This window comes from Chiloscyllium punctatum, chromosome 11 (genome assembly GCF_047496795.1).
Source record: "Chiloscyllium punctatum isolate Juve2018m chromosome 11, sChiPun1.3, whole genome shotgun sequence".
Classification (NCBI taxonomy): Eukaryota; Metazoa; Chordata; class Chondrichthyes; order Orectolobiformes; family Hemiscylliidae; genus Chiloscyllium; species Chiloscyllium punctatum.
Genome location: NC_092749.1, coordinates 4441074 through 4513162, shown reverse-complemented (window position 1 = coordinate 4513162; position 72089 = coordinate 4441074). Strand labels below are relative to the sequence as shown.

The window sequence follows — 72089 nt, the reverse complement described above, 5'->3', positions numbered from 1 at the left end:
GCATGGATAAGGTAAATAGACAATGTCTTTTCCCTGGGGTTAGGGAACCCAGAACTAGAGGGCATAGGTTTAAGGTGAGAGGGGGAAGATTTTAAAGGGACCTAAGAGGCAACTTCTTCACGCGGAGAGTGGTGCATGTATGGAATGAGCTGCCAGAGGAAGTGATGGAGGCTGGTACAATTATAGCATTTAAAAGGCATCTGAATGGGTAAATGAGGAGGGAGGGTTTAGAGGGATATGGGCCAAGTGCTGGCAAATGGGACTAGACTAATTTAGGATATCTGGTTGGCATGGATTAGTTGGACCGAAGGGTCTGTTTCTGTGCTATACATATCCATGACTCTAAGTCCCTGTATGTTGCAGCTTTAGCAGTTTCTCTGCATTTAAATAATACTGTTCTTTTGTTCTCACTTTCAAAATGAACAACTTCACAATATCCCACATTACGCTCCATTTGCCAACATTTTACCTGCTCTCTTAACCAATGACCCTCTCTCTCTATAAAGTTAAAAATCACACAACACCAGGTTATAGTCCAACAGATTTATTTGGCACCACTAGCTTTCGAAGTGCTGAATTTTAGATTCAGTCTTTCATCTTTTCGAATGAGATGTACATCCCATTCTAAAAGATTAAAGACTGAATCTAAAATTGTTTAATGTATAATTACATCTCCATGACACTGTACTGTGGCTATAAATTCAGTGTCTTATGGTCTTATGGTCTCACAACTACCAGATGAAGGAGCAGTGCTCTGGAAGCTAGTGCCTCCAAATAAATCAGTTGGACTGTAATCTGGTGTTGTGTGATTTTTAACTTTGTCCACCTCAGTCCAAAAACGGCATCTCCAAGTCTCTATAAATTGATCATATCCCTCTTACAAACTGCCTTTCAATCTATTTTATTGTGTCATCTGGAAATATTTCTACAATTCATTGGGTTCCTTTAGAACATAGAACATAGAACAGTACAACACAGAACAGGCCCTTCAGCCCACGATGTTGTGCCGACCACTGATCCTCATGTATGCACCCTCAAATTTCTGTGACCATATGCATGTCCAGGAGTCTCTTAAATGCCCCCAATGACCCTGCCTCCACAACTGCTGCTGGCAATGCATTCCATGCTCTCACAACTCTCTGTGTAAAGAACCCGCCTCTGACATCCCCTCTATACTTTCCTCCAACCAGCTTAAAACTATGCCCCCTCGTGTTAGTCATTTCTGTCCTGGGAAATAGTCTCTGGCTATCGACTCTATCTATGCCTCTCATTATCTTGTCTCCCTCAATTAGGTCCCCTCTTCTCCTCCTTTTCTCCAATGAAAAAATTCCGAGCCCAGTCAACCTCTCCTCATAAGGTAAGCCCTCCAGTCCAGACAGCATCCTTTCTCCCAGTCATTAATATAAATTGTGAACAGTTGTGGTCCCAGCACTGGTCCCTGTGAAACCCCACTGGTCGCAGGTCACCAACCTGAAAAAGAACCCTTTTACCCCCTCTTGCTGTTTCCTGCCCATGAACCTATTCTCTATACTATTCCAAAGTAATGAATATATTCCTTCCAACATCATCAAATGACAACCTCTTGTTAGATCCCTTGTCACATGCCTCCTGGAAGTCCAAACACAACACAGATCAGGTGAATTGGCCATGCTAAATTGCCCGTAGTGTTAGGTAAGGGGTAAATGTAGGGGTATGGGTGGGTTGCGCTCCAGCGGGGTGGTGTGGACTTTTTGGGCCGAAGGGCCTGTTTCCACACTGTAAGTAATCTAATCTAATTCATTTAAACATATTTACTGGTTCCCCTTGATTCACTCTAGTTGAATCTTCCTCAAAAATCTCTAATAAATTAGCCAGTAACTATTCATGAAGCCACACGGACTCTGGTTGATTAGATTACGATTTTCCAAATGTACTCATGAGGGGCAAATAGGCAAAGTCTTTTCCCTGGGGTTGGGGACTCCAGAACTAGAGGGCATCGGTTTAGGGTGAGAGGGGAAAGATATAAAAGAGACCTAAGGGTCAACCTTTTCACACAGAAGATGGCATGAACTGCCAGAGGAAGTGGTGGAGACTGGTACAATTGTAATATTTAAAATGCATCTGGATGGGTAAATGAATAGGAAGGGTTTGGAGGAATATGGGCCGGGTGCTGGCAGGTGGGACTAGATTGGGTTGGGATATCTGGTCGACATGGACGGGTTGGACTGAAGGGTCTAGTTTCCATACTGTACATCTCTATGATTCTATGACTCTGTGACATCCTTAATAATTGATTTCCACATTTTCCAACAATGCGTGAGGCTAGTCAGCCCCTATTTAAATTGTAATTTTAAACCAGGGGCTGTAGCAATGACAGTGGGAGTTTGGATGCGGTTCCGAGCTGTAAGGATACTCCGGGCCGGCTTTTGTGAGTAGTTTGTTCTCCTGGTTGTAAACAGCACAGAACATGCGGTTCGAGCTGTGAATGAACTGGGATTGGGAATAGGAAGAGGGATAGGGAATACAGAGAGATATAGGGATAGAGAATACAGAAAGATATAGACAGAGGGACAGGGACAAGGGACAGGGATAGGGCATACAGAGAGGGATGAGGAACAGGGAGAGGATAGAGACAGGAATTGGGAATAGGGGCAGGGACTGCGAATAGGGAGAGGGATAGGGATGGAGAGGAATGGGAATGGGGAGGGGGATGGGGAAGACGGAGGGGAATAGGGAGAGGGATAGGAAACAGAGGATGGTGTACAATGAGAGAAACTGGAAGAGGGATTTGGGATGTGAGGGGGTGGGGATGAGTTTAAATGAGGAATGGGAAATGGGGCAGGATTCTGAATCCATTACCACCCCCCAGCCCGTGAGTCCTGGACTGGGAGCCGGAGGGAATTCCCTGGGAGGGAAGATCACGGTGGGACCTGGGTCTGGACTGAATCTCGGATTGACCCAAAGACACAATCTGACACTTGATCAGAACCCCCCATTTCCCCACAAGGGGCTGGCGCAGGAACGTCCTGGGGGATATATGTGTGCCTGTGATTCCAGCTGCTGGTAATTCACCTTTGCAAGTGTTCCCCTACCCCCACCCCCCCCTCCAAGACACAAACACACACACATCATACCCCTCCCCCATGGTCCTCAGTGAGGGTGGGCGAGGATAATCCCGGGGATTGAGGGTGTGTGTTCCCCCTGTCCCCAGCAGAAACAGCAGTTCCGTGCGGATCGTGAGTGTTCAGTGTTTCCGTGTACCTCCGGCCGGCTCCTCCCTCATTCCCTGCTCCCTCCCTGCTCCCGTGTACGTGCCAACTCTCACATCGCAGCCCCTCCCAGGGACACGGCGTACAGCACACAGCAGGATCCCGGCTCTAGCCCCCTGGCTAACCCACTCGCACACACAGTTTACAATCGCAAAGCCGCCACTCCGCTCCTTTCGGACAGTTAGTTGCACCCAATTTCTCCAGCATCCTGCAGCGCTACACAGAATCCAGCTCAGCACAGGTTAAGGTAAGGAGAGCCTGGCTCACAGTGGGCTGGTCAGTAATGAGCAGCGATTACAGGGAGTCTGCAGAGAGATAACAGGAGGGGGCGGGGAGGTGATTCCAGGTCAGAGTGCACCACCCAGGGCCCACTCCCTCAGCACTGACCCTCCGACAGTGCAGCACTCCCTCAGCACTGACATTCAGATAGTGCGGTGCTCCATCAGTACTGACCCTTCGACAGTGCCCACTCCCTCAGCACTGACCCTCCGACAGTGCAGCACTCACTCACCTCTGACCCTCCGACACTGCGGCACTCCCTCAGCACTGACCCTCCGACAGTGCAGCACTCCCTCAGCATTGACCCTCCGACAGTGCAGCACTCATTCACCTCTGACCCTCCGACAGTGCGGCACTCCCTCAGCACTGACCCTCCAACAGTGCCCACTCCCTCAGCACTGACCCTCTGACAGTGCAGCACTCCCTCAGCATTGACCCTCCGACAGTGCTGCACTCCCTCAGCACTGACCTTCCGACAGTGCTGTACTCCCTCAGCACTGACCCTCCGACAGTGCAGCACTCCCTCACCTCTGACCCTCTGACAGTGCCCACTCCCTCAGCACTGACCCTCCGACAGTGTAGCACTCCCTCACCTCTGACCCTCCGACAGTGCCCACTCCCTCAGCACTGACCCTCCAACAGTGCGGCACTCCCTCAGCACTGACCCTCCGACAGTATGACACTCCCTCAGCACTGACCCTCCGACAGTGCGGCACTCCCTCAAGACTGACCCTCCAACAGTATGGCACTCCCTCAAGACTGACCCTTCGACAGTGTGGCACTCCCTCAGCACTGATTATCCAACAGTGCGGCGCTCCCTCAGCATTGACCCTCTGACAGTGATGTGCTCCCTCAGCACTGACCCTCTGATAGTGCAGCACTCCCTCAGTACTGACCCTCCGACAATGCGGCACTCCCTCAGCACTGACCGTCCGACAGTGCGGCACTCCCTCAGCACTGACCGTCCGGCCTTGTGGCACTCCCTCAGCACTGACCCTTCGACAGTGTGGCACTCCCTCAGCACTGACCCTCTGACAGTGAGGTGCTCCCTCAGCACTGACCTTCAGACAATGCGGTGCTCCATCAGTACTGACCCTCCAACAGTGCGGTGCTCCCTCAGCACTGATCCTCCGACAGTGCAGCGTTCCCTCAGCACTGAACCTCAAACAATGCGGTGCTCCCTCAGCCTGACCTTTCGACAGTGCGGTGCTCCCTCAGCACTGACCCTCCGACATGCGGTGCTCCCTCAGCACTGACCCTCCAACAAGTGCGGCACTCCCTCAGCACTGACCATCCGACAGTATGACACTCCCTCAGCACTGACCATCCGACAGTATGACACTCCCTCAGCACTGACCCTCCGACAGTGTGGCACTCCCACAGCCCTGACCCTCCGACAGTGCAGCACTCCCTCAAGACTGACCCTCCGACAGTACGGTACTCCCTCAAGACTGACCCTCTGACAGTGCGGCACTCCCTCAGCACTGACCCTCCGACAGTGTGGCACTCCCTCAGCCCTGACCTTCCGACAGTGCGGCACTCCCTCAAGACTGACCTTCCGACAGTACGGCACTCCCTCAAGACTGACCCTCCGACAGTGCGGCACTCCCTCAGCACTGACCCTCCGACAGTGTGGCACTCCCTCAGCTCTGACCCTCCGACAGTGCGGCACTCCCTCAAGACTGACCCTCCGACAGTGCAGCACTCCCTCAAGACTGACCCTCCGACAATGCGGCACTCCCTCAGCACTGATCATCCAACAGTGTGGCACTCCCTCAGCTGGAAGGTTTGTTTTCAGATGTTTTGTCACCATACTAGGTAACCTCATGAGTGAGTTCCTGCTGTAGCGCTGGTGTATGTCCCACTTTCTATTTATGTGTTTCGGTTTCTTTGAGTTGGTGATGTCATTTCCCATTCTTTTCCTCAGAGGCTTGTAGATGGGATTCAAATCGATGTGTTTGTTGATAGAGTTCCAGTTGGAATGTTAAAAGACATGACCCAGTATCACAAGTATCCTTTCATAGAGACGAGGAAGGACCTCACTTTGACTGGGACAACACATCCACCCTAAGACAAGCCAAACAAAGACATCCACGAGAATTCCTAGAAGCATGGCATTCCAACCAGAACTCGATCAACAAACACATGAGAATAAGAATCAGAAATGACACCATCAACCCAAAGTAATCTAAACACACAAATAGAAAGTGGGACCTAACATGCATAAAATCAAGGCAGGACGTGCAGAATTCTCTGATGTGCACATACAGAGTGAATTCCCAGTCTATGGGCTCGATACAGACCATTAATTGTTGCATTTAGGGTCACTCCCACCTCCTTGACTTTATGCTTGACGCTCATTGTGGATGATACAAAATTAGGAGGTATTGTCGATAGTGAGGAAGGTTATCAAAAATTACACAGGGATCTTGATCGGAATGGGTTAGTGGGCTGAGGATTGGCAAATGCAATTCAATACAGATAAGTATGAAATGTTGCACTTTGGAACGTCAAACCGAGTTAGGACTTATATGGTAAATGGCTGAGGAGTGTTTTGGAACAAAGGGACCTCGGAGTATAAGTACATAGTTTGTTGAAAGTGGCATCACAAATCGACAGGGTGGTGAAGAAGACATTTAGCATGCTGACCTTCATCGGTTAAGGTATTGAATATAGGAGTTGAGACATTGTGCGACAGATGTATAAATCATTGGTGAGGCTACATTTAGAGCATTGTGAACAGTTTGGTCACCCTGTTATAGGAAAAGATATCGTTAAACTGGAGAGAGTGCAAAGAAGATTTAGGAGGATGTTACAAGGACCAGTAGGCCTGAGTTTTCGGGAGAGGTTATCCGGGTAGGACTTTATTCCCTGGACCGCAGGAGAATGAGGAGTGACTTTATTGAGGTGTATAAAATCATGAGGAGCATAGATAGGATGGATGCATATAGTCTTTTTCCCAGAGATGGGAGATTGAAAACTAGAGGGCACAGGTTTAAGGGGAGAGGGGAAAGGCTTAGGAAGAACCTTAGGGGCAAATTTTTCACGCAGAGAGTAGTGCGTAAAGAACTGCCAGAGAAAATAGTCAGGGCAGGTAAGAGTCGTCACAACATTTTAAAAAATGTTTGATAGGTACATGGATGTGAAGGGTTCAGAGGGACATAGACCAAATGTGGGCACTTGGCACTAGCTGAGTGGGCACCATGGTCAGCATGAACCAGTCTGGGCTGAAGGCCAGTTTCCATGCTGTGTTACTCTATGACTCCGTAACCCAGAAGTCAGGAGTGTGATGGAATATTCTGCACTTGCCTGAATGAGTGCATTCCTACAACACCCAACGAAGCTTAACATCATCCAGGATAAAGCAGCCCACTTGATTGGCACCACATTCACAAACATCCACTCCCTCTATCACCAATGCTTAGTAACAGCAATTACTATCTACAAGATGCACCACAGAAATTCACCAAATATCTTCAGATAGCACCCTCCAAACCCATGATCACTTACATCTAGAATGACAAGGGCAGCAGATACATGGGAACATGACTTGGCAATATATCACCGTTCCTTTTATGTTGCTGGGTCAAAATCTTGAAATTCCCTCCCCAAGGGCATTGTGGGTCTTTCTAAAGCACATGAACTACAGCAATTCAACAAGAAAGCTCACCCCCATCTTAGAGTCAGGGAGATGTACAGCACAGAAACAGACCCATCGGTCCAACCAATCCATGCCAACCAGATATCCCAACCCAATCTCGTCCCACCTGCCAGCACTTGGCCCATATCCTTCTAAACCCTTCCTATTCATATACCCATCCAAATGCCTTTTAAAATGTTGCAATTGTACTAGCCTCCACCACTTCCTCTGACAATTCATTCCATACACGTACCACCCTCTGCATGAAAAAGTTATCCCTTAGGTCTCTTTTATATCTTTGTTCTGGACTTCCCCACCCCAGGAAAAAGACTTTGTCTATTTATCCTATTCATGCCCCTCATAATTTTGTAAACCTCCATAAGGTCACCCCTCAGCCTCCAACGCTCCAGGGAAAACAGCCCCAGCTTGTTCAGCCTCTCCCTATAGCTCAAGTCCTCAAACCCTGGCAAGATTCTTGTAAATCTTTTCTGAACAATTTCAAGTTTCACAACATCTTTCCGATAGGAAGGAGAGCAGAATTGCATACAATATTCCAAAAGTGGCCTAGCCAATGTCCTGTACAGCTGCAATATGACCTCCCAACTCCTGTACTCAATATTCTAACTGATAAAGGAAAGAATATAAAACACCTTCTTCACTATCCTATCTACCTGCAACTCTATTTTTAAGAAACCATTAACCTGCACTCCAAGGTCTCTTTGTTCAGCAAAACTCCTTAGGACCATTAAGTGTATAAGACCTGCTAAGATTTGTTTTCCCAAAAATGCATCACTTCGCATTTTTCTGAAGTAAACTCCATCTGCCACTTCTCAGCCCATTAGCCCATCTGATCATAATCCTGTTGTATTCTGAGGTAACTTTCTTCACTGTCCACTACACCTCCAATTTTGGTATTATCTGCAAACTTACTAACTATACCTCTTATGCTCTCATTCAAATCACTTATACAAATGATGAAAAGTAGTGGACCCAGATTGATCCTTGTGGCACTCCACTGATCACAGGCCTCCAGTCTGAAAAACAACCCTCCACCACCACCCTCTGTCTTCTACCTTTGAGCCAGTTCTGTATCCAAATGGCTTGTTCTCCCTGTATTCCACGAGATCTAACCTTGCTAACCAGTCTCCCATAGGGAACCTTGTTGAACGCCTTACTGAAGTCCATATAGATCACATCTATCGCTCTGCCCTCATCAATCCTCTTTGTTACTTCTTCAAAAAACTCAATCAACTTTGTGAGACATGATTTCCCATGCACAAAACCATGTTGACTCTCCCTAATCAGTCCTTGCCTTTCCAAATACATGTACATCCTGTCCCTCAGGATTCCTTCCAACAACTTGCCCACCACCGATATCAGGCTCACTGGTCTATAGTTCCCTGGCTTGTCCTTACTAAACATTCTTCTCAAAGGGCAACTAGGGACAGACTGGAGATACCCACATCCTGTGAAAGAATGTTTAAAAATTCCTCAGAATGTATTGTGTGATTGGCCGTAAATGATCAACACCTTACTGTCAGTCAGGTGGATTAAATGTGGACAATTTGCAATGGAGGTTGGATGCCAGGAGCTGAGGGTGAATCAGTGCAATATATTTCATGTCTGAAATAAGGTGCTTCAGGAGAAAACTTGTCAAATCCCCTGGAACAACAGTGTGAGATTGTATCAGGAACAGGTTGACTATTCAATTGACACCCCTCAACGGAGCAGTTGACACAGCAATGGTTGTGTCATAACACATTGAGAAGGGAGGGGACCTGCCGTGACAAATCATTCATTCTGCTGACAGTACGGAAAAAAGTCAAACTCCAGACATTGTTTGAAAGAGGAAGAAATGCTGAGTAATCATTGCAAATTCATGTTACCTGACCCTGATTGTGTGCAGCTCAGTAATGGAGCAAGGATCAGATAGTTATACAAGCAGATGAAATAAGACAGAAGTAAGCCATTCAGCCCCTCCTTCGCCATTCTATAAGATCATGGCTGATCTGCTTGTGTCTGGAATTCCACATTCCTATCTCCTCCGCAGACCCTTGATTCAACAATAATCTACCCCCTCCACTATAAAAATATTCAATATCCCCTCCTCCTCTTCCTCCTTCATGGTGTTCTGAGGCTAAGAGTCCCAAAGTTACACAACCCCCCAGAGAGAAAAACATTCTCCTCCCCTCTATTCTGAAAGAGTGATCAGAACTTTGCAATAGAGCTCTCTGGTTCTGGACTGACCCACAAGGGGAAACACCCTTCCACATCCATCTTGTCAAGCCCATTGAGGATCTGATGCACTTCAATCAAGTCAACCCTCACTCTTTTAAACTCCAATGGGAACAAGCCCAGTCAGTCCAGCCTTTCCTCAAACCCACTCAGTCTAGATATCAATCCAGTAAACCTCGTCTGAACCACCTCCAACACCCTTCCTTGAAAATGACCAAAACTGCACCAAAACAGTATTCAAGACGATCAACTATACCTTGTGTAACTGAAACATTTTTTTGTACTTTTCAGTGATGTGTCCCTTGCTGGCTTGGCCAACATTTATTGCCCATCCCTATTTGCTCTTGAGAAGAAACTGCCCACTTGAAGCACTGCAGTCCATGTGCTGTCAGTAGACCCACAAGGTCTTTAAGAAAGGCTTTCAACCCGGCGACACTGAAAGAACAGCAATGTATTTCTTTCTAGGTGGAAGTGGTCGTGGATTTGGAAGGTGCTGTCTTGTCCCTTCTCAGGAACGGTGACTCAGCGATTAGCCCTGCTGCCTCACAGTGCCAGGGACCTGGGTTTGATTCCAGCTTTGGCTGACTGCCTCTGTATGATTTGCGCATCCACCTCCTGTGTGCTTAGGTTTCCGATCAATGTGTTAAGAGTCTCCCTGTTACAAATTATTTTTCAACTCTTCCTGTAAAAAGTTTATTTTGATAATGAGGAGGGTGAATTAATAGACAATAGACAATAGGTGCAGGAGTAGGCCAATCTGCCCTTCGAGTCTGCACCACCATTCAATATGATCATGGCTTATCATCCTTAATCAGTATCCTGTTCCTGCCTTATCTTCATAACCCTTGATTCCACAATCCTTGAGAGCCCTATCCAACTCTTTCTTAAATGAATCCAGAGACTGGGCCTCCACTGCCCTCTGGGGCAGAGCATTCCACACAGCCACCACTCTCTGGGTGAAGAAGTTTCTCCTCATCTCTGTCCTAAATGGTCTACCCCGTATTTTTAAGCTGTGTCCTCTGGTTCGGCACTCACCCATCAGTGAAACATGTTTCCTGCCTCCAGAGTGTCCAATCCTTTAATAATCTTATATGTCTCAATCATATCCCCTCTCAGTCTTCTAAACTCAAGGGTATACAAGCCCACTCGCTCCAGTCTTTCAGTGTAAGGTAATCCCACCATTCCAGGAATTGACCTCGTGAACCTACGCTGCACTCCCTCAATAGCCAGATTGTCTTTCCTCAAATTTGGAGACCAGAGCTGCACACAGTACTCCAGGTGTGGTCTCACCAGGGCCCTGTACAGCTGCAGAAGAACCTCTTTGCTTCTATACTCAATCCCTCTTGTTATGAAGGCCAGCATGCTATTAGCCTTCTTCACTACCTGCTGTACCTGCATGCTTACCTTCATTGACTGGTGTACAGGAACACCCAGATCTCTCTGTACTGCCCCTTTACCTAAATTGATTCCATTTAGGTAGTAATCTGCCTTCCTGTTCTTGCCACCAAAGTGGATAACCACACATTTATCCACATTAAACTGCATCTGCCATGCATCTGACCACTCATCTAACTTGTCCAGGTCACCCTGTAATCTCCTAACATCCTCATCACATTTCATCCTGCCACCCAGCCTAGTATCATCATTCTCCTGGGTCTGGGTGGGAGAATGTGCCTGTAAATGGATGGTGACTGATTTTGTCATCACAAACAGCCTATCTATATTGTCCCCACTTGTAAAAGGTACAAGAACCAAAGAGCGCAGATTTTAAAGTGATTTGCAAAAGAAGAAAGGATGATAAGGAAAATCTTTCTCATGTAGTGAGTGGTTAGGGTGTGGAATCCACTGCCTGGAAACATAGTGGAGGCAGTTTTAATAGAGGCATTCAAGAGGGTATTAGATGGTCTCTGGGATAGAAATGGTGTGCTAGGATATGGGGTAATGGCTGGAAATTGTTACAAGGTAATGATGCGCCATTTAATGACCCAGTGTCGATATGATGGTGCAAATGGCCCCCTTCTCCTCCATGTTAATTCTGTGATCATTCAAAGCGAGATCATTCAGGTCACACTTGGAGCATTTGAATTCATTTCTAAAAAAAGTCTGGAAATAACAAACTGGTCTCAGTAAAAGGAATCATGAGACAACAGAATGAAGGAAAAGCCCAAAAGGCCCATGAGTGGTTTAAGGAAAGAGAAGCAATAAAAAAAAAGGAACAGGAGGAGGCCGTTTGGCCACTCAAGCTTGCTCCACCGTTCAATAAGATCATGGCTGGTCTGACATTCCTCACGGCCAGTGCCTGTCTTTTGATTCCCCGACTGATCAAGAACCTACCTTAGCCTTAAATATACACAAGGGTTTTCATGAGTTCTTCTGATAGCAGGTGTTTCAGTTGGACATGTGTTTTAGAAAATCAGGTATGGTTGAACCTGCATCTAATACATTATGCACTGCAGATTCTTTTTCTTTATTTAAGGATGGGGGCATCGCTGGCTAGGCCAGCATTTATTACCCAGAGGACAGCTAAGAGTCACCCACATTGCTGTGGGTCGGGAGTCACATGTAGACCAGACCAGGTAAGGATGGCAGTTTCCTTCCCTAAAGGACATTAGTGTTGGGTTTTCCCAACAATGAACATTGGATTTGTGGTCATTCTTAAACTCTTTGTTCCAGGCTTTCATTGAAGTCAGATTCCATCATCTGCCATGGACGGATTGGATCCCAGGTCCCTGGGGCATTACCAGGGTCTCTGTTAACAGTCCAACAGCAATACCACTAGGCCATCACTTTCCCCAGCTTAAAAGGTCCCCCTGCTTAAGAGCTTATTAGCCTTTCTAAGGCAGTGTTGTTGAGCAGCCTTGCTATAGAGGCCACATTAGGGAGATTTAAACAATCCTTAGATAAGCACATAGATGATTTGGGGATAATGTAGGGGGAGGAGCTGAGAATAGTTTACTGGTTGGCGCAACATTGAGGGCTGAAGGGCCTGTTCTGTGCTGTATTGTTTTATATTCTATGTTCTATACATTTACAATTATATTACTGACCCCACACTGAATTCTATGTTTCTCACATTATTATTGTAGCTTGTCATATAAATTAATGTGTCAGCTTTAGCTGGCTAGGTAAGGAAATGTAAGTTTCTTACTGGAGCTTTCAGTGCTGGTTGTAAAGTGTATTTTGTTCCTTGAGTCTCGAGTTTCACATGCAGATGTAAGAAAGGGGGTATATTTGCATCATTGATGATATATTTGTCTGCTGATTGTTCCACCTATGGAGTATCCAGCAATCAAAAATGGCAGGGAAACAGGACATGCACTGTGAATCCCTAAAGACTACAGAGCATGGGAGTTATTGGATACTAGTGGATTTAACACACTTAAAAGTGGATAAATCTGAAGGCCAGGATGAGATTTGAGATGTACCTGAGGTTATTGAGGGAAGCCGTGGAAGTGGATATCAGGAGTCCTGGCAGTAACTGATCCTTTCTGTCGAGGTACCCGAGGACTAGAGCACTGCTAATGTTGTTGCATTATTTAAAAGAGAGGAAGGGACAGAACAGAAACCTACAGTTCAGTTAGTCTAATCTTAGTGGTGGGGAAATTATTAGAAAGAATTCTGAGTGACACAATATATTGCAGAAGCACAGATTAATCATGAAATATCAGGATAGATTGGTTAAGGGAAGGAGAAAGTGAGGACTGCAGATGCTGGAGATCAGAGCTGAAAATGTGTTGCTGGAAAAGCGCAGCAGGTCAGGCAGCATCCAAGGAGCGGGAGAATCGACGTTTCGGGCATGAGCCCTTCTTCAGGAATGAGGAAAGTGTGCCAAGCAGGCTAAGATAAAAGGTAGGGAGGAGGGACTTGGGGGAGGGGTGTTGGAAATGCGATAGGTGGAAGGAGGTCAAGGTGAGGGTGATAGGCTGGAGTGGGGGTGGGGCGGAGAGGTCAGGGAGAAGATTGCAGGTTAGGAAGGTGGTGCTGAGTCTAATCAAACTTTTTGAGGAGGGCTAACAAGGAGTGTCAATGAGAGTAATGCATTTGATGTGGTGCACATGGACTTTAGGAAAGGTTTTGACAAGTTCCCTCATGGCAGTCTGCTCAATAAGGGCAAAGTGGCATATTGGATCCAAAACTGGCTGAGAGACAGGAAGCAGAGGATAGTAGTAGAGGGGTGTTTATGGGATTGGTTGTCTGTTTCCAGAGGGATTCCACAGGGCTTACATTGGGGTCTTTCCTGCATATGGTATACAGTAATAACTTGGATTTAAATGCAAGAGGTATTATCAAGAAGTTCAGATCTGAGATGACAATTGGTAAATGGTAAGCAAGATAGCTGTAAACTGGAGGATATCAATGAGACTGGACAAAGCAATAGCAAATAGAACTCAACCTGGAAAAGTATGAAGTAGGGCATTTGGGGAGGGGGAAGGGTTAACAAGACCAGAGATTACTCTATGAAAATAGGACTCTGGCAAATATTGAAGATCAGAGGTACATGGTGTGCAATATCCACAGATCACTAAAGGTAGCAGTGTAGGTAGGTAAGATGGATCAGAAGGCATATGGGATACTTGTCTTTATTGGCTGAGGCTTAGAAACAAGATCAGGCAAGTTATGTTGGAACCGGGGTGGTTTGTACATAGAATGAACTTCCAGAAAAAATATGGTCAATGCTGGTACAGTTACAACGTATTAAAGACATTTGGACAGGTACATGAATAGGAAAGGTTTAAAGGGAAAAATACAGGCAAGTGGGATTAGTTTGGTTTGGGAAATTTTGTTGGCATGGAGGAGTTGAATGGAAGGGTCTGCTTCCATACTGTCTGACTCTATGACTCTGCACCCACAGCTTTCTGTGGTAAGGAGTTCCAGACACTCACAACCCTCTGAGAGAATAAATTCCTCCTCATCTCAGTCTGAAATTGGTGCCCCTTTATTCTGAGGATATGCCGTCTGGTCCTAGGCTTTCCCATGAGGGCAAACATCACCTCAATATCTACCCTGTCAAGCCCCTTAATAATTCCATATAGTTCAATGAGATAATCTCTCATTCTTCTAAACGCCAGTGAATGGATTTCCAGCTGGTTTCATCTTTGCTCATAAGACAGTCCTTCCTAATAGACTTTCTCTAAACTACCTCCAATAAAATCAAATGAAGCTGCTGCCCTTGCCCAGGCAGGACTGTTATGTGACTCTTACCTGCCTTCTGAATCCACCAATCAAGACATTGTTGAACAACATCACTGTCTTGGTGAAATGATGTAAGTGAAATAAACGTGTTCCTGGGCAGCAATGCCCACATTCTGAGAACAAATTCAATTAAGATTCATCAAAGACATTGAATCAATGGATGGGCACTCTGAGTTTAATAATATTTGAGAAATCTATAATCTCACAGAGAAAACAAGACAAAATTCTGTAATTAAAATAGTGACATCTCACTTCCCATACCCGCACTAAAATGTTATAAGAGTTCCATCCCTCCTGTTCAAATGATATTGTAATTTCACTCCTTCAGTACTTTTCCCACCTAGAGTCCCAGCAACACAAGTGTCTCTGCAGTTCCACGCTGTGTTTGCTGTGCGACATATAGGGAGCAGGAGGCATAAGTCCCCTCCGATCCTAATTGTTGTGAAGAAGAATGACTGGACTCAAAATGTTAACTCTGTTTCTCTCTCTCCACAGATGCTGCCAGACCTGGTGAGTTTCTCCAGCCGTTTCTCTTTTTGATGGTTTCCCTGCACTCCTGTTAGGGTTATTCACACTCATGTAGCTTGTTTAGGTAAATCCCATCCAATCCTGATCATGTCCAGTTAGAAGCAGAGCAGTGTCTTAGAGATACAAGTGCTGCTAGCCCAGAGTTAGACCATTCCTTGCGGCCACAATACCATCTCCATCAGTGACATAGGACTCAGCAGGACACAGCTGCCCTGGGATCTTCTTGAGGCGTTTCCTCCACCAATATCTAAAAAAATGAAGAGTGACAATCTGGGTCAGTGTTAAAACATCACTGAGTCTTCAGTTAGATTCCAGAATCATGCAGCTTCTTAATGCTGTTCTGTATTCAATAGAATCTGTGATTGATTCTAAACACCCACCTTTTCATCACACTCACCAACCCATGTACTTAGCAAAAAACCTACCCATCCAAGACTTCAAATTAAGAACTGATCTTTTGTCAAAGACAGTTTCAAACTATTCAAGGTTGTGGCCAATGCCTCTTGAGTTCTAGAGCTGTACAGGTTCTAGCAGCCCTCGCTGTGCAGATGTGAAATATTCATCTCTTAACCAGAGTCCTCTCCTCTTTCACACTGAAAGTAAAGCTCCGTCTACTCTTTTAAATTGAACGCAAAGCTCTCTCTACTCCTTTAAAATGAAAGTAAATATCCCTCAATACTGTTCCCATTAATGACTCCCTGCACAGGGGTAGTGTGGGATTAGATACAGTGCAATACTCCCTCTATGCTGTCCCATCAAACACTCAAGTGACAGGGACAACACCAGATTAGACACAAAGTAAAGCTTTCTCTACACTGTCCCCATCAAACACTCCCAGGACAGGGACAATGCATTCTTGATTGCAATTACATGGAATGTGACTGTTGACAGGAAGAGCAAGTGTGAGAGTGAAGTAAGGATTTCGAATAAAAGCATGATGTGGGAGTATTGGTGTTGGACTGGGTTGGACAAAGGCAGAAATCACATGACCCCAGGTTATAGTCCAACAGGTTTATTTGAAATCACAAGCATTCAGAGCACTGCCCCTTCATCAGGTGAAGTCTGAAAGCTTGTGATTTCAAATAAACCAGTTGGACTATAATCTGGGGTCAAGTGATTTCTGTCAATAAAGACATGAAAGAGTGAATGGGAATCAGAGAGAGGAAAATCACAGGAAAGGGGGAGGTGCTGAGTTAGTGAAGTAGAGCCACAGACAGACTGGGAAAACAATCTGTTCCAGTCCACATCTAACCTGCTTGGATTCTTCGCCGATCACAAAATCATCATCAAGGTCAAATCGTTTCTCGGGTAGTGGTGGCGGTTCCTCATCACGTTCCACATTCCCATGGGCTGCCGAATGACTGGGAAGACACAGCAATGGTGCGTTCTTTGTCTTTTTGCTGACCCGTGCATACACAGGGGCCACTTTCTCCTCCTTGGCAACATCATCCTCGATGATGAACTCTGTCCTCTGTGCTTCGAGGCTGAACTGGTCACTAGCCGCATACGATGGTTCGATGGGGTCTTCTGAAATCTCCTGGCACTCTGCAGCGGTTAGCTCCCTCGCTGTCTGGTAGACGGGGTCACCTTTCCCATCAGGATTCCCCTTATCGTCCAAAGCAGCGGGAATCTCAGGCAATGCTCTGCTGTGTTGACACGGAGATTCTTTGTTATCTTGCATGCCAGGCATTTCCACATCATTTTGCCAGCTTACTTTACGTGATCCGGGGTGACCTGTGAGAGTTTGAGAGATCTTGTTAAATGTCAACACTTGGTCACAGCCTGCAGGTAGTCGCACTAGGAATCTGAAGAAGGTCACAGGATTCGAAACATTAACACTGTTTCTCTCTCCACAGGCCCCCACTGTGGGACCTGCTCAGTTTCTCCAGAAATTTCTGTTTTTTATTTGTTCATGGGTTGTGGGCATCACTGGCCAAGCCAGCATTTATTGCCCATCCCTCATTACCCAGAGGGTAGTTAAGAGTCACCCACATTGCTGGGGGTTTGGAGATACATGGAGGCCAGACCAGGTAAGGATGGCAATTTCCTTTCCTAAAGGACATTAATGACCTAGATGGGTTTTTATCATAATCAAAGATAGTTTCATGATCATTATTAGATTCTGAATTCCAGATTTATTGTTGAATTTAAATTGCACCATCTGTCATAGCTCGGTGTGGACCCAAGTTCGAGAACATTACGATGGGTCCCTGGATTAATAATCCAGTGATAATACCACTAGGCTATTGCCTACCCTTTAAAGTCATTTTGCAGCACGATTCCAGAAGAATCAATCTGCACACAGCAAGCTCGCACAATCAGCAGTGGGATAAATGATCAGCTGATCTGCTTTTAGTGATATTGGTTCAGGTCACTGGATGCCAACTCCCTTCATTTATTACAGAAATAATTTGAAACCAGTTTCGCTTTTGGCCAGAGGGCATTAAGGGCTGCCAGTTCTTGATATGTCGTTGGCCAAGTTTGTGTTGAGTGCTTCCAAGTTTTGAAATGCAATTGGTCAATGATTCAGTCGGCAATGCAACTTCTGCTAACCACAGTCACATGAAATCTCACTCTTTATGCTGATTAACACGTCAGTTTCAAGACAGTGAAATGCCTTCCTGGCAAACAACTGGCAGAAACGTGCCTCACTGCAGGATTACTGAGTGAGACACACACATCTGATTTCACACATACATCTCTGTGTGCACTCATACACACACAGGCATTCTTACAGACAACCACACACACATAGAGATACATGCACACATGGTCACACATGCACTCAAACACAAAAATATTCACACAGATACAAATACACACATACACACAAACTTTAGACACTTGCATTCATATACAGACACACAGAGGCAGAAACATGGGCACACATGGTCACACAGATACTCAAATAGACATGCACACGTGCATATACAGATACTGTCACAGACACACAGAGACAAAGACACGCACACAGGCAGAGACATGCCCTAGAGTCACAGCAATGATTTCACCAGTCACAGGATTCCCAGTCTGTCTCACAGCCAGCAATCAAGAAATTACCTACAATCCAAATCAAAGAACGAGATCAAGGTGATTCCAGATCACTTACTGTCAAATCAGAACTCACATCAGGTCAACACACAGCACTCAAACTACACACAGAAATTGCATCATTTTGGTCCCTCTCTATCACTCTCTCTCTCTCTCTCTCCCTGTAACACTCTATCACTCTCTCTGTGTCATTGTCTCTCTTTGCATCACACTCTTTGTATCTCTCTCTCTCTGTATCAAACTCTGCATCACTGTCTTTATCACTTTATCTCTCTCTATCACTCTGCATTACTCCCTGTCTCTGCATCACCCTCTGTATCACTACATTACTCTCTCTGTATCACTTTCTCTCCCTGTAGCACTCTCTGCATAATTCTATCACTCTCTGTATCAGTCTCTGCATTACTCTATCACTTTTTCTCTGTATCATTCTGCATTACTCTCTCTGTATCACTTTCTCTTTCTCTGTATCACTCTCCCTCTGTATCACTCTACATTACTCTTTGTATCACTTTCTCTATCTCTCTCTGTAACACTCTGCATTACTCTGTCTGTATCACTTTCTCTCTCTATTTATCACTCTCTCTCTCTCTGTATCACTCTCTGCATTCTCTCTCTGTACCTTCTTGGATTGTTGCTGGGGAGATGCTGTTTGGAAATACGGAATCATCGAACTGGCTCTGGAGAGAGAAGACAGAATTTTGCATTATTTCCACTTGTTATCATTGATGCGATTATTTGCCCCATTGGAACAGCTCCTTCACCACCTCCTCCATTTGTCATGTAAAGACACCACACAGGTGAGTGTTCTGTTTCCTGTCAGTCTTCACTGCGATGGTGCCAGGATTTACTCCATACTCTCTGGGACTAACATACACTGTCACTGAAATCACATTCCCCAATAATTCTTCACCCCTTCCCCACCAATCCCCTCACTGAATTTGAACAGATTCCCTGTTCCTCAAACTTACAATGCTTATGAGATGAGTGTCATCTTTAGCCTCTGTGTCGTTATTCTGTGCCGAAAATTGAGCTGACTTCCTGTGGGAAAAGGAAATAGCTCATTAGAAAAGTTATAATTTCCTTTGATAAACTGCCCCAGCGTCTCAAACAGAGATATTTCAGTGACGTGTGAGACTGTAAAAATCAGTTCATCAGCTCTAGGATTTGCAAGGGTGTCGCCAGTTTTAGGAAAAGACTGGGATATTTACCATGGAATATGGGAGGCTGAGGGGGAGTACAAGATTTGATTGAGATGTACAAGGTTATGAGGGACCTGGATGGAATGGATGGGACAGATGGATTTAACAGACAGATGTGGAGCACTACTTATTAAAGTGATCGGTCAAGGAATCAGAGGGAGAGATGGAGAAACATTTTTCAACTAGAGGGTGGGAGGGGTCAGAAAGTGATCGTTGAAAGAGCATTGCAAGCAAAATTCGCTGACTCATTTCCAAATGTCTGGATATGTTGCTCAAATACACAACCTGCCGGGTCACAAACCACGTGCTGGAAGCTGTGGGTGGGATGGACGGCTTGCTTTCCTGCCCAGGATGTGTCTTGCCACTTCTATGATTCTGTTGTAGGATTCCTTTTGGTGCTGATGTTAGTTAATCTTTAGCAGAGTTAGTAAAAACAGCAGAGGAGGAGAGGGTGTTGCTCTAAGGTCAGCTGTCCCAGTGAACGTTCTGAAAAATAGTTTTCCTGACCCTTTCCTGTTAGGCTTGGCTTAGCATTTGGATACAGTTCAAACTGTGTTGTAGCCTCATTCACTGGCACTGCTGAGATGGGTGTGTAGGCGAATTGTATGGAGGATATAAAGGGTCTACAGAGGGCTAAGAGAGTGGGGAAATGTTTAGCAATGTAGTATAATATGGGAAAATGTAAACTTTTCCATTTTGGTGGAAGGGATGGAAAATCAGAATACTATTAGAATGGAGAGAGTATGTAGAACTCTGATGTACAGAAGGATTTGGGTGTCTTGGAACATGAATCACAAAATGTTAACACACAGGTACACCTTGTGATTAGGAAAACAACAGGATTATTGGCCTGTCTTGCAAGAGGAATGGGATATAGAAGTAGGGAGGTTCTGCTACAACACAGGATTGATGAAATGAAATACTATCCAGAGTTTTGGTCTCTTCCTTAAGGAGAGACAGTCTTGCAGTTCAGGCAAGGTTCACTTGATTGATCCTGAGTAATGAGGGATGTTGGTATGAGGAGGTGTTGCCAGGGTTGGAGGATTTGAGCTATTGGGAGAGGCTGAACAGGCTGGGACTGTTTTCCCTGGAGGGTCAGAGGCTGAAGGGTGACCTTGTAGAGGTTTACAAAATTATGAGGGGCATGGATAGGGTAAATAGACAAAGTCTTTTCCCTGGGGTCGGAAAGTCCAGAACTAGAGGGCATATGTTTAGGGTGAGAGGGGAAAGATATAAAAGAGACCTATGGGGCAACTTTTTCACACAGAGGGTGGTACGTATATGGAATGAGCTGCCAGAGGAAGTGATGGAGGCTGGTACAATTGCAACATTTAAGAGGCATTTGGATGGGTATATGAATAGGAAGGGTTTGAAGGGATATGGGCTGGGTGTTGACAGGTGGGACTAGATTAGGTTGGGATATCTGGTCAGCATGGATGGTTTGGACCGATGGGTCTGTTTCCATGCTGTACATCTCTATGACTTTATGAAAGGTTGAGCAGGCTGGGCCTGTACTCATCAGATTTTAGAAGAATCAAATGATAGAATTGAGCTTATTGAAGCAAACCTGATTGAGAGGGGCTATGATAGGATTAGATCAATCAGAATGATCCTGGGTTAAAAGTGTCAGTGAATGGAGTAGGTGGGAGAATGCATGGACCAGGTTGGTATCTCCCTGCGTTATTGACAATGGGGAGTAGGGGAGGGGTGGGTTTAATGGAGGTGTTTTTGATGGTTAAAGGGTGGGATAGGATTGAAGGTAAGTTGCTCATTTCTCTCAAATCCAGGATAAGGGAGCAGCATCGCACAATTGGAGTGGGGACATTTCAGGCCAATTTTAGGGAAGGAGTTTTCACACAAATACTTGTGAAAACCTGGGGTAGCTACCTTGATAAACCCACTGACCTTCACCTGGACATTTTCAACATGAGTGAGATCACTAAAACTTTGGAGGAGATGTCGATGGTGAGAGGGTTGAAGCGGGGAGATGGAGCTAGAGAGCAGCCACCACCAACTGTCACAGATCGTTACATTCATCCTGTTCCAATCACATCTCAATGCAGGTATTCCATGTCATTCCAGCATCCCCTGGTGGTATCTAAGATTATTGCATTGTAATTTGCAAACCAGTCCTTCCTCAGCTTTCACTGACACGTAGGGTACAGCCGTCACACACTGTCTAACAAACACACACACAGGGTACAGCCCGCAACGCTGACTAACAAACGCACACATGGTAAAGCCCTCACACACTGTCTAACACACACAGGGTACAGCCCTCACACACTGTCTAATAAACACACATACACAGTACAGCCCTCACATACTGTGTAACACACACAGGGTACAGCCCTCACACACTGTCTAACACACACAGGGTATAGCCCTCACACACTGTCTAACACACACAGGGTACAGCCCTCACACACTGTCTAACACAAACACGGTACAGCCCTCACACACTGTCTAATAAACACACACACAGGGTACAGCCCTCACGCACTGTGGAATCCACAAACATGGTACAGCCCTCACACAAGGTAAAAACAATGACTGCAGATGCTGAAAACGAAATACTGGATTAGTGGTGCTGGAAGAGCACAGCAGTTCAGGCAGCATCCAACGAGCAGCGAAATCGACGTTTCGGGCAAAAGCCCTTCACAGCCCTCACACAGTTTATCAGCTGGAACTTAATCCTGACCTCATACCTGCATCATTAAGACTGTAATTTTCCACTTCCATCGTAACCACCACCTCTGACCCTACACTGAATCACTTAATTGTTATGGTGAAGAATTAGGTCATTTGGCCCATCATGTCTTTACTGGCTCTCTGAACATTTCAACTTTGAGCTAATCTCCCTCATTTTCTCCAAAACCCTGTATATAATTTCTAATTTAAAAATATTAATGAACTCCTCAATGTCCAGCACATTTCTACAACCTAAGTAGTTACTGGGTGAAAATGGTTTTCCCATGCCCCCCCAGCTTGTTTTGCCAAACACTGAAAAGGTGCTCTCTGGTTCTCAAACTGGCTGGGAACAGATTCTCAGTATCCACTCTGAACAAACCCTCCTCAATTATGAAAGCATCTAGCAAAACTCTTCTCAGCCTTCTCCTCTTGAGGAGAATTATCCTAAAGTTTCTGAGGCATCATCTGTATTGAGGTGGTTCATCCCTAGAACCATTCTGGTAAACCTGTATTGCACACACACCATTCACATCCCATCCTACAGTGGAGCACCCAAAATTGTCCACCACTTTCTAAGATCTAACAAGTATCTGAGATACAGTCAGCAACACCTCCCTGTTTTGTGCCTCCATTTATGAAGCTAAGAATATTATATACTATATTAACAGCTCTCTTAACCTGTCCTGCCACATTTAATGAATGCTGTACTAATATACCTAGGTCTTCCTATTCCGACTCATCCTTCGGACAAGCAGCCTTTATTTCATATTATCTGTCCATATTCTTTGTATCAGAATGCACCACATCACATTTCTTTGCATTGAATGACAGTTGCCACCTATCTGTCCATTCCACCAACCTGTCAATGTCCTTTTGGAGTTCCACACCGTCCTCCTCCTCCTCGTCATCTGTTTAAAGTTCTATCAAGTGTCATGTTAGTTGCAAGCTTTGATGTTGTCCCCTGCATGCTAAGACTTCGAACATTTAGTTACATCAAAAGCAAGTGTTGCAATACCAATCCCTGTGAACTCTGCTACAAACTTTCTTCCAGCCCAGAAATTATCTATTGACCATTACTCTCTGTGTCCTATGCCTCAGCCAATTTTGTATTCCACACGACTACTGTTCTTCTTATACCTTGACCTATAACATTCTACACAAGCTTGTTTGTGTGGCACTGTATCAAACATGGAAATCCATGTACACCACATCAACAATATCACTCTCATCAACGCTGTTACCTCTTCGTGTTATCTCTTTCAGCAACTCAGTTAGACATGGTTTTCCTTTAAGAATCCATGATGACTCTTTTGAACCAATCCCCACTTTTCCATGTGACAATTAATTCAATTCCCACAAAATTGTTTCTAGAAGCTTCCCTGCCAAAATTAAACTGACTGGGCTGTAATTACTAGGCCAAAGTTTACAACCTTTCATTTTGAACAAAGCTGTGATATTTATGATTGTCCAGTCTTCAGGCACCTCCCCCAAGCCCAGGAAACATGGACACTGTCTCCACTGCCTCCATCAATTCTTCCCTCACTTCCTTCAAAATCCTTGGATGTATCTCATCCAGTCTCAGTGTCTTGTCACCTTTAAATGCTGACTGTATCTAATACCCCCGCCTTATTAATTTTGATCTTTTCTTGTGACTGTTCCCTTGTCTGTCACTATGACCTGGGCAGCATCCTCATCTTTAGTAAGGAGACAGCTGCAAAATACCCATTTGCTACCTTAGTTATGCCCCCTGCCTCCAGGAGTAAATCCCCTTCTTGTTCTTTGAGTGGCCCTACTCCTCCTTTCAGCATGCCTTTATTGTTGATGTCTTAGAGATGACTTTGTGATCTTCCTTTACATTAGCTGCCAGCCTTTAATCACTATCCCTTTTTGGTTTCCTTATTTACCTTTTTAATCTCCCTTCTGGGCTTTCCAAACCTTCTCAACTGTAGTCACTGCCCGACATAGACATTGGATTAAAGAAAAAAAATGCGTTTATCTCATTTGTCATCCTGGAAGTTCTGAGTTTGTTTGTCCTACCCTTCTCTTTTGATGGAATATATCTGGACTGAGGCCAAACCATCTGCTCTAGATAGTTCATTATTCACCTTCTGTTTCTCTGGCCTAGCTAGGGAGCTGATCCCATCACTCAACAAACAATTCAGAAACCCAGGCTAATGATCCAGAGAGGTAGATTTGGATCCCATTATGGCAGACAGTGAAATGTGTATTTAATAAGAATCTAGCATACAAAAAAAAGTTAATTACTGTAAAAAAAAAATCAGATTCACTGATATCTTTCAGGAAAGGAAATCTACTTATTTCAGTAAGGTGTTTGACAAGGTTCCCCCATGGTAGACTATTGCACAAAATACAGAGGCATAGGTTGAGGGTGATTTAGCAGTTTAGATCAGAAATTGACTAGCTGAAAGAAGAAAGAGGGTGGTGGTTGATGGGAAATATTCATCCTGGAGTTCAGTTACTAGTGGTGTACCGCCAGGATCTGTTTTGGGTCCACTGCTGTTTGTCACTTTTATAAATGATGTGGATGAGGGCATAGAAGGATGGGTTAGTAAATTTGTGGATAACACTAAGGTCAGTACAGTTGTGGATAGTGCTCACAGATGTTATAGGTTACAGCGAGACACAGATAAGTTGCAGAGTTGGGCTGAGAGGTGGCAAATGGAGTTTAATGGGGAAAAGTGTGAGATGATTCATTTGAAAGGAGTAACAGGAATGCAGAGTACTTGGTTAATGACAATATTCTTCATAGTGTGGAAGAGCAAAGAGATCTTGATAGCCAGGCATGTAGGTCCTTGAAAGTTGCCACTCAGGTTGATAGGGTGTGTCAGCTTTTATTGGTAGAGGGATTGAGTTTCGAAACCATGAGGTCATGCTGCAGCTGTACAAAACTCTGGTGCAGCCGCACTTGGAGTACTGCATACAGTTCTGGTCACCGCACTTATAGGAAGGATGTGGAAGTTTTGAAAAGGGATCAGAGGAAATTTACTAGGATGTTGATTGGTATGGAGAGAAGGTCTTATGAGGAAAATGCTGAGGGACTTGCGGCTGTTTTCGTAAGAGAGAAGAAGGTTGAGATGTGACTTAATTGAGACATTTAAGATAAGCAGAGGGTTAGATCAGTTGGACAGTGAGAGCCTTTTTCCTTGGATGGCGATGGCTAGCACGAGGGGACATAGCTTTAAATTGAGGGGTGACAGATATAGAACAGATATCAGAGGTAGTTTTTTTTTACTCAGAATAGTATGGGTGTGGAATGCATTGCCTGCAACAGTAGTAGACTTGCCAACTTTAATGGTATTTAAATGGTCATTGGATAGGCATATGGATGAGAATGGAATAGTGTAGGATAGATAGGCTTAAAATTGGGTTCACAGCTTGGCCAACATTGAGGGCCAAAGGGCCTGCACTGTGCTGTTATGTTCTATGTTCTAAACTGTCCTTATCCAGTCTGGCCTACATTGACTCCAGACTCACAGGAATGCGGTTGATTCATAACAACTCTCTGGGAAATTAGGGATAGACATTAAATGCTGGCTTAGCCAGTGACATGCACATCCCAGGTGGAATATAGCTCTGTTCTAGAACATAGAAACAATACAGCGCAGAACAGGCCCTTCGGCCCTCAATATTGCGCCGACCTGTGAACTATTCTCAGCTCGTCCCCCTACACTATCTCAAAATCATCCATGTGCTTATCTAAGGATTGTTTAAATCTCCCTAATGTGGCTGAGATGACTACATTAGCAGCTAAGGCATTCCACACCCTTACCACTCTCTGAGTAAAGAACCTGCCTCTGACATCTGTCTTAAATCTATCACCCCTCAATTTGTAGTTATGCCCCCTCGTACACGCTGACATCATCATCCTAGGAAAAAGTCTTTCACTATCTACTCTATCTAATCCTCTGATCATCTTGTATGTCTCTATTAAATCCCCCCTTAGCCTTCTTCTTGCCAATGAGAAGCCAATGAGAACAGGTTCAAGTCTCTCAGCCTTTCCTCATAAGACCTTCCCTCCAGATCAGGCAACATCCTGGTAAATCTCCTTTGCACCTTTTCCAATGCTTCCACATCCTTCCCGAAATATGGGGACCAGAACTGTACACAATATTCCAAGTGTGGCCACGCCAGCGTTTTGTATATTTGCAGCATGATATTGCGGCTCTGAAGCTCAATCCCTCTACGAATGAAACCTAACAAACCATAAGCCTTCTTAACAGCACTATCCACCTGGGTGGCAACTTTCAGGGATCTATATACATGGACTCCAAGATCCCTCTGCACATCCACACTACCAAGAATCTTTCCATTGACCCAGTACTCTGCCTTCCTGTTATTCTTCCCAACATGCATCACCTCACATTTAGCTGCATTGAACACCATTTGTCATCTCTCAGCCCAATTCTGCAGTTTATCCAAGTCCCCCTGCAACTGTAAAGTTCTTCCAAACTGTCCACTACTCCACCGACATTATTGTCGTCTGCAAATTTACTAATCCATCTACCTATGCCTGCGTCTAAGTCATTTATAAAAATGACAAACAGCAGTGGGCCCAAAACAGGTCCTTGTGGCACACCACTAGTAACTGGACTCCAGGCTGAATATTTTCCATCAACCACCATTTGTTTTTCCTCTTTCTCCAGTTATTTTCAGTCAACAGACTCGAAATGCTAATTCTACTCTCTCTCTCTACAAATGCTGCCAGACCTGCTGAGTTTCTTCAGCAATTTCTGTTTCTTTTTATTTAAGATTAAAATAGATTAGATCCCCTACAGTGTGGAAACAGGCCCTTCAGCCCAACTAGTCCACACCTACCCTCCGAAGAGTAACCCACCCAGACCCATTTCACTCTAAGCAATGCATCTAATATTATAGGCAATTTAGCATGGCCAGTTCACCTGACCTGCACATCTTTGGACTGTGGGAGTAAACTGGAGCATGGGAGGAAACCCATTCAGACACGGGGAGAACATGCAAACTCCACACAGACAGTTACCCGAGGCAGGCATCAAACCTGGGACCCTGGTGCTATGAGGCAGCAGTGCTAACCACTAAGCCACCATGCCACCCAAAGTCCCATTGAAGTGGGTTCTCTGAGAGTTGATTATTCTTACTCAGAATTGTTGCATGTCATTCTCCAGCACTGTCCTGAACCTTACAATACAATGATCGCTGAATCCTAAATATTGTCTCACTGATATCTGTTCTGTTTGGCTGCCCGCATTCCCAACAACCAGGTCTAACAGAGCAACCTTTCTTGTTGGACTGGATACATACTATCCACTCGGGAATTCCTCTGAACACAAGCCAGCATTGCCCCTTACTCAACCAGTATTTCAATCAATAGGCAGGTAATTAAAATCAATGAGGTAAAAACAATGACTGCAGATGCTGGAAAGCAAATACTGGATTAGTGGTGCTGGAAGAGCACAGCAGTTCAGGCAGCATCCAACGAGCAGCGAAGTCGACGTTTCGGGCAAAAGCCGTTCATCAGGAATAAAGGCAGTGAGCCTGAAGCATGGAGAGATAAGCTAGAGGAGGGTGGGGGTGGGGAGAGAGTAGCATAGAGTACAATGGGTGAGTGGGGGAGGAGATGAAGGTGATAGGTCAAGGAGGAGAGGGTTGGAGTGGATAGGTGGAAAAGGAGATAGGCAGGTCGGACAAGTCCGGACAAGTCAAGGAGACAGTGCTGAGCTGGAAGTTTGAAACTAGGATGAGGTGGGGGAAGGGGAAATGAGGAAGCTGTTGAAGTCCACATTGATGCATCAATGTGTAATTAAAATCTCCCATTATAACTCCTTGACGACGTTTACACTGCTCTGTTCTTTCCTTGCTGATGTGTTCCTCTCCATCCTCCCTACTTGCTAATGTATAAATGACAGTGATTAATGTAATGTCTGAGGGACAGGAAACTAGAATGTGTTGGAGATGTTTTTCAAACTGGAAGAAGGTATGTAGTGGAGCTTCCCAAGGATTAGGTTTGGCAGCTACCTTTTTCCCGAATGATCACAGACTTGGAGTACAGGGAACAATTTCTGTTTGCAGATCGTCGACTGTGAGGAGGACAGTGCAGGATGTCAGAAGTTCACTGATAAACTGGTGAAATGGCAAACACATAGCAGAAAGCCCTGTTCCTTCAGTGATGCCACCAGGGGCATGGTGCGAGTGTCCAGCTGACTTACCTCATGCAGCCTCCACAGGAGATCAGCAGCAGGATGAACAACAGCAAGCTCAGGGTGAAGAACAACCATAGATGCATTGAATAGGATCCACCACCCAAGGACCAGGGCTCTGCACCCATACTCAAAGATAGAGCCAAGGATGCTGCTGTTCATCTGAAAGGATAATAAGATGCCTCACAGAAATTGATTTTAGAGATATCTATATTCACATTGTCATGAAGGATCAGTGTTATGAAGAGGGGGGAAAACATTTTTAGTTTAATTTTAGATTTGCTCTGAGAATGACAATGGGGGTTTATGGAGACTTGTTTTACATGCATGCATTTCAATTAGGTCTTTAAACAATTGAGGTGAACAGTTCAGTGCATTAGTAAAGGGTAAAAAAAAAGTGGAATGCCTGTAGGAAACCAGTAACACAGAAAGTCAAAACAATCCAGAAGAAGTCAAACATGAAAAACATCCAGTCAGAGAGAAAAGTTTTTTAACAGCAGATAGTCTTCAAAACGTTCAGGGAAAAAGTCCTGAGCTGATTGGAAGAAACTTCAGAAGCAGAAAGCTATAGAGGTGTCAGAAAGAAAAGATGCTGCCCAGGGCTGTTAATATATTGGTTTGATCACCATGTGTTAAGGAAGTGAGCTGAGGCTCCAAAAGAGACATTAAGTGAAGAAATGGCATCAGATGAATGCAGAAATCTTTCAATATGAAATCATATACAGCCATCCCAACTGAACAAGGAGCTGTAGTGTCAAGACAAGGGTAATCCTTCACTGGTTTTTGAGAGACTGGAATGTTGTTGAGGAGTTAAGGGGATTGAATCTTTCTTTCTGATGTTTGTAATAAAACTGTTTCAAATACTCCTTGTATGGTGTAAGATCATAATTTTTTTATGTGTGTGCAATAAACATTGATGTTCTTTTGCTCACAGGAAATTGGCAAACTCTTGTTAATATTTTCAGTGACTGACCTTTTCATTAAGCAAAGCAGAAAATAAAATTTATGATTTATCAAGCCAGATTTCCCTCCATGATCCAACTTGTGGAGCACTACCACCAGCTGGAAGTAAATCAATATTCAGAAGACTAACGATATAGTTGGTGCAGAAAGTAGTCACATGTGTAACCACTGAAGCACAGGGCAAGAGATAATGCTTCTTTAGTGACCAGTGACACTCAGGGACTTGACTTCCATCAGGAACTCAGCAGAGCACTTAGGGAGGAGATTTCCAGGTCTGGGACAACGCACCCCTGCCTCCTGAGAGTGAGGGACACCACATGTGGCCCAATGTATCTCAGGTCTGAACCCTCAGGGAAGGGATTATCATTATATATTTCAAAAAGACATAATTATCTAGAGGACTGTGGTGTAACTGGGATGGGGAGGAGGCTGGATAACCCTTGATTGGGATTGAGATTTCTGGGAGTCTGAGTTGATGGCGTTCAGAGAGTGCTGCTGTTTTCTTCCATTGACTGTGGGATGTGGGCATCAATGGCAAGGCTTGCATTTATTGCCATGCTCAGAGCTGATGCTGCTGGGCCTGACTCACAAACAATGCTGTGGCAGTTTGATTACACTTTGGGAGCTGCTCAGACACTGAATGTACGATCAGCTCAGGCAAGGAACTCAGGACACTTCCTAGAGAACATTCATGAAATCTCCTTGATCTCCGCAACAATCTGGTATCTGGTGGTCCCTTGTGTGGATTTTCTTTTCATAAGATGGGAATTAAGGGGCCCTTCTTGTGGTACAGATCAGAAGTCCAAGGTACTTTAGGGCTGTGTCATAAAATCTCTCTAAAAGGGTTTATTACAAAAAATGATTAACTTTGAAAATAGCTCTGTGCAAAAGGGCTCTTGTGACACAATGTTAGTATCCCTTCTTGTGAGCTGGAGGCGGGGGTTCAAGTCTCACCTACTCCAGGGCTGTGTAACAGTAAGTCTGAAACAGGTTGATTAAAAATATCTAAAACAGGAAGCAAACTGTCAAGGAGGAAGTGGAGGGTCCCATCATCATCATCACACATCATCTTTCCAACTCAACTCCAGTCTTTCCTGATGTGTCTGAAGTTTTCTCTGGTTGAGTTTGTCGATTTAAGTCTCTGGGACACTGTTTCATTCACTAACGCTGTACTGGTGAGGCTCCGGACCTGTTTACATTAAATTCACCCATTTCACATCGAGACACACGGTCACACCTCACCCCCGCTCTAACTAAAACTTGCTATCCTGCAGTTTGGATAGTGGCACTGACCTGAATTTTATTCAATCCTTGTCTTCATTGTCACTTTCCCCAGCTTCTCAGTACAGTCCCATCCCGACCGTGGTTTCTGTAATCTCCCCTCTGTCAGCAAGTGATCCTGAGTGCGGAAGCCAGTCTATCCTCATAAGCAGTGGCTGCGGTGAGAGTCCAATTCTCGCCGGCAGTGCAGCCCTCAAGGGTAGGAGTCCCTCCATAAGGGTAAGGGAGGTTCTGAGTGGAGGGATTCTCTCCCCATCATTGTGCCCACAGCCAGAACCAGGCGCTGCTGTGAGGGATTCAGGCCACACACTGCCCACTGCACTGTGCTCCTATCTGACCTTCTGTGTTCTCCTCAGAAGCCAACAGCCGAGGCTCCCTCAGGGAGCAGCTCAGAGCAGCTGGAAGCAGGCAGCTAAGGCAGAGTGGGTGTCCCTGACCCTGACACCCAGCGGTTCATCATTCTGGCTGCCTTAACTGTTTCACAACCGGCCTCCTCACACACTCACACTCTTACTCACACACACACACTCTCACTCACTCTCACACACTCACTGTCACTCACTCTCACTCACCCACACACTGACTAACTCTCACATTCACCCACTCTCACACTCACTCGCGCTCACAATCACACACTCTCACATACTCACTACTCACACTCACCAACTCACAAGGACTCACTGACTCACACACACTTTCTCATACTCTCTCACAAAGCCTCGGACATACACACTCACTGTCACTCTTGTCATTCACTCACACATTTTTCCTCACTCACATGTTCTCTCAAAGTTACATTCACTCACTCACTTTCACACTCACTGACACATTCTCTCACTCATACTCACACTTGCTCTCACACTAACTCATCCTCTCTCACTTACACACGCTCTTACACTCACACATTCACTCACTCTCACTCACTGCAATGTTCTTGTCCTGCCCTGCACTGCCTTCCCCACAGGCAGTATCCTATTCCCTCCAGTCTCAGGGAGAGTTGCTGCACTCTGTCCTAGGATTTCCTGCTCCCGGAGCTCCCAGACTGGGATACTCTCCCAGGTAGCAGGGACTGACTGAACCTAGGAGTCCAGACTGAGTAGGATTTCCCATGGGGGTGGGGTACAGGGAGGGTGCTGAGAGACACACAGCTCACCCCCAGGGCAGGCCAATGTGACACAAGGGATAACTACAGCCCCCTCATCTGTGGGCGGCACAGTGGTTAGCACTGCTGCCTCACAGCACCAGAGACCCGGGTTCAATTCCTGCCTCAGGCAACTGACTGTGTGGAGTTTGCACATTCTCCCCGTGTCTGCGTGGGTTTCCTCCGGGTGCTCCGGTTTCCTCCCACAAACCAAGGGCAGCAGAATACATCAGAGCTGAATTGGCCATGCTAAATTGCCTGTAGTGTTAGGCGCAGGGGTAAATGTAGGAGAATGGGTCTGGGTGGGTGCGCTTCGGCAGGTCGGTGTGGACTTGTTGGGCCGAAGGGCCTGTTTCCACACTGTAGGGAATCTAATATCTAATCCCGTAAAGGAACAAAACACAAAGAGCTCTGGGATGTTCAACTACTGAACAGGGGTTTCGGAGGATTCGGGAGACAGGGGGCTTGAGGGGGACAATTTTTAAAATCTTTTTTCTGGGTTTACTATTAAGTACCGATTGTCCATCAGATGAATCCCATAACAGATTCTACCCACCCATATAACCCCTCCCACAGCCTTATGTACACTCTCTCCCCTCTCACTGACCCTACCCCCCATTTACCCCCCCACAGCCTCGTGTACACTCTTCCCACATCACTCACCCTACTCCCCATTTACCCCCTCCCATAGCCTCATGTACACTCTCTCCCCCTCACTGACCCTACCCCCCATTTACCCCCCCACAGCCTCGTGTACACTCTTCTCACATCACTCACCCTACTCCCCATTTACCCCCCTCCCACAGCCCCATGTACACTCTCTCCCCTCTCACAGACCCTACCCACCCATATACCCCCTCTCACAGCCTCATGTACACTCTCCCCCATCACTGACCCTACCTCCCATTTACCCCCCTCCCACAGCCCCATGTACACTCTCCACCCCCCACCCCCCCCCCCCCCCACTACCACCTTTCAATCCCTTTGCTCCTGCACTGTATCAGTTTGTTGTGAGGGGCTAAGGTCCAGCGTAGGTTTGTCTGTCTGGAATCAGAGTGGGCCCTTGTTGCACCGTGGCATGGTCCCTATCTCTGAGCTAGGAGCACCAGGTTAAAGTTTGGAGGTGTGTAATAGCAACTCTGAATGGGTTGATGCGAAAATATCTCTAGCCAGACAGTATCGCACTTTCTGAAGAAGGGCTCATGCCCGAAATGTTGATTCTCCTGCTCCTTGGATGCTGCCTGACCTGCTGCGCTTTTCCAGCAACACCTTTTCAACCCAGTATCGCACTATCCACATCAACCCTGGGCAGTGGATAGACACACATGCAGACTGAAGTACAGAAACTACAGGAAAGTCTGTGCAAGAGGTTTGGATTGTGAAAGGTGGCCATGTCCTCTGTGCAATTTAGGGCCTGTCCTTGAGATACCAGCTGCCTGCTGTAATGTAACAAGCTCATGTAGCACATGGAACAAGCTTACTCAAACAATCCCTATTCACTCAACTGATAAAGTTCCAATAACATTCCTTCTTTCTGGGGATGGGGCTTACAACCATCACATGACAGAGAGAGAGAGAGACAGAGAGAGGGAGAGAGAAAGGCAAAGAAAGGAAGAGGGAGGGGGAGAGAAAGAGGGAGGATCCTGATGGAGAGTGTGCCCTCACTGAAAACAGAATCTTGTGTCAAATGAACATTTGGGACTAAATAAGTCAAAAGGACATGATGTTATGTAACAGTTTTCATGGCCACAGGACATTCCAAAGCAGGAACAGTTAACAAAGTATTTTTAAGGCCAGTAGTAATTGCAAAGCAGGAATCTGTTAGATGGTAGGTGGGTGTCAGTGACTGGGTCAGTGTTTATTATCTGTCCCTAGTTGCCCTGGAGAAGAGGTGGTGAGCTGCCCCTCTAACCACTGTAGTTCATGGCCTGTAGCGACACCCAGTGTATTCCCAGTCAGATGGAATTCCAGGAATTTGACCCGATGATAGTGAAAGAGCAGTGATATAACTGCAAGTCAGCACAGTACCTGAAATAGGAGATAACAAGGCAGAGAATATGATGGATTTTAATTACAGGTGGGCCCGAGGCTCAAATCAGCTTCAGAGCCAGACCATGCAGCACGTGTGAAATCCACACAATTCGAGCACAATTGCAATATTCAGCTGCAGAGTCATCAATCCAGGTGTTATAGAGGTAAGATCACACCAGGGAGCTTGGTCTTAGTCAAGCTCAGGAAATCAATCTTCTTTTTCAAACAATTGTTCTTCATCCAATTGAAACGTTGCAGAAACACTCTTTCTGTCTGAGCAGGGGCTGCCAACAAGAAACAAGACCGCACTGTGGCAGACCCACTGATACCCAAAGAGGCTGCTGTTGGCCACCCTCCCCTCACCATTCTCCTGAAGGGACAGCAGCCTCCCCAGAATGGGGATCAATTTTCAGTGGGTCAGCTGCCTGAATGATTACTGCTGTAATCAAATGCAAGAATGGAACACATTGCACTGAGATAATGTGTTTCAGTCTCTGTTTCTGATATTGATTGAAAGAATGATATCATCTAAGACGGTCTGAAACAGGCCATCTCTAAATGCAGCTAGACTTGGGCGACTTTCCAGCATGGGCTGATAAGTGGTAAGTAACATTTGTGCCCCATAAATGCAAGGCTATGACCATCCCCAATAAGAAACAATCTAACAACCACCCCTTGACATTCAACGCTGTTACTATCACTGAATCTCCCCCACTATCAACATCCTGGGGATTACCATTGACCAGAAACTCAACTGAACTCACCATATAAACATGATGGCTACAAAAGCAGGGCAGAGACTGGGAATACTGTGATGAATAACTCATCTCCTGACTCCCCAATGCCCGCCGATCATCTATAAGGCACAAGTCAGGATTGTGATGGAACACTCCCCACTTGACTGGATGGGTGCAGCTCCAATAACACTCAAGAAGCTTGACACCATCCAGGACAAATCATCCACTTGTTTGGCACTGCATCCACAAGCATCCACTCCCTCCAGCACCAATGATCAAGAGCTGTAGTGTGTACTCTCTACATGGTGCACTGCAGAAATTCACCAAAGATCCTCAGACAACACCTTCCAAACCTACAACCAGTTTCCTCTAGAAGGACAAGGGCAGCAGAATACATCAGAGCACCAGCCCCTGCAAGTTCCCCTCCAAGTCAGTCACCATCCTGACTTGGATATATATCGCCATCTTGTCAGTGTAACTGGTTCCGAATCCTGGAATTCCCTCCCTAAGGGCATTGTGGGTCAACCCACAGCACATGGACTTCAAGAAGGCAGCTCACCCCCACCTTCTCAAGGGGCAACTAGGGACTGGCAATAAATGCTGGACTCAGCCAGTGACACCTATATCCCAGAAAACGAATGAAAGAAATGAATCATTTGCTTTACCTCATTCTTACTGTCAATTGTTTCATGGTTATAAGAATCCACAAGTGTCTGCTGTGCTACTCTCAGGCTTAGCTCCCAATTCCTGAGGAAGGGTCACTGGACCCGAAACATTAATTCTGATTTCTCTCCTCACGTGTTGCTAGACCAGCTGAGCCTTTCCTGCAATTTCAGTTTTTGTTTCTGATTCCCAGCATCTGCAGTTCTTTCAATTTTTATTTCCCAATTTATAAAACTTGATGGATCCCAGAACCCTCACTGTAAATGCTTACTGACAGCACCCACTTTGTAATGGTCTCTGATTTAACCCTCACCTGGGTTTACCCTCCTGCACTTCCCATTATTGTTTCCTGTTATCCATTGTGCTGCTATTGCTCGCTATGCTTGGCTTTGATTAGTGTATCTGTCTGGAAAATTTGATAAATGTTTAATCTATGTGACTACACTTCACTGTTGCCTTAATTCCATTGCTTGTTACTGTTGAATGGATCCATTTTTATGTCCAGGATAGAACAACTTCATCCCGAAGTAGCAAACTTCTGCATAACATGCAAGAAACTGACTGAGGTGGCATGAGTTAATATCATGCATTCCAGTTACTTTAGTCAACACTGGTACCTCTCAGAGAAAGTGAGGACTGCAGATGCTGAAGAGTCAGTCAAGAGTGTCGTGCTAGAAAAGCATAGCAGAGCAGGCAGCATCTGAGGAGCAGGAGAGTTGACGTTTCGGGTGTAAGCTCTTCATCAGGAATGTACCTCAGTGGTACCTCTCAGCCTGAAGACTGTAGCTCCAAATCCCCAATAGAGTACATAATCATGTCTACACTCCAGATTTCTTGAACTGCTGCAGTCCACATGCTGTAGGTAGATCTACAGTGCCCTGAGGAAGGGAATTCCGGGATTCTGACCCAGTGACAGTGAAGGATCAGTGATATATTTCCAAGTCATGATGGTGAGTGGCTTAGAGAGGAACTTACAGGATGTGGTGTTCCCATCTGCTGTCCTTGCCCTTCTGGATGGAAGTGACTGTGAGTTTGGAAAGTGCTGTTGGAAGAGACTTGGCAAGTTATGCAGTACATCTAGTAGACAGTACACACTGCTGCTACTGTCGATCAGCGATGGAGGGAGCAGATGCTTTTCAATGTCGTTCATTCAAGTGGGCTGCTTTGTCCTGGATGGTGTCAAGCTTGAGTGTAATTGAAGCTGCACCCATCCAGGCAAGTAGGGAGTATTCCTGACTTGTGAGCGGTTTGGGGAGTCAGAAGATGCGTTACTCAATGCAGGCTTCCTAACCTCTGATCTACTTTTGTAGTCACTGTTTTTATGTGGTGTGTCCAGTTCGGTTACTGGTCAATGGTAACCCCCAGATGTTGGTAATGGAGGATTTAGTGATAGGAGTAATTGAATGTCAAGAGGTGATGGTCAGATTCTCTCTTGTTGGAGATAGTCATTGCCTACACTCGTGTGGAGAAAATGTTATTTGTTACTTATGAAACCAAGCTTGGATATTGTCCAGATTGTGTTGCATTTGAACACAGACTGCTTCAGTATCTGAGGAGTCGTGAATGGTGCTGAACATTGTACAATCATCTTCTGACCTTATGATGGAAGGAAGGTCATTGTTGAAGCAGTTGAAGATGGTTGGGCCTGTGACACTCCCCTGAGGAACTCCTGCAGAGATGTCCTGAAGCTGAGATGACTGATCTCCAACAACCACAACCATCTTCATATGAGTCAGGTATGACTCCAACCACTGGGAGTCTGCCCCTGACTCCCAGTGATTCCCATTTTGCCTGAGCTCCTTGATGCCACAATTGCTGAGTGTGGTCTTGGTGTCAAGGGCTACCAGTCTCACCTCACCTCTGGAAATCAAATCTTTTCATGTATGCTGTTGTGCAATCTGGACATGTTTCAATGACATTGTCCCTTTGTCCACTTTTCTTGGTCTGTGTTGGTCAGTCTCCCTCAGTGTCTTTCCCTGCACGGAGGTAAGTGTGTTGTTCAGTGTCCCTTCCCCTAAGGTTGGTGTGTGCCGCGCTCTCAATGTCTCTCCCCCGCAGGGATCAGAATGTGTTGGTCAGTCTCCCTCAGTGTCCCCTCCATCCCGCCACCCCACCCTCACTGGGGGGGAGGAGGGGGGTTGGGGAGTGGTCAGAGTGGTTTGGTCGCTATTGCACCATCGATGTAATGTCTGCCAAAGTTCAAACATCAAATAAAGAAGAGACCATATTGCTGAAAAGCTGAAGTTCTTTATCTTGGTGTTGTAGTTAGTGACAGTTTGTTAGTTTTCCATTAATTGAAAGGAGTCCCATCTAACCAGTTAGCTGTCAGCTTCACTGCGATGTCAGTTCTCTTCCCAGCAAACAGCTAACTGTCCGATGTTACAACACATCCTGAAAGAATTGTCAAATCCAATCTGTCACTGCCTCCTCCTCCATCATATCTCAGAGAAACCTAACTAGGAGTTTTTTTAATATAATTTAAAACCACCAGTTCACGTACTCATTCCTCGATCATCCAACTGAATAATTCACTGCAGAAAGAGTTTCAATGTAAACTCAAAAGCAGTTTCTGGGCTGGAATGAGGTTGAATCGGATTCAGGGAGATTCAGACCAATACTTGTCAATGGTGGATTAGCCTAGAGTAGAGGTCATGACCCACCAACATTACAGTACTGACCACTTTCTCCTTGTTTCCATTCTACATGAAATACTTTGCGAAAAGGGAGGCTAACGTTTCTTTATACCTTGCACTGAGGCAGTCACATCAACTTAGACCATAAGACCACAAAAGTGGGAACATGATTAGGCCGTTTGGTTCCTTGACCTTGCTCCCCCGTTTAACAGGATCATAGCTGATCCGATATTCCTCATGTTCACTTTCCTGCCCTTTTCCCATAACCTTTGATTCCCCGACTGGTCAAAGATCTCTCTGTCTCAGCCTTAAATACATGACAGGAACTTTGATTAGATTAGATTACATTACATTACAGTGTGGAAACAGGCCCTTCGGCCCAACAAGTCCACACCGACCCGCCAAAGCGCAACCCACCCATACCCCTACATTTACCCCTTACCTAACACTACGGGCAATCTAGCATGGCCAATTCACCTGACCTGCACATCTTTGGACTGTGGGAGGAAACCGGAGCACCCGGAGGAAACCCACGCAGACACGGGGAGAATGTGCAAACTCCACACAGTCAGTCGCCTGAGGCGGGAATTGAACCCGGGTCTCCGGCGCTGTGAGGCAGCAGTGCGAACCACTGTGCCACTGTGCCGCCCACTTTGCCTCCAAAGGTCTTTGCAGTGAGGAGTTCCAAAGACTCACAACCCTCTGAGAGAAGAATTTCCTCCTCATCTCAATCTTAAATTGGTGCCCCTTAATTCTGAGACTGTACCTCTGGTCTGAGACTCTCCCATGAAGGGAAACATCCTCTCAGCATTTACCCTGTCAAGTCCCTAAAGAATTCTGTATGTTTCAATAAGATCACCTCCTGTTCTGCTAAACTCAAATGAGTTGAGTGCTAACCTGTTTAGCTTTTGCTCATAAGACAATCCCCCCCCCCCCCATACCCGAGATCATCTGAGTGAACCTTCTCTGAATTGCCTCCAATGAAATGATATATTTGCTACAATAATGAGATCAAAACTGCTCACAGTACTCCCGATGTGGTCTCGTCAGCATCTAGTGGGGTTACACAGGAACATTGTGAGGGCTACCACTGGAGCATCAGGAAGGTCTGAATCTTTCAAAGTATAATGAGCACCTGAACATGAAACTACAGACGTCAAGCAAGGGGACAGACCACTTGATAGGCAAGTCGGACATTGAATACAGACAGGAAGATGGCCAATTAATATCAAACCACTGCAGATATTGGCAGAGCACCCAAACAAGCCAATTTTTAAAATAAATCATTGACAGGATGAGAGCGTCGCTGGCCAGACCAGCATTTATCGTCCAACCCTAACTGCCTACAAGAAGTTAAGTGTCCACCACATTGCTGAAGTCACATGTAGGCCAGACCAAGTAAGGAGGGCAGTTTCTTTCCATAAAGGACATTAGAGAGCCAGATGGTTTTTCCGACAATCGACCGTGGTTTTGCAATAAGCATTAGACTCTTAGCTTCTCCTAATTGGGTTGAACTGTCACCATCTGGCCTGGCGGGATTCATACCTGTGTGCCCAGAACATTACCTGGGTTTCTGGAATAATAGAATAATGATGGTGATTCTAAGGTTAAAATTAGATGCAGGAGTAGCCACTCAAACCTGCTCCATCATTCAATGAGATTATGGCTGATATGATTACTGCACTTTCCTGCCTACTCCGATAAACTTTCACAACTCCCCTTCAATTAACAATAACCCATCCCCCTCTGTCTTAAAAATATTCAGACTGTGCATTCATCACCTTTTCTGGGAGTGGCATGAAAATACTCACAGCCCACTGTGGGAAATAAAAATGCTGTCATCTCCATCTTAAATGGGTAACTCCTTGGAGGTAACTTAAAACATCAGGCTTACAATAGTGTCCATCAGTACAACTAAGGGATGACAGTTGTACTGACTCTCACACATCTGTTTGGAAACTGTGTCCTTGCATATTATGTGGCATTTAATGGTCCTTCTTGAACAATATGTTGAGGATCCAACAACAAATAGAGATTAATTTAGGTTGTACACTGTATAATGAGGAAGAGTTACTCAGTAACCTTGGAAAAAGGACACTCTGGGGGAAGATGATCATAACATGATGGAATTTCATCTTAAGTTTTAGAGTTATGTGGTTAAATTTAAATAAAGCCAATTTAGGAGTTAACAGGCTCAATCTGGATGACATAGATTGGAGAATAGATTTAAAGTTATTAGTGAATAAGCAAAGACAAACATTTAAAGAAATAAGTCTTCATGAGTATACATTCCCTTGTAGGACAAAATTTCCTGTAAGAAAGTGGCATATCTATGACAAATTGTGAAAACTGAGGATTGCATGAGATTGAACAAGAAAATTAAAATATTGTCAAAAGAGTAAGTCTGAGAATTTGGACAGTCTTATAAAGAATACCCAAGAGTTAACAGAAAAAAGAGAAAATAGTACATGGCATTAAACTTGCGATAAATATCACAAGAATTGCACAAGCATTTAGAAGCCTACAAAGAGGAAATTACTTGCTTGCAAAAGAAAACAAATCTTCAAAGCAGAGACAGGAGGGATTGGAAAAGAGAAAAAGGAAATGGTAGAGATGTCACAATCTGCTTGGTCTATCTACAAAGCAGAAGATACAAAGTACATGAGGAAGTTCGGGGAACCGTGAGTTTAACCAGAATCAGGAATGTAAAATATGTAAAGTTACCAAAACAAAAAGTACTAGAAAATTATTAGGAATGAGTGGCAACAGATCCCTTGACCCTGGTGGCCTACAGCCAAAGTTGTAAAAGAGGTAGCAGCAGAATTAATGCCTGTTTAGAGTTCAAACTTCCACAGGTTATGAAGTGATCCCTGTGGATGATCAGCAGTAAATGGAACCTTCTATTCAAGAGAAGACAGAGTACAATAACAGGGACAGATGAACCACTGATCCTAATGGCAGTAACAGGTTAATGCCGGAATCTATTATTGACGATGTGATAACAGTACACTTGTAAAGTTATAGACCAGACTGTCAGAGCTTTATGAAAGGGTCTTCATACTTGACAAAAAGTGTGGGACTTTGGAATTTGCTACCACAGAGAGCAGGTGAGGTCAAAACATTGAATGTTTTTGGGAAAGAGTTCAGTCTAATTCTTAGTGCTAAATGAATCAAAGGGTATAGGGAGAAAGCAGGAACAAGGGACTGATTGGATGACCAGCCATGACCATATTGACAGGCAGAGTAAGATCGAAGGGCTGAATGACCTAACCCTGCTCCTGTTCTCTATGCTTCTATAGAATCCCATTTTCTGAAGTCACATTCCTCCAACTACATGATGCCTTGTAACACCAACAATTAGAGGTTTTTGGGGTGGCATATAACTAATGGGTTGGGTAGTGGGAAATAATGAAGGATTTGTATTTAGATTTTCAGAAGTTATCCAATAAGATGCTACATAATTGGCTGTTAAGTAGGGTTAGGGTTCAGGAGATTGGGGGGGAGGAATGTATCAGCAGGGGTTAAGGCTTGGTTAAAAAACTGAGATTGGGCATTGATTAGCAAGGGCACATAAGATGACCGGGGATGTGCAGGACTGTAGGGTTGAGGTTAAAGTCACGTCAGCCATGATCTTATTAAATGCCAGAGCGCACTCAAAGGGGCTGAGTGGCCTGGTCTTGTTCCTTATCAGTATGTTTTTCAGGATGATAGGGTCTCTCTTGTGAAGTGGTGCAAAGCTGAATTCTTGGAACTCAAGTTACTTAATAATATCTAACAATGAGTGAGATGAGGGGACAGAGTATAATATATAATGAAGGTTTGAGATTATACAAATGCAGATGGAAAAGTAAGCTCTGAGGACAGTGTATAAAGACTGTCGAGGGATAGATTAGGTAATTGGACATGATGATAACAGGTGCCATTTAATGTTGGGCAGCATTAATTTATTCATTTTGATAGATAGACTGGAAAAGCAGAATGTTTGTAAAGTTCAGAACCCACTAAATGTTGGCATTCAGAGAGATTTAGATGTTCTTGTACAAAAATTAGAAAGTTAACCGCTAGGGGACAAATAGAAGCTGGCTGAAATACAATTCGAACATTTTCTCACAATGATACGGGAGGTTACACTTGAAGTGCTCAGTGTAGTTTTGATCCTACCTGTTTACCTTAACAAATAGACAAGGCAGGTTCACTAGAATGATTTCTGGGACATGGGGAATTTTTTTTGTGAAGGGAGGTTGAGTGGGCAGCAGACTTGGGAACTGTAGGCCATTCAGCCCAAAGAGTCTGCTTCACAGTAGAGTTGGATGATAGCCTCTGGGGTTTAGAATAATGAGGGGTGATCTCACCAGAACGAATCCAATTCCTAATAATGTCACAAGACTGACTTTGGGGCTTGTGTTTTCACTGCAACAGGCTGCAAAAATGACAGACATGGCTAAATAATCTGGGAGTGGCACTGCCAGATGTTTTTACTGGGCTGTGGTGGATGAGTGGGAGTAGACATGATGTGGATAGGGGTCAGCTCACATTTCGTGCACATGCATTTCACAGAGGCTGCTGGTCAGATAAACCAGTCAGACAGCAGTAATCCAGCTATGGTTGGTGTCAGTTTTACATCAAAGGAGAGTTGAAACAGCTGACAAAGATAGGAATCATCTGCAGCAGCAGCAGGCCATAGCCTAGTGTGACCCAATGTGTGTAATATGCCACGCACGGTTAGACCAAGGAGAAGCAGCTCTGATCATCCCAGATTTGTGTAAATAGCCAGGGTACCATTTCTGTGGGATAACATACCTCTTTACAATGGTCAGATTCCTTTAAAATAGCTACGCTACTCTTTGTGATTGTTAAAAAAAAGGCATCAATGTGTGCAAAAGGTATGTAAATGCACTGGAACTGTGAAGTTCATTACAGCTGTGAAGAAGAACTGTCAAAGGAAACTGTCAAGTTCTCAGGGCAGTTGAGTCAAGTCTTGTCTTTTAACTATTTGAAAAGAAAACTGGAGTTTGAAAAATATTTGCCCTTCAAATTCCTTTTGACATAGGGAACTGGCTTAGAGAGTCTTGACTAATTTCACATCCTCCCATTATTACAGCATGCTGCCTCCCAATTTAACAGTTTGATTGACAGCTCCAAGTGGTTATAGACTCTTTGAAGTGGGCTAGTCAGTGCTGGTTGTTGTAAAGGACTGCAGAGCTGAATCAACTATTGGTGTTACTAGGCATCATGTAGTTGGAGGAATGTAACTCAAAAAATGGGTTTTTGTAGAAATTTTAAAATAGGAACATGTAAAGGCCATTCAGCCCTTCGACCTTGCTTTACCATTCAATATGATCCTGGCTGATCATCCAACCCAGTCCCCTTTTCCTTCTTTCTCCCCCTGCATCTCTTTGCCCTAAGAACTATGTCCAACTCTTTCTTGAAAACATTCAAAGTTTTGGCCTCAATGGCTTTATATGGCAGCAAATTCCATAGACTCACCACTCTCTGGGTAAAGACGTTTCTTCTCATCTCAGTCCTGAATGGCTTACCCTGTGTCCCTAGACTGTGATCCTTGATTCTGGACTCCCCAGTCATCAGCAACATCCTTCCTGCAATTACTCTGTCATCCTGTTAGAATTTTATAGGTCTCTATAAGATCCCTCCTCATCCTTCTGAAACCCTGAGAGTATAGTCCTAGCTGAACTTATTTATCTTCATGGATCAGTCCTGCCCTCCCAGGATTGCCTGGTGACACTTCATTGTACTGTCTCCACAACAAGAACATCCTTCCTCAGATGAGAACAACATTGAACACAACAGTCTCATCAAGACCCTGTAGAGTTGCAGCAAGACATCCCTGCTCTTGTGCTCAAATCCTCTCGCTACAATGGACAACATGCCAGTTACCTTCTTCCCCCTCTGTTGCACCTTCAGTGATTGGTGTATGAGGACACTCAAGTCTCTTTGCACCTCTCCCTTTCTCAATCTATCACCATTCAGAAAATAGAATGCCTTTCTGCTTCTGCTCCCAACTGATATGTTTCTCAATCTGTTCTCCTGCCTTCTTCGCATAACCCTTGAACCCTACTAAGATCTTAACCTATCTAAATTCATATTAAATACATGCAATGATTTGGTATCCACATCCTTCTGGAGCAATGAGTTCCACAGATTCACCGCCCACTTCCTGAAGAAATTCCTCCTCATCTCAGTTGTAAACGGTCATCCCTTTTCCCTGAGACTGTGCCCTTGGCTCCCCCTCCACTGGAATCATCTTTTGCATACCCACTCAGTATTCTGTAAGTTTCAATCAGTTCCTTCCTCATCCTTCTAAACTCCATCAGGTACAGCCCTTGAATCCTCAACTCTCCTTATATAAGTCCTTTATCTCTGGAACCATTCTTGTAAACCTCCTCTGAACAATGCTGGCACATCCTTCCATAGATACGGGACCCAAAACTGCTCACAATATTCCAAATATGGTCTGACCAGAGCCTTATACAGTCTCAGCAGGACAGCCCTGCTCTTGTATTCTAACCCTCCTGAAACAGATGTTGACATTGCATTTACTTTCCTAGCTGCCATCTGAACCTGATGTTAAGAGAACCCTGAACTAAAACTCCCAAGTCCCTTTGTGCCTTAGATTTCCAAAGCTTTTCCCCATTTAGAAAATGGTCTACACATCTATTCTACCTACCAAAGCGCATAACCTCACACTTTGCAATATTGTACTCCATCTGCCACTTCTTTGCCCATTCTCCCAGCCTGTCCAAGTTGTTCTGTAGCCTCCCTGCTGCCTCAACACTACCTGTCCCTCCACGTATCTTTGTGTCATTTGCAAACTTAGCAACAATGCCTTCAGTTCCTTTGTCTTGATTATTAATGTATAATGTGAATAGTTGTGGTCCCAACATTGACCCCTGTGGAATTCCACTAGTCATCGGCAGCCACCCTGAAAAAGACTTCTTTATTCCCACTCTCTGCCTTCTGCCAGTCAGCCAATTCTCTATCCATGCCGGTACCTTGTCCCTAATACCAAGGGCTCTTATCTTATTTAACAGCCTCCTTTGCCACATCTTGTCAAAGGCCTTTTGGAAATCCAAATAGATCATGTCTGCAGCTCTCCTTTGTCTAGCTTGCTCATTACCTCCAAAGAATTTGAACAGATTTGTCAGATTTGTCTCCCCTAGATAACAATGTGCTGACTCAGCCCTATTTTACTTTGCACTTCTAAGGATTCTGATCCCAGCATGATTCAGATGGAGCCTGTCCCATTGGAACAGCTCCCTCCTTCCAATGTCCCATGAATTCAAATCCATTTCTCCCACACCAGTCGTTGAGTAACTTGTTTACCTCTTTATGCATTTGCCCACACATTCAGCCTGTCCAATTCAAATTGAAGCATCTCTGCATCCTCCTCACAGCTTACCCTCCCACCCAGCTTTGTATCACCTGCAAAGTTGTAGATAATACATTTAGTTTTCTCATCCAAAGCATTTTTATTGTGAATAGCTGGGTTCCTAGCACTGATCCCTATGGCACCCCAATAATCACGGCCTGCCACTCAGAAGAAGATCATGTATTTATACTCTTTCTTTCTTCCTTCCAGTCCTCAATCCATGTCAGCAAGGTACCCCTAATTTTTGGCAAAAGTGAAGACTGCAGATGCTGGAAACCAGAATTTAGATCAGAGCGGTGCTGGAAAAGCACAGCAGGTCAGGCAGCATCCGAGGAGCAGGAAAATCGAAGTTTTAGGCAAAAGCCCTCCCCTAATCCCATATGCTTTAAATTTACATGCTAATTTCTCATGTGGGATCTTATTGAATGCCATATTAATGAGTTGTTTGCAACATAAGGAAGTCTATTAATCCTCCTCCCATATTACATGTACATTCTCCCCCTGTCACTGACTCTGCACACCCATTTAACCCCCTCCCACAGTCCTATGTACACTCTCCCCTCTTGTCAACTGTGGTCCATGTAATGGATAGAGCTGTTAAAATTTGCAGCAGATGCAATAATATTAACTTGTACAGTTTCTTCAATGTTATTAATTTACACGGTGGCTAGGGATGCTTGAGTTAAAAAATAAATGAGCATTTTTTTAAGCTGCCTAATTGCTCAGAGACAGTTGAATTAACGCTGATAGATAAAGGGTTATTGTATAATACTCCAGATGTCAGGCTCACACCTGTGATTACAATCTGTGATGTTAATTTTAAAAACCTGGCAATCTATGGGCTAATTCTAAAAGGGTTATTCCTAAAATGACTGTATAATGTTATTCCAAGATTCTTTCTGATCTCATCTATGCCTATCTGTGTCTGAACACAGCTTGTTTGCTTGTAACTGAATTACTAATTCTGGGTCCTGACTGTGTAACTCCTGCAGAAATTCATTGTCATCAAATGCATTGTCGAATTACACAGCTATTTTCCTGTCACTTTACTGAGAGATCAACGGGACATCTCAGAGAAATGGGGGAGACTGGTACCAATCTTTGTTGAATACTCTCCTCATTGTGTCCCCAGTTTCCTGATGGAATTATGGTGATAAATCGGGTGTGATCTGGTGAAAGGTCAGTAGCTAATGAACTGAGTGTAGATTCAGATTACTGCATGCTTGCCAAAAAGAATGAGGCACTAGTCACCAATTTTAACCCATTCTCTGATCTATTCTATCCTGATTGGCTCCTCACAGCTCCCAGCATCATGAACCAATCATCATTATACTCTGTCAACACTCAATGAGGCACCATACCCCCTCATCACCACTAACAGTGAGGCTCAGCAAGGAAATGAAATGATTTCAGAATCTCATTTCCTTTGACAGTGCAACACGCTCTGTGAACTTTCCCTTCCCCTGCTGGTTCAACATTCCGATATATACTTGCACTAGCCAGCATTGTTAATACAGATCATAAATTAAAGACTTACTTAAGATATACTTAAGACTTAAAAGGAGAAATGGGACTCTGACATTAATGTACCCTGCAATTCACTTCACTTGCTGAGTATTTTTAAATTACACAAAGAAATATACAGACAGTCATACATTTCATATAACTCATCAACTCAGATTTCAGCCAGGCATCTCTCCAGGACAGGGACAGAGTGATTGATGCTCCATCTACCCTTTTAAACTGAAAGTAAAGCTTCCTTCACTCTTTTTCAATAAAACACTCCCAGGGCTGGGACAGCACAGGGTTAGATACAGAGTAAAGCTCTTTCTAAAATGTCCCTTCTATCAAATAGTCCCAGGGCAGGTAAAGCAAGGGGTTAGATATAAAGTGAAGCTCTCTCTATCCTGTACAGATCAAACACTCCCAGGACAGGGACAACATGGGGTTCGATACAGAGTAAAGCTCCCTCTGCATTGTCACCATTAAACTCTCTCAGGACAGGATCAGCACGAGGTGAAATACAGAGTAAAGTTTCCTCTACAATATCCTCATCAAACACTCCCAGAACAGGGACAGCACAGGATTTAGATACAGAGTAAAGATCTCTACGTTGTCCCCATTAGACACTCACAGGACAGCAACAGTATGGAGTTAGATACAGAGTAAAACCCACTCTACATTGTCCACATCAAATGCTTCCAAAACAGGTACAGCATGAGGTTAGATATAAAGTAAAGCTCCATATACTCTTTTAAACTAAAAGTAAAGCTACCTCTGAATACTCCCCTTCAAACACTCCCAGGACAAGGATAGCAGAGAGTCAGATACAGAGTTATGCTTTCTCTACACTGTCAGCATTAAACACACTGGGGACCGGTACAGCACAGGATTAGATACAGAGTAAAGCTACTTCTATGCTGTCCCCATCAAACACAGAGGTGGTACGGGGTTAGATACAGAGTGAAGCTGTCTCTACGCTCAACACTGATATAAAGTTAGCCATTTTACCCCCTTTAGGATATCTGAACTTTTCTGGTGACTGTCTGTGCAGAGTTTGCACAATCCTCCCTGTGTCTGCATGGGTTTCCTCCGGGTGCTCCGGTTTCCTCCCACAGTCCAAAGATGTGCAGGATGAGTGGATTGGCCATAATTTCCCGGGATATGTAGGGTAGGTAGATTGGCCATGGGGAATGCAGGATGATGAGGGTAGGGGTGTGAGTCTGGGTGAGATGCTCTTTGGAGGGTCAGTGTGAGCTTGTTGGGCCAGTTGGGATTCTATGATACTGTTGGATGAGAGTCACCTATTCAGTTCTAGCTTTATTGGTGTACTCTATTGCTGCCAGTCTTTCCTGGTACCCTCTCAATCCATTTGTGATGTTCAACTAACACATAGGAGCTTTCCCAAGGGATGGGGCATCTGATGCTGAACTAACTGAGAGACCACCTGGCAGTATCATCACCAGACAGGAGACCCTCACCTTTGCAGGTCAGACAGACTCCCCCCACCCCCATCCCTCACACATGTCCCCTCAGTCGTAGGGACTGCAGTTCCCTCCCGGACAAGACTCCACTAACAAATGAATACAAACAAGACCCAGGGGTTGGCCTGGAGCCTTGAGATCTGCTTATATTCAAATCAAAATCATGAGCTTCTGTTCGAGATCCAGACAAATCCTCCAGGAAACCCAGAGTGGAGACCAGGGCCCACATCCCATCCCTCAGTCCCCTTTCTTGTGCAGCTTGTTTTTGACTATTCTCCTCAGGTAGATGGCTGAGCTGCCACTGCAGGCGATCAGCACGATGAAGTTCATGCACGAGATGTAGACCATGCGCTCATCCCCCCGGGTGGAGAACATCTCCCGCCGGTTGCTGTAGTCCAACAACACAGCCTCCAGCTGAGCTAGCGTGCAGAGGGACAGGAACACATGGAAGATCTGGTGGCCGTGCCCCACAATGTCGAACCTTCCCGGGAAATACTTCTCTGGCACTGGGTAAGAGAAGAAGCCGGAAGCGATGACAAACAGGATGATCTGCCAGGTGTGGTACCAGACAGCATGGTCAGTGCAGCCCCGTACCCAGCAGGTGGCAATCCGGTGGACAATGGGGCTGATGTCCAGGAGGTAGGCCAGAAAGGCGGGCACCATCTGGCACACCTTCCGGGTGATAGGGTAAGGTCGCTGGAAGTGGACTTTGGAGAAACAACAGCCCAAGCAGGAGAGCCAGCCCAGGATGGCAGCAATGGGCAGGAAGAACGGGTGAATCACCTGGTGCCACTCAGGCTCCATGCAATAATAGTAATGTGCCAGGGCACTGCCATATTGGTAAGCACCCACACCCACATAGTCCAGAAAGTAGAAAGAGTAATGGGCAAGCTCCGACTTGGACTGGAAGAGATGGGCTAGCACACTGCAGGACAGGTAGGTCACACAGGCAACCACGAAGAAGCAAAGTGGGAGGCTGTAGACGGTGGGGAATGGCGAGGTTGTCTCCAGGAATGCTCGGAAACGGACCACAAGCACCAGAGCAGCCAGCAGGTGAGTCCAGACATTGAGTGCCTCATTGTGTTGCTGGAAGAGGCTGAGAAGGTAGTATTTCCAATCCTGCTCCACCTGCCGATAGCCACTGTGGATGTAAGGCTCCCGGAAGAGCATGGGCACGTCATTGTCAGTCACGGTGCTGGGCACCCTTGGTAGAATCTCCTCCAGGATGTGCTGGGGGTTGATGGTGATGGCATTCAGTCTCTCTAGGATACCACCAACCACATGGCTGCCAAGGGAATTCTTCAGTTTCATTTCACAAACCATTTGGACCACCTGACAGAGAGAAAGAGATAAACAAACAAATTTAAAATGACCTGATGACACACCCACCTCGATAACCTCCACCTGATGCACTCCCCAGGTCCCCCAACCCATTCCACAAAGATTCATTGAATTCATTACTATTTGGGTTCATCATTACGTTGCTCATTCTGACTGTTTAAGACCATGAGACATAGGAACAGAAATTAGGCCAGTCAGCCCATCAAGTCTGCTCTACCATTCAATCATGGCTGTTAGGTTTCTCAACCCCATTCTCCCACTTTCTCCCCACAACCCTTGATCCCCTTGATACTCAAGAACCTATCTATCTCCATCTTAAATATACTCAATGCCCTGGTCTCCACAGCCTTCTTTGGCAGTTTCTCCTTATCTCCATTCTAAAAGGTCTTCCCTTTACCCTAAGGCTGTGCCCTCAGGTCCTAGCCTCTCCTACCAATGGAAACATCTTCCCAACATCCACTCTGTCCATGCCATTCAGTATTCTGTATGTTTCAATAACATCCCCCCTCATCCTTCTAAACTCGATCGAGTATAAACCCAGAGCCCTCAAACATTCCTTATGTGTTAAGCTTTCCATTCTAGGGACCATTCTTGTGAACATCCTCTGAACATGCTCCAAGGCCAATACATCCTTCCTGAGATGTGGGGCCCAAAACTGCACACAATACTCCAAATGTGTTCTGACCAGAGCCTTATAGAGCCTCAGAAGTACATCCCTGCTTTTATATTCAAGTCCTCTCAAAATAAATGCCATCAATGCATTTGCCTTCCTAACTACTGACTCGACCTGCAAGTTTACATGAGAGAATCCTGGACTAGAATGCCCAAGTCTCTTTGCACCTCAGACTTCTGACGTTTCTCCACATTTAAAAAATAGTCCATGCCTCTATTCTTCCTACCAAAGTGCATGACCTCACATTTTCCCACTCTACCTGCCACTTCTTTGCCCACTCTCCTAACCTGTCCAAATCCTTCTGCAGTCTCCTTGCCTCCTCAATGCTACCTGTCCCTCTACATATCTTTGTATCATCTGCAAACTTAGCCAGAATGCCCTCAGTTTTTTTATCTAGATCGTTAATGTTTAATAAAGAGTTTAACCAGCATTGCCGATGTCAATCCCACTTTCCTGCCAAATTCGACATCTTCTTCCATTTATTTAAATGGCAAACCCGTTCCCTCAACAAAAGCCATTTTGTGCCAGTATGTCAACAGCATCAGATAGAGGCCATTCTTTCCCACAGCCTGCTCCATCAGTGAGGACCTGGTCTTAGCATCACCTCCATCCAGCTTTTGTTCTATGTGCCTTCACAATGAGAACCTACCCTGGTCTTAAGCACTTCCTGCAAGCGTCATCACCAGCACTGTGGGAGAGAAGGTTCCAGATTTCCACACCACTCTGTGTGGGGTGAAGTTCTATCCAATATGGACTACCCAAACAGAGGAAATTGTCTCCCTGTCTATGCTGATTATTTAAAGCACCTTATTCTAAAAACAAAGAACTGCCAATGCTGGAAATCTGAAACAGAAACAGAAATTGTTGAAGAAACTCAGTAAGTCTGGAGAAAGAAGCACAATCAACATTTTGAATCCACTGACCTCTCTTCAGAACAGAAAGCACTGGAGGAAGTGATATTTCTCCTGGTAACAGAGATGGTGAGGGGAAATAAATAGGGGACATGGAGATAGTAGCTGGAGAGATACTGAAACAAAGGGTGAGGCAAACAAACAGATGGCTAATGATAAGCCAAGAAAGAGACCTAAGTGCTGAGTGAGTGCTAATGAGAAGTGTACAGGGTTGAAACTGGGTTTGGTTGTGGTGGGAGTAACCACGTAGGACAGAATCTCATGGTGTGGGAGGTGGGTAAAGAACATAGAGGAGGATGTTCATGCTCTGAAATTGTTCAACTCAGAAGGCTGCAATATACTGTGGTGGAAGATGAGATGCTGTTCTTCCAGCTTACAACGAGGCTGACTGGAGCACTGCAGCAAGCCCGAGGTAGAGATGTTGGGTGTGGTATCACAGTAGCGTGTGACAGGCAACTGGAAGTTCAGGGTCATTTCTGTGGTCAAAACGTGGGTGTTCTGCAAAGCGGTCGCCCAGTCTGTGATTTGACTCCCCATGCAGAGAAAACCATATGGTGAGCAATGAATATAGTGGACAAGATTGAGTGAAGTGGAGGAAAATTGTATGTTACAGCCTTCAGGTCTCAACATTGAGTAGAACAATCTCAGAGCATGAACTCCCCCCTCTATATTCCTCAGCCTCCTCCCACACCCCAAGGTCCTATCCTGTATGGCTTACTCCCAGCACAGACAACCTGGTTTCAAACCTTTCCACTTCTTGTCAACATCCCAGTGAGCAGTTATCTCTCCCCCTCTCTTGGCTGATTATCAGCTAACTCTTCCATTAACTCCAATTCTTTCTGTCCACATATGTTGCCAGACCAGCTGAGTTTCTCCGACCTATTTTTCCAATCAACCTGCTCAGAGATGTTATGACACACCTCTGGAGTAGGTGGGACTTGAACCCAGAACTCCCAGTCTGGGGTAAGGACACTACCACTGAGGGTCTTCTGAGTTTCTCCAACAATTTCAGTTTTTATTTAAAAGTCCTGCATGGGATCACTACTCAAGCCAATACAAGAATAATCTCTGCAGCCCATTGGTACAACAAACCTTCAGCCCACTGTAGCATTTTGGTGAGTCTGTAATTTGTCCTTTCTGTTAGGGTGGTGTCCAGAATTGAACAGTGACTCCAAATGTGAACAAAGCATAAGATAACTGATGAATAACTTGCTCCCCTTGAGATCATGAACCATTTAGATTATGCTCTGTATGAGCATCAACAATCACTTGAAGCTTAGTGATCGTCCGCAGCTCTGAATCTGTTGCTTTGACGAAATGTTTCCAGTTTCTATTTCTCAGATTCTAAGTAGATAACCTCACACTTCCCCATATAATATTCAATTGGTCAAAATGTTTCTCATTTAGAATCATAAAATCCCTACAGTATGGAAACAGGCCATTTGATCCAACAAGTCCACAGCAACCCACCAAAGAGTATTCCATTCAGACCCATTCCCCTACCCTATTACTTTACATTTCCCCTGATGAATGTACCTAACCTACACTTTACTGAACACTATGGACAATTTAGCATGGCCAATCCACCTAACCTGCACATCTTTCAACTGTGGGAGGAAACTGGAGCATGCAAAGGAAACCCACACAGAATGTGCAAACTCCACACAGCCAGTTGCCCAAGGCTGGGATCAAACCTGGGTCCCTGGCACTGTGAGGCAGCAGTGCTAACCATTGAGCCACTGTATTGCCCTGGTTTATTTAAACTGCCTACATTCCTCTGTAACCCCCACCCGACACGGTGGTATCAGTTCACTCACATAGTCATCCTTCCATCCAGTTCAGAAGTAAATTTTGACAAGGTCTGACTCACCAGATCACTGGAGAGTTACACACATCAGCTTACAGTGTGATAATTCACTCGGTGACAGAGGTCTCTCCCTTCCTGCATTACTGAGAGCCATCTCCCAGGAGATTCTGGCAGGTACAGGTCTTATGAAGATGATTCCTTGCCCCTATGGCTCTGTACATAACTCCAAAACAATGGGTCACCTGAGACTATACCTCCTGATGTCGCTGCACATCTTCAGCTCTTATAATTGTGTAAATTAAGCAAGAGTAGGCCATTCAGCCCATTGACCCTGCTTCGCCATTCAATATAATTGTGGCTGAATTCCACTTTCTGTCAGCCCTCTTTTTACCTTGACTCATTCAAAAATCTCTTTACCTCATCCTTAAGTGTACAGTATTCAGCAATGCTGCCTCCACCACTCTCTGGGAAGGGAATTCCACAGACTAATGACTCTCTGAGAGAAGAGATTCCTCCTCATCTCCACCTCTTTATGGTTAAACAGTGTCCCTAGTTCTAGACTATTCACCAATGAGGGGAAACATCCTCCCAACATCCACACTGCAAAGTCATCTAAGAATCTTATGCATTTCAATAAAGTCATGTCTCTTTTTTCTATGATGTGGAGGTGCCGGTTGGATTGAGGTGGACAAAGTTAAAAAGTTAACTAGTTATCTGATGAAGGATCAGTGCTTCAAAAGTTTGTACTTGCAAATAAACCTGTTAGACCATAACCTGCCATTGTGTGATTTTTCTCTTTTTTTCTAAACTCTAATGAACATAGGCCCTGCCTCATAAGACAAAACTGACCTTCTTCTCTGGAATGAGTCTGGCAAATTTTCACTGAATTGGATCCAATACAAGTATATCCCTCTTTAAAAATAATGGCTAAACCTGCTTCAGATACTTGAAGTGCACTCTCGCAGAGTGCGCTCTCATAGGGTGGCACAGTGGCTAGCACTGCTGCCTCACAGCACCAGAGACTCAGATTTGATTCCAGGCTCAGGTGACTGTCTGTGTGGAGTTTGCACATTCTCCCCGTGTCTGCGTGGGTTTTCTCTGGGTGCTCCGGTTTCCTCCCATGGTCCAAAGATGTGCAGGCCAGGTCAATTGGTCATGTTAAATTGCCCATAGTGTTAGGTGCATTAGTCAGAGGGAAATGAGTCTGGGTGGGTTACTCTTTGGAGGGTCAGTGTAGAAGGGCCTGCTTCCACGCTGTAGGGAATCTAAGATGCCTTGTGCAGCTGCAGCTTTGCCTCCTTTCATACACATTTTGCAATAAGCGTTAATATTCTATTTCCCTTCCTAATCATTTGCTGTACCTTTAAAGGTAACCTTTTATGATTGCTGTACAATGACAGGATCCCCTTGTACTGCAGTGGTCTGAATTTTGTCTCCATTTAAATAATAGGTTGCTTTTCAATCTGACCCCTCAAAGTGCACAACCTCATTTAGTCCCAAATTAAACTCCACCTGCCAATATTTTGCTAGCTCACATAACCCCAAGACATCTGGTTTAGGGATATTTCAGGTGGGTTTGAGTGTATGTTGTGGGGTCTCATTGGCAGGACTGATTTCTCTAAGAAGGCTTTGTAAAATTATAACCAAGTAGCCTATGGTGGGGTGGGGGGTGTTTGGTGATCCCACCTGTCGAGAGGGGGGACCCAGAGGACGGCACCTCCTCATTGGGCACAGCCTCGCTTGTTACACTCACCCAAGGCCCAGGATCACCCTGGCACCTAGGCCTGATTGAGGGAGTAAGGGAGCAGGTATTGTAGGGTAGTGGGAGGTCAAAGGGGAAGGGGTTGGGGGAGGGGAGGTGGCTGGGGAGGGGATCAGTAGCCAAGGGGTGTGAATAGCATTCAGTGGGAGTCATTTTGTAAGGTTTTAACAACAGGTTAGATGGAAACCCAGGATGAGCGACCAAGTTCAAATCAGTGACCTCACAGATAAACTGTAAATTTATTGGCTATTAATAGCTACGATAGAGTCATTGAGATGTACAGTATGGAAACAGAACTTTCGGTCCAACTTATCCAAGCCAACCAGAAATCCTAAATTAATTTAGTCCCATTGCCAGCAATTGACCCATATCCTCTAAGCTCTTCTTATTCATATACCCATCAAGATGCCTTTTAAATGTGGCAATTGTACCAGCCTCCACCACTTCCTCTGGCAGCTCATTCCATACATGCACGACCCTCTGTATTAAAACATTATCCCTCACGTCCCTTTCAAATCTTTCTCCTCTCACCTTAAATGTATGCCTTCTGGTTTTGGACTCCCCCATCCCAGGGAATAGACTTTGTTTACTTACTTACCCTATCCATGTCCCTCATGATTTTATAAAAGTCTATAAGGTCACCCCTCAGCCTCCGACGCTCCAGGGAAAATTGCCCCTGCCTATTCAACCTCTCCGTATAGCTCAGGCCCTCCAATGCCGGCAACATCCTTGTAAATTTTGTCTGAACTCTTTCAAGTTTCACAACATCCTATAGCAGGGAGACCAAAATTGCATGAAGTATTCCAAAAGTGGCCTAATCATTGTCCTGTATAGCCACAACATGACCTCTCAACTCCTATACTTAATGCACTGACCAATAAAGGCAAACACACCCAATATCTTCTTCACTATCCTGTCAACCTGGGACTCCACTTTCAACCTGGGACTCAACTATGAACCTGCACTCCAAGGTTTCTTTGTTCAGCAACACTCCCCAGGACTTTATCATTGAGTGTATAGTCCTGCTCTGATTTGCCTTTCCAAAATGCAGCACCTCAGATTTATCGAAATTCTATCTGTCACTCCTCAGCTCATTGGCCATCTGATCCAGATCCTGTTGCATTGTGAGGTAACTTTCTTTACTGTCCACTATGCCTTAAGTTTTTGTGTCATTTACTGACAATACCTCCAATGTCCACATCAATATCATTTACATAAATGACAAAAAGCAGTGGGCCCAGCACCAATCCTTGTGGTACACCACTGGTCACATGTTCCCAGTCTGAAAAGCAACCTTCCAACTCTCCATCTCTGTCTTCTTCCTTCAAGCCAGTTCTATATCCAAATAGCTGGTTCTCCCTGTATTTCATGCGATCTCACCTTGCTAACCAGTCTACCTTTAGGAACCTTGTCAAACGCCTTACTGAAATCTATATAGATCATGTCCACAGCTCTGCCCTCATCAATCCTCTTAATTACTTCTTCAAAAAAAATTCAATCAAGTTAATGAGACATGATTTCCCATGCAAAAAGCCTTGTCTATTTACACTGTCCATGCCCCTCATGATTTTATAAACCTCTATAAGGTCACCCCTTAACATCAATGCTCCAGGGAAAACAGCCCAGCCTATTCAGCCTCTCCCTATAGCTCAAATGCTCCAACCTTGGTACATCCTTGTAAATCTTTTCTGAATCCGTTCACTAGGAAGGAGACCAGAATTGCACACAATACTTAAATTCACAGATTATCCAAAACAAGGGAAATGAGCTTGCAGCACAGATTGAAATTGACAGGTACAATGCTGTGGATATCACAGAGACGTGGCTGCAAGTGGATTAGAGTTGGGAACTGAATATCCAAGGATACACATCACATCGAAAGGAAAGAGGAGGTGGGTTGCTCTGTTCGTAAGGAATTAAATCGTTAACAAGAAGCAATATAGGGTGAGAAGGTGTAGAATCTGTGTGGGTGGAGTTGAGGACACAGAGAGTTATGTACAGTCTGTACTCCCTGATGGGAGCTACGTACAGGCCTCCCAGCAGTAGTCAGGATGTGGGGAAGAAAAGAAATCAGAAGATATAAAGGGTAGGTAAGAAAGGCACTATTACTGTAATCAAAACAGAAGTTGCTGGAAAAGCTCAGTAAGTCTGACAGCTTCTGTGAAGAGGAATCAGAGTTAATGTTTCAAGTCGGGTGACCCATCCTCAGAACTCGGATTGCTCTCCACAGCTATTGCCAGACCTGCTGAGCTATTCCAGCACCTTCTGTTTTAGTTTCTGAGTTACAGCATCAGCAGGTCTTTCAGTTTTTATTTACTATCATAGGAATCACAGGGACTGGGAAAATCAGTTTTTTTAAAATATTCCTTCATGGGCTGAGAGCATTGCTATCTAGGCCAGCATCTATTGCCCATCCCTAATTTCCCAGACTGCAGTTAAAGGGGCACTCACATTGCTGGGGGTCTGGAGTCACGTGTAGGCTAGACCAGATAAGGATGGCAGTTTCCTTCCCTACAGGACATTAGTGACCCAGATTAGTTTTTCCGACAATCAACAATGGATTCATGGCCATCAGTAGACACCTAATTCCAGATTTTTATTGAATTCAACTTCGCCACCTACCATAGCGGGATTTGAACCCAGGTTCGTGGAACATTATCGTGGTCTCTGGATTAACAGTTCAACAATAATACCACTAAGTCATTGCCTCCCCAGGGTTGGTAGCAGATCTCAAGAAAAGAAATTTGTGGAATGTCTACAAGATGGTTTTTGGAGCAGCTTGTGGTAGATCCCACGAGGGAACAGGCAGGTCTGGATTTGGTGATATGTAATGAAGCAGACATGATTAGGGAGCCTAAAGTGAAGGGAACCCCTCGGGGTCAGTAACCATAGTATGATCACATTCCCCCTACAGTTTGAGAGGGAGAAGCTGGAATCAGATGTAAAGGGATTACAGTTGAGTAAAGATAACTACAAAGACATGAGGGTGGAGCTGACCAGAATTGTTTGAAAGAGGGACCCTGGCAGGGAAGATGGCAGGCTAGCAATGGCAGGGGTTTCTGTGGGTAATTTGGGAGGCACAGCAGAGATTCATCCCAAGGAAGAAGAAACAAACTAAGGGGGGTATGAGACAACCATGGCTGATGAGGGAAGCCAGGAAATCAGCATAAAAGCAAAAAAGAAAGCATACAATATGGTGAAGATTAGTGCATAGCCAGAGGATTGGGCAGCCTTTAAAAATCAGCACAGGACAACTAAAGTAGCAATAAGGGGGGAGACAAGATGAAATATGACACTGAGCTACCTCATGAGACATAAGAATGGAAGACGTTTATTTTAGACATCTAAAAGGTATGAGAATGGCAAGGGTGGATATTGAACCACAGGAAAATGAGGCTGGAGGAATAGTAACGGGGAAACTAAGAAATGACAGAGGAACTAAATAGGTACTTTGCATCAGTTTTCACAGTGGAAGATCCCAACAGCATACCAGAACTTAAAGAGAATCAGGTTGCAGAGGCAAGTGTAGTGGCCAGCACTAAGGAGGAGGTACTGGGTGAGCTGAAACGTTTGAAGGAGGATAAATCACCCAGACCACACCCCACCACCCCCCTCCCCCCCACCCACCCCCGAAGAACTATCCTCAGGGTTTGAAGGAGATGGCTGAGGAGATTGTGGAGGTATTGGTAGTGACCTTTCAGGAAACATTAGAGTCAGGGAAGATCCCAGAGGACTGGAAAGTAGCTAATGTAATAACTCTGTTTAAAAAGGAAAGAAGGCAGAAAACAGGAAACTAGAAATTAACGACACGTTAACATGCCTTTAAACCTCAGTCATTGGTAAGATTTTAGAATCTATTACTAATGATGAGATTGGCGTACTTGGAAGTGCCTGCCAAAAAAGGGTGGAGAAAGTGAGGACTGCAGATGCTGGAGATTAGACCCAAGAGTGTGGTGCTGGAAAAGCACAGCGTGTCAGGCAGCATCTGAGGAGCAGGAGAATCGATGTTTCGGGCAAAAGCCCTTCATCAGGAATGAGGCTGGGAGCCTCGGGGGTGGTGAGATAAATGGGAAGGGGTGTGGCTGGGGGAAAGGTAGCTGAGAGTGAAATAGGTGGATGAAGGTGGAGGTAAAGGTGATAGGTCAGAGGGGAGGGCAGTGCAGATAGGTGTGAAGGAAGATGGACAGATAGGACAGGTCATAAGGACGGTGCTGAGCTGAAAGTTGGAACTGGGGTAAGATTGGGGGAGGAGAAATGAGGAAACTGGTGAAGTCCACATTGATGCCCTGGGGTTGAAGGGTCCCGAGGCGAAAGATGAGGCGTTCTTCCTCCAGGCGTTGGGTGGTTAGGGTGTGGTGATGAAGGAGGCCCAGGACCTGCAGGTTGTTGGCAGACTGGGAGGGGGAGTTAAAGTATTCAGCCAAGGTGGGGTGGGGTTGGTTGGTGTGGGTGTCCTGGAGATGTTCTCTGAAGCACTCTGCGAGTAAGTGTCCTGTCTCCCCAATGTAGAGGATACTGCATCGGGAGCAACAGATACAGTAGACAATGTGTGTGGAAGTGCAGGTGAACCTCTGATGGATGTGGAAGGCTCCATTGGGACCTTGGATGCAGGTGAGGGGGGAGGTGCGGGCGCAGTGATTGCAATTCCTGCGGTGGCAGGGGAAGGTACCAGGAGGGGACGGTGGGTTGTTAGGGGGTGTGGACCTGACCAGGTATTCGCAGGAAAGTGGATAGGGGTGGGGAGGATAATATCACCTTTACCCCCACCTCCATCCACCTATTGCACTCTCAGCTACCTTCCCCCCCAGCCCCACCCCTCTCCCATATACCTCTCCACCCCTGAGGCTCCCAGCCTCATTCATGATGAAGGGCTTTTGCCCAAAATGCTGATTTTCCTGCTCCTGACCTGCTGTGCTTTTCCAGCACCACACATTTGGCTATAAAATAGTCAATATGGCTTTGTCAAGGAGAGGCCATGCCTGACAAATCAGTTAGTATTCTTTGCTGAGTTAATGAGCAAGTTAGACAAAGGAGAGTCAGTGGATGTGGTCTATTTAGATTTCCAGAAGACCTTTTTCAAGATGCTGCACAGCAGGTGGTTAAATAAGGTAAGAGTCCCATAGTGTTAGGGGCAAGGTACAGGCATGGATAGATGATTGGTTGACGGGCAGAAAGCGAAGAGTGAGGATAAAGGGGTCTTTTTCAGGATGACACCTGGTGACTCATAGAGTTCCACAGGGGTCAATGTTGGGACCACAACATTAGGGATCTGGACAAAAGAACTGAAAGCATTATTACTAAGTTTGCAGATGGCACAAAGATAAGTGGAACGACAGGTGGTGTTGAGGAAGCGGGGAGGCTGTAGAAGGACTTGGACAGGCTGGGAGAGTGGGCAAAGAAGTGACAGATGGAACACAATGTGAGAAAGTGAAAGATTATGCACTTTGGCAGGAAGAATAGAGGCATAGACTATTTTCTGAATGTAGAAAGACTTCAGAAATCGGAAGCACAAAGAGACTTAGGAGTCCTTAGTTCAGAATTCTCTTCAGGTTAACCTGCAGGTTCAGTTGGCAGTTAGGAAGGCAAATGTAATGTTCACATTCATTTCAAGAGGGCAAGAATCCAAGAGCAGAGATACATTGCTGAGACTATAGAAGGCTCTGGTCAGACATTTGGCCTCCATACCTAAGGAAGGATATGCTGGCCTTAAAGAGTTTACAAAAACAATCCTTGGGATGAAGGAACAGTTGAGGACTCTGGATCTGCACTTGATGGAGTTTAGAAGGGGAGGGATCTGGTTGAAACTTACAGAATGCAGAGAGGTCTGGATAGAGGGGACATGGAGAAGCTATTTCCCTAATGGAGATACTCGGACACAAGGGCACAACCTCAGTGAAGGAATGACCTTTGAGAACTATAACTGAGATGAGGAGGAATTTTCTTCACCCAGAGGGTGTTGAATGTATGGAACTCATTGCAGCAGAAGGCTATGGAGGCCAAGACATTGCCTGTATTTAAAACGAAGGTTCTTGATAGGTAAGAAGATCAAGGATTACAGGGAAAGAAAGGAGAATGGAGGAGAGAAACGTATCAGCCATAATCGAATGGCAGAGGAGACTCAATGGGCTGAATAACTTAATTTGCTCCTGTATCTTATAGTCTTACGGTGTCAAATTTGTCTCTTTGAGTCCTCCTCACACTTAATCTTACAACACATTCTTATATCATCAACTACAATATCTAGAGCCCATCATTGAAGTCATAAGAATCATACAACACGGAAACAGACCTTTTGGTCCAAACAGTCCATGCTGAACATAATCCTAAACTAGTCCCACCTGTCTGCTTCTGATCTATATTCCTCCAAACATTTTCTATTCATGTGCTTATCCAAATGTCTTTTTAATATTGTAACTACCCATATCCACCAATTCCTCAGGAAGTTCATTCCATACATGAACTGGCCCCTGATTTATTTTTTAAACCTTTCCCCTCATCTTAAAAATATTCCCTGTACCCTTGAAATCCCTCATCTGAGAGAAAAGACAAGTACCATTAATTCTATCTACACCCCTCACTATTTTATGAACCTCTAGAAAGTAACCCCCCAACCTCCTACACTGCAGTGAAAAATGTCCTAGCCTTTGCAGCCTTTCTTTATAACTCAAACTTTCCATACCCGGCAACATCCTGGCAAATCTCTTCTGAACCCTCTCCACTTCAATGATATCCTTCCTATAACTGGGAGACTAGGACTGGACACAGCATTCCAGAAAAGGCCTCAGCAATACAACTTCAACATGACATTCCAACACCTACACTAAAAGGACTGAGCAATGAAGGCAAGCATGCTAAACAACTTTTTAACCACCCTGTCTGTATGTGACACAAATTTCAAAGAATTATGTACCTGAATTCCTAGGTCCCTCTGTTCTTCAACACTAGCCAAGGCCCTGCAATTAATTGTATAAGCCCTAGTCATGTTGGATGGAGATTGCAGATTGTGGAGGCCCCCAGCACTGATACATACAGGAAGCTTTCCACTCTTTACAGCTTGAGACTGACCCAGTTAACTCCAATCTCTATTTCCTGGACATTAGTCAAACCTTCCTCACTACTGTCAGAGCAAAACCTACGTTAGCTGGATGAGTGGGTTGTGAAGCATGGTGATACCGACAGAGTGGGTTCAATTCCCATACCTGGACTCTCCTTCACAACCTCTTCCCTTGCCTGAGGCATGGTGACCCTCAGGATAAACCAATAACTGTCATCTCTCCCAGATGAGAAAGGCAACTTGATTTTGACTATCACTGCAATCCCCATTCCCTCATCAATATTAGCATCCCTTATCTAGTGCAGTAATATTTTATGTAGCTCCTTCTGGACTGACTTTTGCAAATTCAAATGTCTACTTATTCCTCTTTGCACATCTGACCTGCCCTCCTTATCACTACTTCCTTCCCTGACACACTCAGTAATTCCCAGACACTTCAACAGAGTCCTCCTCTCTCAGAGTTAATCCAGTGAGCTGAAATTATGAACACCAGCTCCCAGAGTAAATCCAGTGGATTTAAATTTGGAACTCCAGATCACGCAGGAGGTTTCTGAAGCAGAATGTATGAAATCTCTGATGTTCTGGTTTTAACTGACCAACCATTGTACAGAACATCAATCTGTTGCAGTTGTTTTGGTTTGAACATGTTGGATCCATGTTTTCAGGCACAGAGCTGGAATCCCACATTTTCTTTACAGAATCCCTACGGTGTGGAAATAGGTCATTTGGCTGAACAAAGCAAAAGTGAGGACTGCAGATGCTGGAGATTAGAGTCAAGAGTGGAAAAGTACAGCAAGTCAGACCGGATCCAAGAGCAGCAGAATCACCGCTTCAGACAAAAGCCCTTCATCAGGAAACTAAGAAGGGCTTTTGCCCGAAACGTCGACTCCCGTGCTCCTTGGATGCTGCCTGACCTGCTGTGCTTTTCCAACACTACACTCTCAACATTTGGCTCAACAAGTCCACACTGACCTTCTGAAGGGTACCCCACTCAGACCCATTCCCATTCTCCAATTACTCTACATTTCCCCTGACTAATGCACCTAACATATACATCCCTGAACAATTATGGGGAATTTAGCCTGGCCAATTCACCAACATGCACATCTTTGGACTGTGGGAGGAAACCAGAGCACCTGGAGGAAACTCACACAGACACAGGGAGAATGTGCAAACTCCACACAGTCAGTCATCCGAGGACCCACAGAGCTGGAATCTCACATCATCTTCTTCCATCCCGAACTCCAGAAGCTAGGCACAGCACAGAAAGGAGAAAACGTTCACTTTGTGATAATTAAACGGAGTCAGATACGAAAATAGTAACAGACTCCATCCATGACAAATGTCCCAGTGAGCAACATTTGGAAAAAGCAAACAAAACGACCCCTGATATCCATCTCCATAAGAAGCTGTTTGGGAATCACATACACTGACTGGTCCTGTCACACATACACTACAGACCCTACTATACATACACTGACAGACCCTGTCTCACTGACCCAGACACACCCTGTCTCTCACACACTGACAGACCCTGTCTCACTGACCCAGACAGACCCTGTCTCACTGACCCAGACAGACCCTGTCTCTCACACACACTGACAGACCCTGTCTCACTGACCCAGACATATTCTGTCTCACTGACCCAGACAGACCCTGTCTCACACACACTGACAGACCCTGTCACTCTAACCCAGACAGACCCTGTCTCACTCACCCACAGACTGTCTCACTAACCCAGACAGATCCTGTCTCACATACACTGACAGACCCTGTCTCACTAACCCAGACAGACCCTGTCTCACACACACTGACAGACCCTGCCTCACATACACTGACAGACCCTGTCTCACTAACCCAGACAGACCCTGACTCACACACACTGACAGACCCCGTCTCACTGACCCAGACACACCCTGACTTACACACACTGACAGACCCTGTCTCACTGACCCAGACAGACCCTGTCTCACTGACCCAGACAGACCCTGTCTCACACACACTGACAGACCCTGTGTCACTAACCCAGACAGACCCTGTCTCACTGACCCAGACAGACCCTAACTCACACACACTGACAGACCCTGTCTCACTGACCCAGACAGACTCTGACTCACACACACACTGACAGACCCTGTCTCACTGACCCAGACAGACCCTAACTCACACACACTGACAGACCCTGTCTCACTAACCCAGACAGACCCTGTCTCACTGACCCAGACAGACCCTAACTCACACACACTGACAGACCCTGTCTCACTGACCCAGACAGACCCTGACTCACACACACACTGACATACCCTGTCTCACTAACCCAGACAGACCCTGACCCACACACACTGACAGACCCTGTCTCACTGACCCAGACAGACCCTGACTCACACACACACTGACAGACCCTGTCTCACTAACCCAGACAGACCCTGACCCACATACACTGACAGACCCTGTGTCACTAACCCAGACAGACCCTGACTCACACACACTGACAGACCCTGTCTCACTGACCCAGACAGACCCTGACTCACACACACACTGACAGACCCTGTCTCACTAACCCAGACAGACCCTGACCCACACACACTGACAGACCCTGTCTCACTGACCCAGACAGACCCTGACTCACACACACACTGACAGACCCTGTCTCACTAACCCAGACAGACCCTGACCCACATACACTGACAGACCCTGTCTCACTGACCCAGACAGACCCTGACTCACACACACACTGACAGACCCTGTCTCACTAACCCAGACAGACCCTGACCCACATACACTGACAGACCCTGTGTCACTAACCCAGACAGACCCTGACTCACACACACTGACAGACCCTGTCTCACTGACCCAGACAGACCCTGACTCACAGAACCAAACAGAGTGAAAGGGACTGACCCCCACTCCTCCCAGTGTTACTGACCCTATCATTTCCAGGGTGCACTCAGGAAATGTGCACTGCTCTGTCTATATCTCCCTGGATCTTCAATCCAAGTTTCTCTCCCGGAGAAACTGGAATCTCTGTGAAGTAAAAACAACTATACTGGCAACAATGAAAAGATAAACAACAGCAAAAAGAGGTTTTGAACAAGACTCCCAAACCCTGTGCAGACTGGGAGTGATCAGAACAGAAAGCAATCAGGAAACGGGTCAATGCCAAATAACTCAATGTGGAGGAGAGATTGTGAAATGTAATACCAAACTGCTGGAGACCAAGCGGTTTTCTGTGAAGCAGGCATTTTCTGGAGGAAAGGGTTTCCACGCTGGCGATGAAGTGCTGATCTCCCTGGAGTGCTGTAATGTGTGATCACTGCCCTGCTAACTGCACTGCGATTGCGCAGGTGACAGGCCAGCCTCAGTCAAACTCCCAGTGACAACAAACACACTGAATGTCTTTGTGTCAGCACTGGGCACTTCCCACTCACTCTTGCTAACCCCTCCCCATTTCATCTGAGAGTAAACAGCATATTATTTTTCCGTCTCTTCTCTCCCTCTCTCCCCCATTATTCGCACTGTCCCTCTTTTCCCTCTCTCTCTTTCTGCTTCCCAAACTCTCTCTTCTCCCCCTCTCCTCCTGCCTCTCTCACTTCCTCTCTCCCTCCTTCCTTTTCTCCCTACCACCCTCTCCCTCTCTTTCTCCTCAACCCTGCCCCTCCACCTCGCTCTTTCTCCAACCATCCCCCTCCCTCTCTCAACTCCATCCATTTCTCTCTTTCTTCCTGTCCCCATCCCCCACCTACCTGCTGTCTTTCTGTTCCTCCCTTTCTCTGTCCACCCATCTTTCTCTCAGCTGCCCCTCTCTTCCAACCTCCTTCCCTCTCCCTGCTCTCTCTGTCTTTCTCCATCTCCCATCTTTCTCTTCCTCACTCCCCTTCCCTTCCCTCCACACACTGTCTCTCTTCCCCTCCCTGTTACTCTGTCACTCTCATGCTCTCCCCCCCACTCCCCATCTCTCTCTCCCCTTCCCCACCCTTTCTCTCCATGCCTCTGACTCTCTCTCCCTGCCATCTCTTTTTTCCTCTCTCCCTTCCTTTCCCATCTTTCTCACTCTCCCTCACTCTTACCATGTCCCTGTCTCTGTCTCCCTCTCTCCCTCACTCTCCCCTTCCCTCTCTCCCTCCTTCCATTCCTCTGTCTCTCCCTCCTTCCCTCCCTCTCCCTCCTTCACTCATCCCCCTTCCTCCCCCTCTCTCTCTCTCCTTTCCTCTCTCTCCCTCCCTCTCTCTCTCTCCCCGTCCCTCTCTCTCTCTCTCTCTCTCTCCGCGCCCTCTCCCCCTCTCCCATAAGACCATAAGACATAGGAGTGGAAATAAGGCCATTCGGCCCATCAAGTCCACTCTACCATTCAATCATGGCTGATGGACAATTCAACTCCACGTAGCTGCACTCTCCCCATATCCCTTAATTCCTTGTGAGATCAAGAATTTATCAATCTCTGCCTTGAAGACATTTTACATCCTAGCCTCCACTGTGCTCTGAGGCAATGAATTCCACAGGCCCACCGCTGTCTGGCAGAAGAAATATTTCCTAATTTCCGTTCTAAATTGACTCCCTCTAATTCTAAGGCTGTGCCCATGGGTCCGAGTATCCCCACCTAACGGAAACAAATTCCCAGCATCCACCCTTTCTAAGCCATGCATTATCTTGTAAGTTTCTATTAAATTTGAGGGTAGTAGTTGATGGTAAAGGTTCATCTTGGAGTGTAGTTACTAGCGGTGTTCCGCAAGGGATCTGTTTTGGGACCATTGCTGTGTGTCATTTTTATAAATGACCTGGAGGAGGGGCTAGAAGGTTGGGTGAGCAAGTTTACAGATGATACGAAAGTCGGTGGAGTTGTTGACAGTGAGGAAGGATGTGTAAGGTTACAGCGGGATATAGATAAGCTGCAGAGCTGGGCTGAAAGGTGGCAAATCGAGTTCAATGTGGGTAAGTGGGAGGTGATTCACTTTGGTATGAATAACAAAAAGATGGGGTACTGGGCTAGTGGTCGAATACTTGGTAGTGTGGATGAGCAGAGGGATCTTGGTGTCCATGTACAAAGATCTCTGAAAGTTGCCACCCAGTTAAATAGTGCGGTGAAGAAGGCATATGGCGTATTGGCTTTTATTGGTAGAGGAATTGAGTTCCGGAGTCCTAAGGTCATGTTGCAGTTGTATAAGACTCTGGTGCGGCCACATCTGGAGTATTGTGTGCAGTTTTGGTCGCCATACTATAGGAAGGATGTGGAGGCACTGGAACGGGTACAGAGGAGGTTTACCAGGATGTTGCCTGGTATGGTAGGAAGATCGTATGAGGAAAGGCTGAGGCACTTGGGGCTGTTTTCATTGGAGAAAAGAAGACTTAGGGGTGAATTGATAGAGGTGTACAAGATGATTAGGGGTTTTGATAGGGTTGACCATGAGAACCTTTTTCCACGTATGGAGTCAGCTATTACGAGGGGGCATAGCTTTAAATTAAGGGGTGGTAGGTATAGGACAGATGTTAGGGGTAGATTCTTTACTCAGCGAGTCGTGAGTTCATGGAATGCCCTGCCAGTAGCAGTGGTGGACTCTCCCTCTTTATGGGTATTTAATAGGCATATGGAGGATAGTGGGCTAGTGTAGGTTAGGTGGGCTTGGATCGGCGCAACATCGAGGGCCAAAGGGCTTGTACTACGCTGTATTGTTCTATGTTCTATGTTCTATCTCCCCTCAACCTTCTAAACTCTAATGAATACAATCCTAGGATCCTCAGCCATTCTTCGTATGTTAGGCCTACCATTCCCAGGGATCATCCGTTGAATCTCTGCTGGACACTCTCCAGGGCCAGTATGTCCTTCCTGAGTTGTGGGGTCCAAAATTGGACATAGTATTCTAAATTGGGCCTAACTAGAGTTTTAAAGTCTCAGTAGCACATCACTGCCTTTACATTCCAACCCTCTTGAGATAAATGACAACATTACATTTGCTCTCTTAGCCACAGATTTAACCTGCAAGTCAACCTTTAGAGAATCCTGGACTAGCACTCCCAGATCCCTTTGTACTTTGGCTTTATGAATTTTCTCACTGTTTAGAAAATAGTCCATGCTTGTATTTTTATTTTCCAAATTGCAAGACTTCGCATTTGCTCATATTGAATTTCATGAGCCATTTCCTGGACCACTCTGCTAAACTGTCTAAAACTGTCCTAAACTCCCTCTCCCTCCCTCCCTCTCCCTCCCTCCCTCTCCCTTCCTCCCTCTCTCCCTGCCTCCTTCTCTCTCTCCTCCCCACTCCTTCACTCTCTCCCCTTTCTCTCCTTTCTCTCTCTCTCCCTCCCCCTCTCTCTCCCTGCCTCTCTCTTCCTTTCTATGTCTCTCCCTTCCTCCTTCTCTCTCTCCTCCCCACTCCCCCTCTCCTCCCCACTCCCTCACTCTCTCCCCTCTCTATCTCTCTGTCTCTGTCTGTCTGTCTATCTGCCTCTCTCTTTTCTCTCTCTCTCCCCCCATCTCTCTCCATCTCTCTCCGTCTCCCTTGCCCTCTCTCCCCCCTCTCTCTCTCTCTCCCCCCGTCTCCATCTCTCTCTCCCTGTCTCCCTTGCCCTCTCTCTCTCTCTCCCCCCCACCCCCTCTCTCCATTTCTGTCCCTGTCTCCCTTGCTCTCTCTCTCTCCCCGCCCCCTCTCTCCATCTCTCTCCATTTCTCTCCCCGTCTCCCTTGCCCTCTCTCTCGCTCCCCCAACCCCTCTCTCCATCTCTCTCCGTCTCTCTCTCTCTCTTCCCCCCCTCCATCTCTCTCTCTCTCTCTCTCTCTCTTCCTCCCCCCATCTCTCTCCATCTCTCACTCTCCCTGTCTCCCTTGCCCTCTCTCTGCTAATTGTCCACACAGGCTGACACACAGCTAACAAACAGCTGTGCTGGTGCTGCCCAGTCTTTCTCAATGTGTCCGGGACTGAGAACCATGGCTCACGGTCAGGAATTGGAACAGGCGGGCAAGAGCAACAGGGACATTGAAAATAATCAATAAAGAGTGGCCAAGCCAAGGAACAGGCTTGGGGAAGGCAGTCAGAGTTGTCAGGACTGATCCAGTACAAATTAGATATTTTTCAAATACAATGTTTTGGGACGAGCCCTGAATAACTTGGGAGATATCGAGTGGTGCATGCTGAGGGACCACCTATGTCTAGATGCATCACAGTTCAGCAGCAACTGCTGTGCCCAGGACTGTAAGAAACTACAGAGACTTGTGAAGACAGGCCAGTCCATCACACAAACCAGCCGTCCATCCATTGACCCTGGCTACACTTCTCACTGTCTCGGAAAGGCAGCCAACATCATCAAAGGGCCCTGCCATCCCAGTTATAATCTCTTCCAACCTCTTCCATCAGGCAGAAGATACAAAAACTGAAACATATGTACCAACAGGTTCAAGGACAGCCTCTTCCTTGCTGTTAGTAGATTGCTGACTGGACCTCTCACATTTCTAATCTAATGCTGATTTTGCTTTATGTGCACCTTCTTTGCAGCCATAACATTGTACTCCTTGCTCTGTTCTATCACCCTATGATTTTTGTATGGTATGACCTGCCTTTACTGCACACAAAACAAACCTTTTCACTGTACCTATGTACATGTGACAATAAATCAAATTGAATTAGATGTCCTCCCAGTCTGGTAAGCCCTCCACACTGTCTGTGCTCCTGGTTTACTGGAGGAGATTGAACACTGTGTTTGGTGAATAACTACAACTGACCATGTGACTAAGGAGTGTTTGTTGGACATAGAAGGCCACTCAGCCCATCAAAGCTGCCCTATCATTCTGTTAGAGCAGATAGACTATTAAAAATTCACCATTAAAAATCCCACACATTCCCACATCTCTCCCCTCTACACACACAGACAAACAGATAGACACCCAAACATACATTCATTGTCAAACACACATACACGCACAGACACACTCACAGATACTCTCACACAAACACACTCACGTTCTCTCTCTCTCACACACACATACACACGGATATACATTGGAATTCAAATAGCTGTTTTGTACACACAGTAAACCATTCTAACACACGTTCATTTGTTTGTTTGTGCTCTCTCATATACAATTGCTGACAGGCACAGTCTGACTCGCATGATCTCAGACAATTAAAAAGTACAATTTGTTCTTTTTTCAAATCCCCAGGTCACTGAAGAAGCTGTCCCTTGGCCAAGCCCAATCTGGAGTTGACAGTACTGACTGCAGAGAGCTGAAAACTCACTTGTCCAACACGGTGGGCTCTCACCGAAAGTTAGAGAAATTAAGGCTTGATCCACGTGGGACCAGACTGCAGGTTCCAGCAGAAGGCAGAGTGATGTACATTGATAACCAGGGTATCAGGGAGAAACACAGAGCCAGTTGATGAATGCTGCAAAATAGCACATTTCCACTGCCTGACCTCACAGAGGCTGCTTCACATCACAAAGGAACATCAGCTGGTACCTCCTGCAAAACAAAACCCACTGAAAACAGTTTACAATCACGTGGGCTTTAGTTGAAAGCTTAACACAAACACAGAATAATTAAACACAGCCTTGTGACTTGACAGCAGCTTTGCCAGGGCCTGGTCTGTGTGAAAGCCCTTGGGAGGTTGAGCATTCTCAATGATAGTGCACAGTGTGCAAGTGAACAGCAAGGTTCAATCACAGAGGACACTATAAAGGACAGAAAGCCGCCAAAAGAGGGAAAAGTGGGAAAACTAATCAGCCAACGGCCTATTCTCAACACTCACCCGTTGAACATGTGTGCTGGAAATTATACACCTGGGTGAGGTCACACTCGGCTTGTCATGAACAGCACTATTAATTCATAGCACACTGACCCTCACAGCCTTCGAAGGCTCAGGGGTGACCTTACAGAGGCTTATAAAATCATCAGGATAGGTAAATAGACAAGGTCTTTTCCCCAGTTTGGGGGAGTTCAGAAGTAGAGGGCACAGTTTAAGGTGAGAGGGGAAAGATTTGAAAAGAACCTGAGGGGCAACTTTTTCACATAGAGGGGTGTGTATGGAATGAGCTGAGAGAAACAGGGTTAGCATTTCGAGTCCATTGAATCAGAATTTAAGAAGGGTCATACAGGACATGAAACATTATCGCTGTTTTCTCTCTCCGCAGATGCTGCCAGAGCTGCCGAGTACTTCTAGCCATTCTTCAGGAGCAGAACAGGGTTCAGACTACAGTGTTACAGCTATACAGGGAGAGATCAACATTAACATTTGAAATGACCTTTCAAACATTTAATAACAGGGGAGAAAAGGCTGTTCTTGAATCTGTTTGTACGTGTTTATGTCTTCTACCCAATGGAAGAGGCTGGAAGAGAGTAGAACTGCGGTGGGAGGGATCTTTGATAATGTTTGTTGCTTTCCTGCGGCAATGGGAAGTGGAGATGGAGGCAATGGATGGGGAGGCTGGTTTGCATGATGGACTGAGCTGTATTCACAACTCTCTGTAATTTCTGGTGGTCTTAGGCAGAGCAATTGCCATACCAAGCTGTGAAGCATCTGGATAGAATGCTTTCTATGGTGCATCTATAAAAATTAGTAAGAGCTTTGTGGTCATGCCAAATTTCTTTAACAGTAGCATCCACTTAGGTGGACCAGGACAGATTGTTGGTGATTGTTGGTACTATTGATGCAGACATAAACGTATCCTCCACTCTGCTTCCTGAAGTCAATGACCAGCTTCTTCATTTTGCTGATGTTGATGCAGAGATTGGTGTCTTTACACCATGCCACTAAGCACTCAATCTCTTTCCTGCATTTGGCCCAAATCTCACTAAACCATGCCTGTTCATATACCCATCCAGATGCCTCGTAAATGTTGTAATTGTACCAGCCTCCACCAATTCCTCTGGCAGCTCATTCCATATACGTGCCACCTTCTGCGTGAATAAGTTGTCCCTCACTGTGCCCTCTACTTCTCAACTTCCCTACCCTGGGGAAAAGTCACTTTCCTTGGGAAAAGCAAATAAAGAAGAACAAAAAGGAAAAGTGTCTGGATCTCCAGACTCCTGGGCTCAGGAACATTGGTACTCGGTCACTAATTTGACTGGAATCCCTGAACAAATTCCTCACCATCCAAGCCCTTACACACTATAGCAGAACCAGTCTATGTTCAGGAAATTAAAATCCCTGACTTTTACAACCCTTTTGCTCTGACTTTATTTCATATTTCCAGTATCCATTCATTATGATATTAAAGAGAGCCCTCCTCCATCCCTGGGTTGGTCCCTTTAAATGGGCGGGGCCTGATCTCAGGGCGGGGCCAGTGCCAAGGGGGTGGGGTCAGTGACGATAGGGCAGAGCGAGCCCTTCAGGGGCGGGGCCGGTCTCCCGGAGACAGGGCCGGACTCCAGGGGGCGGGGACCACGGTCAGGGGCGGAGACGTGGCCAGGGGCGGGGCAAACACCAGGGGGCGGGGATAGTGTTCAAGGGGCGGGGACAGTTTTCAGGGGGCGG

The 72089-nt window shown here is 45.5% G+C and overlaps 2 protein-coding genes across 5 annotated transcripts; both read right to left on the bottom strand.

Moving 5' to 3' along the window:
- Positions 1-14748: 14748 nt before the first annotated feature.
- LOC140482691 (uncharacterized) lies at positions 14749-28389 on the bottom strand. Its single transcript, XM_072580212.1, has 5 exons — positions 28271-28389; positions 19146-19215; positions 18797-18854; positions 16376-16857; positions 14749-15370 (listed from the first exon to the last, which is right to left on the bottom strand). Exons 1-5 carry the CDS (start codon positions 28387-28389, stop codon positions 15317-15319), a joined length of 783 nt encoding a protein of 260 aa, XP_072436313.1. The 3' UTR covers positions 14749-15316.
- An 8915-nt stretch (positions 28390-37304) lies between these two features.
- On the bottom strand, positions 37305-70042 carry LOC140482689 (membrane progestin receptor beta-like). Of its 4 annotated transcripts, none has more exons than XM_072580208.1 (3): positions 64831-64971; positions 62781-62880; positions 37305-49413 (listed from the first exon to the last, which is right to left on the bottom strand). In XM_072580208.1, the coding sequence occupies exons 2-3, from the start codon at positions 62820-62822 to the stop codon at positions 48319-48321; spliced, it is 1137 nt and encodes a 378-aa protein (XP_072436309.1). In that variant the 5' UTR covers positions 62823-62880; positions 64831-64971; the 3' UTR covers positions 37305-48318. The 4 variants fall into 4 exon arrangements, with proteins under 4 accessions (XP_072436309.1, XP_072436310.1, XP_072436312.1 ...); XM_072580209.1 differs by lacking the exon at positions 64831-64971 and adding an exon at positions 64556-64641; XM_072580211.1 differs by lacking the exons at positions 62781-62880; positions 64831-64971 and adding an exon at positions 69855-70042.
- Positions 70043-72089: the final 2047 nt, after the last annotated feature.

What these genes read in the sequence shown, in the direction of transcription:
- LOC140482689 (XM_072580208.1), bottom strand. Translation starts at nt 62,822, where the DNA reads ATGACTGACTGTGTGGAGTTTGCACATTCTCCCTGTGTCTGT. An exon ending in CACATTCTCCCTGTGTCTGT is followed by an intron (nt 49,414 to 62,780) that starts GTGAGTTTCCTC and finishes TCTCTCTGTCAG; the next exon opens with GTGGTCCAAATGGTTTGTGA.
- LOC140482691 (XM_072580212.1), bottom strand. Translation starts at nt 28,389, where the DNA reads ATGGGTGCAGAGCCCTGGTCCTTGGGTGGTGGATCCTATTCAATGCAT. An exon ending in ACACTCATCTCATAAGCATT is followed by an intron (nt 18,855 to 19,145) that starts GTAAGTTTGAGG and finishes TTCTCTCTCCAG; the next exon opens with AGCCAGTTCGATGATTCCGT. An exon ending in TCGGCGAAGAATCCAAGCAG is followed by an intron (nt 15,371 to 16,375) that starts GTTAGATGTGGA and finishes TCATTTTTTTAG; the next exon opens with ATATTGGTGGAGGAAACGCC.